This window comes from Caretta caretta, chromosome 8, assembly GCF_965140235.1.
Source record: "Caretta caretta isolate rCarCar2 chromosome 8, rCarCar1.hap1, whole genome shotgun sequence".
NCBI lineage: Eukaryota > Metazoa > Chordata > Testudines > Cheloniidae > Caretta > Caretta caretta.
In genome coordinates this window covers 103398695-103470783 of record NC_134213.1, presented here as the reverse complement: position 1 = coordinate 103470783, position 72089 = coordinate 103398695, and the positions used below count along the sequence as shown (strand labels likewise).

The window sequence follows — 72089 nt, the reverse complement described above, 5'->3', positions numbered from 1 at the left end:
TTATATGGAGCATACTATATTGCTAAATCTTATTATAGGGCAAGTGCGGCTCTTGTCTTCCATTCAGAATAAATATAAAGAAGCCATTGTAATCACGGGGCTGAAACAACGGCAGGGGCATCCAAACTCGCAGGCCCGTGGAAAAGCTGAGCAGATGCTGAATCATGCAGATCCCGAGTTTCAGATGCAGGGGACAGGGCTTTGATTGGTGGAGCTAGTGTGTATGCACGCACACCAGAGAGAGGCAAGACAAAACAGAAGGAAGTCGGGCTGGGAGAGACAGCTTGGCCGGTGTAGGACCCTGGAAGAACCTAAAGGAGTGCCTTCTGGGGCTGGAGAGGTTTGGGGTTGCAAGCAGAGAGACTATCCCCTGTTTTGATTCCTCCTGCATTCGCCGAGGCAGGACTTTGTAAGTGAACAAGACAGGATCAAAGAAAATATGAGATTCCATCATCAGTTTCTACTCCTCTCTGGAACATCCCACAAAGCCCCAGCTTTGATTAGCTGCTCGGGTCAAAAGGGGTAACGATATGAATAGGTAGACCAAGGGCTCACAGATAGCATACGGGAAAGCGAATCACACCTACTAGATTGTAAGCTCTTTGGAGATGGTACGACACCTTAAGCCATGGGGTGCTGGGCCATGACTGGGACTCCTAGGTGCTACCTCTATACAAATACTAAATACTACTCCCAAGGAGTAAGGGGGGTGCTTCTTTGTATATGTTTTGATGTGGGCCAAAACTGGAACCAGATACCCCACCAAACTTTTAGGGTTCCGATGAAATGGGACCCAGATCCCAACCTGCCCTGCCTTTGGTTTAAGTTCTGCAATGCAAAACTCAGCCTATGAGGTCTGGCCAAATCCATGTTTGCATAGAGGAGCCATCATCATATTTCCTCTCCCCTCCCCCCCCGCCCCCGACACACACACCCTCATGTCCCTACCAAACTTTGTGGGTTATACAAATGGGAACTGCCATGTGCATTGCTTTGTAAGACCCACCTGAGTGTTTACAAAACCGCCTCCAGCACTGGGTTTTGCCAGTCTCCTTGGTCTACACATTTAGTAAAGTAAGCCCCAATAAGGATTTTTTTGGCTTCTACCCCAGTTCTTGCTGTTGCATGTAGAGTCCAAGTCATGGAGAGTGGTGACTGGAGAACTCCATGACCCCCTCCACATCACAGATCCATGCCCTGTAGTAACTATCTTTGCAGGACCAGAGACAGGGACACTGTGAGTGGGCTGTCACTATGGCAGCAGGGCAGCTCAAACATATTAGCATACAAACGTAGCAGAGAAGGGACACAGGAGAGGCTTGGCTTACTTCTCCTTACCAAACCCAGCCTTCACTTTTGGGGGAGGGGAGGTTTCCACTTCCTATACCCCGCACCCAGTTCCCTTATGCAAGGCTCTCGTTCAGGCTTTGCAGAGGATCCCAAGACGTGGCTGGAAGAGTCCCTTTAAATCTGCCTTGCTGCATCATGATCCTTCTGCGGGTGCTGGGTCTTGCGGGGTTAACAGGCCACACCAGGGCATGCATGGTGGGATTGGCAGACAGGGCTTCATGCACAGTGATCATGCGTGAAAGGAACAAGGGAGGATCTGGTTTTAAAAGGCAGCAGGGCAGGAATTAATCACTCATGGGGCTGGCAACCTTGGCCCTGATTCCGAGGTGGGGAAATAGCAAGAATGCTGCTGTTGACACATCTCTCCCAAAATGCCTGGCTGGGTAGATGATGGTTTAATGCTCCTCTTTAAGGTGGGCTGATGCTTCTGCTTCTGAGTGTTGCTAGAACAACATGATAGCCCCTTACCTGGCCTTAATCAGCTTTAATTTAAGTGCAGGCTTTTATTTGTCAGAGGAAGCAAATGTTGGTACCATAAAACATTGATTCAAACTTTACTGCCTCCGCTCTGTGCAAAGGGATACAAATAATGCCCATGATTGCACCAATTAAGGGCTCAGGAAAACCCCTAGAGTTTGACTTTTGTTGTCAAGGTACTTCTTAGAGGCCAACCAAAGCAGATTGTTAAAGGCGAGAGGTTATGTCAGATGAGGATCCATTTCAGGTGTGGGGAGGGTGGAAATAATCTGCACCTGGGAAGGAATGGTGTGTTAAATTTTGGGAAAAGTCCCTTGTGAGTGAATTTAATGCTCATGACCAGGGACAGGAGGAAAGGCCTGGAGACTCACGCCATGCATCCACTGAGGGGGATCAGTTGGGCAACAGGAATGTAAGGTTCCCAGCCAGGGTCACTCAGACCCGGAGAAATCAGGTAGGGAGGTCTAACACACAGCCCCAGCAAGAGGGCTTCATACCACATTTCTAACCTAGCATTCCTGTGGGATACGTGAGACACGCAGAAGCCAGGATAGGGTGCCGTGGCATAACAGATACAACGGGCACTCATCTGGGATGATCTGTATAAACACATTTGCGGTTGTACCACTTCTGAGTGTTGCCGGTACCCAGTGCCGAGAGGCTGAACAACAGCTTGAGTTGGTTTGTTACCCGGTGTGCTACACCCAATAATTACAACGGGGTGGAGAAGCAGAAAAGTGTATTTGAAGCTTCAAAAAGGTACAGGGAGATTTGAATCTCAAATCCTGTACACAGAGCAGGAAGTTACACAGGCTTTTTATACATCCTTTTTCCCAGCATACTTATCCAATAGCAAGCTGCCCCAAGTATCCATATAGCTAGCCAATCCAATTCCCAGCTAGTTCCCTGGTTTTCTGTATCATGTGTTAAACTATACATAAAGCTGCTTTATTCAGCATTGTTCTTCCATATCTCCCCTGTTTGGCCTTGCTTAGTTTCAGGCAGTCTGACTCTGCAACATATTGTTGCAGATTCTCAGTATAACTGCTGTGTGTGCCTCCAGGCAGGGGGGGGGCCAAGGACACCTGGGCCTAGTGCAAGGGGGCTTCATTGACACTCGTGGTCTTCCATCCCCTCGAGTTACCTAGTGGCCATTGTCCCCAACATGAGCAATGGGACAATGATTATTTACTTTACAGTAATGCCCTGTGCTAGGCACTGTACAGACCGGGCCTGATCTAGCTCCAAATGAAGTCAATGGCGTAACTCGCATGGACTTCAGCGTAGCAGCCCCACACTTAGTCACAGACAGTCCAGAACAGCTTACTCTGTGAAGGGACAAGGCAGAAAGGAGGTACAGCTATCCCCCTTTTACAGCTGGGAAACTGAGGCAGCAGGAGGCTAAATGATTAGCTCAAGACCATGCACGGACTTTGTGGCAGTCGGCAATTAGACCCAGATCTCCTGAGATCCAGTTCAGGGCCTTAACCACAAGACCTTTCTTCCTTTGTAATCATCCCAAACGCATACTGAAAAAAACTTTTGCCCCACGCTAAACGCATGTGTTCTCTGTTGTGCTCTCCCTCCACACAAACTTACATGTGTTGTGGGTGCCCATATACACACGCTCTCTCTCTCACACACACACACGCACCCCCCCACATAAACTGACTGCATGTAAACACCCACCCCCACACATACTTTGTATGTGCACAGAGGTTTCCATTTCCATTGTCTTTACAGAAGTCCTTCACTGGAATCTAGTTGTATCTTTTCTTTGTTTCAATAACAATCCAAGCTGTACCAAGTTACTCACACAGGGGGAGTCTTAGCAGGAGGCAGACAGATGGTATCACTGTCCCACAGGTAGCATGAGTGTTTTGCTGTAAGTACTAATTTACTAACACAACATTTTATTAAAGAGCAGCTGAGCTCTCTCTGGAAATTTTGAAGAACTATTTTCTTCCTCTCTTGACCTTGCCTGTATTTCTCCTCCTGCTGCCTTAATTGCAGAGATTGCTTACAAGAAATTCTTCCCAGAACGCCTCCGTTGCTCGTTTCCCCACCTGCAATCCATATCCTCGGTCTGTGACACCATCATCATTTCCCCAGCAACCGCTTCCCCTTTGTGGGGGGAGGGATAGCTCAGTGGTTTGAGCATTGGCCTGCTAAACCCAAGGTTGTGAGTTCAATCCTTGAGGGGGCCATTTGGGATCGGGGCAAAAATTGGGGATTGGTCCTGCTTTGAGCAGGGGGTTAGACTAGATTGACCTCCTGAGGTCCCTTCCAACCCTGATATTCTATGATTCTCTCTGACAGCCACAGCCTGCTTTCTCTCCTCCACATTCTGATTTCACAGATATCCCAGCAGCACGGCCCAAGGAAACATGGCGATGCCGCGTCAAGGGACAGCCACAATTCCAAACAAACGCCCATTCATGGGCATTGCCAAAACCTCAACCCGGGGGTCTTGCTCCATCTCCTGACCCTCTTCTTCCACACCAACACCTGGGCGCCTCATTAATATAGACCAAGTTTCTTTCCTTTCCTTCACATCCCTCCTAAAAATAACTCCTGTTGCACCCTGTCGATGGGTCTGATCCTGACTGCAAGGGAAGCTGAAAGGTGCTCAGCACCTTACAGTATCAGGCCCTGTGTGCAGGGCTTAAATCCTCAGAGTATTTCCCAGAGTCCCCATGGTACCCCCAACATGGTATAAAAGCTCCAGGGCCCAGCAAGAGGGGATCTGGGCTTCAGTCACTGTGCTGGATGGGGTAGAGCTCGGCCTTCTGCCCTGTGGCAGGGTGGTGGAGCTAGGGGCTTCTGCCCTGCAGGGCACCAGGGGTCTGGAGTTCCGCTGAGGGGAAGCGGGGTCTCAGGGCTTTGGCCCCGTGGGGGTGGGGCACACCGAGGCTTGGGGCTTCAGCCCCGTGGGTTTGAAAGTATTTACTGGAGCTCTGCTCCAGACAGCTCCAGTGGAATTTAAGCCCTGCCTGTGAGAGCTAACATAGAATCATATCCACCCACAACTCCTCTATCTCCTACTTCGCAACTATTTGCATCACCTTGGACCAAGATTGTGTTAACTGTGCTACGTAAGTAGTAACCCTTAGCATTACACTTAAAGCATTAGGGAGGCAGTGTGGCCTAGTAGATAAACACCGGACTGGGACTCGGGATACCTGGATTCTATTCATGGATAGGCCACTGGCCTGCTGGGTGACCTTGGGCAAGTCACTGTACCACCCGTGCCTCAGTTTCCCCATCTTTAAAATGAGGATAATGATAGTGACCTTTGTAAAGTGCTTTAAGATCTGCCAGTGAAAGGGCCAGATACCAGCTAGGGATTATATTATTATTAGTGAATGATAATTAAACCAACCATACCACCTCCAACTTCTCAAACCCCTTCACAGCTTTCTGTCTCCTTCCACATCAGGCACCGTCTCTTTGTCTTCATGGTCAGTGCTCTACACAGCAGACACGAAGAGGCTGAATTATTCCTTCGCAGCAATTAAATTCTTTGTTGACAATGGCAGAGAAAGGGAACATGCATTAGCCTTACCTAGAGATTGCGGAGTCTGACTGATGGCCAGTCATGCCCCTGTAGCAGAGACTAGAGTGTAGGTGAATTACCAAGGCCTTGTTTAACCATTAAGCTCAAGGAAGCATCCTGCAGGATTTATGCAGCTTCCTTGGACTGAGATTAAGGTTCAGTGAGCAAATTCCCTTTGGATCCAGTGTACTGTACCGAACAGCCCACCAGACAGGGGACGCTCAGTGGTGGGGAAGGTATTTTTGGTGTCATTTGCAAGCCCATAAACTAGTGCATTGTCTTCATAAATACAAAAAGAAAAGGAGGACTTGTGGCACCTTAGAGACTAACCAATTTATTTGAGCATAAGCTTTCGTGAGCTACAGCTCACTTCATCAGATGCATACTGTGGAAAGTATAGAAGATAAATTGGTTAGTCTCTAAGGTGCCACAAGTCCTCCTTTTCTTTTTGCGAATACAGACTAACACGGCTGTTACTCTGAAACCGTTCATAAATACAGCATCAAGTCATGTCCCTGATAAAGATATAATCATATCAGCCTGCCAGAGCTATTAATACAGATCTGATATTTACACAGTGCCCTTCGCCCTCAAAAGTCCCGAAGCCCCTTTGGATCTGTATACAAACACCCCCGTGCCAGGCTACCTACAGCACCAGAAGCTGGTAACCTCCATACTCCTAGTATTCCACTTCAGCTCAAGTAGCAGGGGCCTGTGTTTCAGTAGCAGAAGGATCTCTGCCCTATCCACTGGTGCCATGAAATTTTAAACGACCAGCCACAGCACAGTGACAGCCGAGAAGACTCGGGGAGCCACAGATTTGCTACGACAGTCATCCCATGATTGCTCATGCCGTACTGAATAGGGAGTGAAATCTCATGAGCCCTCATTGTCCGAAGCAGAAAACCAAGGTTGAGGAGAGATGCTTTAGAGACAATAAAAAGAACAGGAGGACTTGTGGCACCTTAGAGACTAATCGATTTATTTGAGCATAAGCTTTCGTGAGCGACAGCTCACTTCATCGGATGCAATGCTTCTGGCAGTCCACTGCAGCTAGAAGCCACACAGACCTGTGCATTATTGCGGCACTGTTCTTTCTGCAAGTAAACAGACCACTTGTGTTGCAAGCCTGTGTGCATTCCCTCCCTTGAGCAGCCGGTCCCTCATAGCCACAGAGAAGGGAAGAGCAGAATTATAGAACAAAGAACCTTGCCCCTGAGAGCTGATGTCTTAATTTAGTTCCATGCCGCAAGGACCTAATGCCTGGAACAAGGAGGTGAGCAGGAAATAGAGTGAATTCTGTGCTTATATCTTGCTGAAGCTTGTGTGGCCAAAGAGTAGAGAGACAGTTCTGGGATCAGGTGGCAAAGAGTTGTAAGGAGATCCTGGCTGGCAGGAGCTGGGAAGTCTGGTCAGGCAGCCTGGCTAGCACACAGGATGGGAGGGGAATGGGCTTGAGCTAATGCTTGGAGCCATGCTCAGTCCACTGCATCCAAATATCCCCCCAGCACCCCATAAAACAGTACAAGTTCAATACTGATACAACGAACGCCAAAGAGGCATGGAAAGACAGGAAGTGCCGAGAGAGTGTTGCCTGCGGGCTAGAATATGGGATGGACAGCCAGAACTCCAGGGATCTATTCCTGGCTTCACACATTTTGGCGGTGTGGCAAGTCACTTTCCCTCTGGTCCACTATACTTCCTTGTAGCTAACACTAGTTGTAACCACCGTTCTTATGACAGTAGTCTCTGGAGATCCCAAATGAAGTCAAGCCACACTGTGCAAGCCTCCCTACACACACACACTCATACTCTCTGCCCTGAAGAGCTTACAACCTAACTAAAGTAGGTAGACAAAGGAAGCTTTATCATCCCATCTCAAGGTGTTTTTAACAGAAGAGAAACTGAGGCACAGGGAGATTTAATGTCTTGACCAACTTCACAGGGGGAGAGTTTGCAGCAGAATGAAGTACTGAACCCAGATCTGACGTCCAGTGTCTTACCCACAAGGCCTGTCTTCCTCTACAATGATCATTCTGAGGTTTATTTAGTGAATGTGCGTGTAGAGTGCTTTGAGATCATTGGTGAATCACACTAGAGAAGAGCAACGTCTTATTCTTCGGATTACTATTTTTAAAAGATGATGATGGGAGATGCTTCCTTGCATTAAAATCCTTGCATGTTGTACTTAACTGCTGGAAACAATGCTCAGAATAGAAACATTTGGAACGCAAAGCACAGATGAATTAAACAGAACAGACATTCACATGGTTCTATTTCTTTACCAAAATAAAACAGTTCGAAAACCCGTGGTTTTTTTTTTGTTATTGTGAGCACAAATTTAATTAGTCTCATTAGCTCTAATAATATGTCGCAGCTGTAATGACACACTGGCTTTGAATGAAAATGCTGACTTAAGCGCAAGCTGGGACCTTCCTGCACTTCACGGCTCTTTTAAATTGTACCAACTCTGATGCAAACTTTGTCATCCCTGCTTGATTTCTCATTCAAAGTACAGTGGGGTCCTCTCTCTTTGCTGGAAGACCTGGGCAGGACCTAATTAGTGATGTCACATAAAGCAGCAACCTTCCCCCCCAAGTAAGGAGAGAGAGGATTTTGAATCTCTGAGGGTATGGACCTATTTACGTTAAAAAAAGAAAAAAGAAAAAGAGGGAGGTCTTGTTACTATACGCTCATCCCCTGGCTTAGCTAAAACGTGTCTCCACCTTGAGGAGTACATAGGATAGAACCATGTAGCAGCAATGTTCCTGAACTATGTTACAGCCTTGAATAACTTGCGGATCCCGAGGCAGCATGGTCCCATGTCTAGGGCACTACACTGGGATTTAAGAGAACTGGGTTCTGTCACTGATCAGCTGTGTGACTTTAGGCTAGTCACTTCCCCTCTCACCCTTTGTCCATCTTATAAGCTTTTTGAGGCAGGGACTCTCTTGCTACATGTTTGTACTGCACCTAGTACAACCAGGCCCTGATCCCGGCTGGGCACTCCAAGCATTACTAGGATATGAATCACAAGAGCAACACACCAGAACAGTTACAATTCTTTCTGCCGTGCAAGACAGATCCATATATTAACATATCAGGATACAGCTGCATTGTAAATGCATCCTACAACGGTTGCTTTTGAAGCCTAAGGTCTGGTCCACAGCAGGATTTTATCCCCTGGTGGATCTGCCAAGCCACAAAGTTGCAAGCCCCATGGCACCAGTCCAAAGCACACTGCACCAGTTGAATCTACACTAATGGCTAAAATCCCAGTGTAGACAGAGAATGAATTTCACCCTCCAACATCCTCAAACAAACAGACAGTGTACAATTCCTAGTGTCAAACCAAGTAGGAAAAAACATTAAATAAAAACCTTTGGGAGGGTCTTTAGATAGCATCATAAAAGCAGTAAAAGAGCATTTTTTGCTTTTCATGTCTTTTTAAGCTCTGAGGTTTCACCTTTAAATTCTTTCACGGGCAATGAAAACATATCATAAAGCAAAGGAGGCACAAAAAACTATGGAAGAAACGAGGGGGTTGGGGCTCGTTCTTTCTCCATAGCAATGACAAAACATCAACCTGTCCAGGGGTTCCTCCCACCATCACCTCTATTTTCCACTCCCACCATCCAGCAGCCCCAAGGACAATCCCTCTCAAAAGGATGCAGAATCCCCGATAATGGCATTTCCTGCCACAATGTTGAGTGCCAGCAGGCAACAAGGTTTGTTGTTAGATATTAGTCATCCAGACAAAGCTCATGGAAGCTTCCGGAGATGGACAAGGCACAAGAGAGGAAACAAACTACAGTAATAATGAGTAATAATCCAGCTAACAAGCTCCAAGGGGGCGTCCTCATCTGGAAGAGAATCAGAGCGTGGAGATACTTGAATGTCTAGGGGCGAGGGGAAAGATTTTAACAATAAGTCCCAGTTGGACATTTTAATTCAAGGTGAGTTAGTATTTTCCTGATTGAGCTAGTTACAGCTTCCAGTGAAAGCAACAGCTAGCATTGTGGAACAGCCTGTTTGACCAAGGCTGAACCATATTACAGGAACTCCTCACTTAAAGTCGTCCTGGTTAATGTTGTTTCGTTGCTGATCCATTAGGGACCAGGCTCGTTTAAAGTTGTGCGATGCTCCCTTAGAATGTGGTTTGGCAGCCGCCTGCTTTGTCCACCACTTGCAGGAAGAGCAGCCCGTTGGAACTAGCTGGTGGGGGCTTGGAACCAGGGTGGACCGTCGGCCCCCACATCAGCTCCCCGCTCCCCTAAGTTCCCTGTGCGGCAGCTGCCCAGCAGGCTATCAATTGCAGGCAGTTCAGCTGCCCCTCCCCTCACTGCCGTGTGCTGCTCCTGCCCTCTGCCTTGGAGCGGCTCCCAGGAGCCTCCTGCTTGCTGTGCAGGGGAAATGAGGAGGGGGGGCCTAATGTCAAGGTGTCCCCCTCCCCCTTGCTCCTGCACCCTGCTTGCCCCAACTCTATAGAGCAGGGGGAACACACGACAGGGCTCAGGATGGAGGGAGCTTCCTGGCAGCAGCTGCAGTCTCAGCTTGCTGATTAACTTAACAAGACAGTGTACTTAAGAGTGGATCAGCGTACTTAAAAGGGAAATGCGCATCTCCCTCTCTCTCTCTCTCTCTCACACACACACACACACACACACACACACACTGTGTGCCTCTGTCTGCCATGCTGTCTCCCCTCCCTCCATTCCTGCTGCCTTGTAGAGCGTGAGGCTACATTAACAATGAGTTAACCCTTGAGGGCTCAGGCAATTGCTAGTTCATCATTTAGCAGTAAGGCATTCCCTGGGAAATATCCCACCCTCTGACTTCGCCACCTCAACCAAGCTTACCAATCATCATCGTTGTGTACAGTATTAAATTGTTTGTTTAAAACTTATACTGTGAGTGTGTGTGTGTGTGTAAAAATATAGTCTTTTGTCAATCCAAAGAACTTCTCATCAACGGAGCTCGAAATGCTTTACAGAATTGGGCCAGATCTGCAGATGTGTAAACTCAAGTAGCTTCACTGAAGTAATTAATTTAACCACATAACAACTTTGTGACACAGGTCAGCATTAGAGCTATACAAACAAAAACAGAAAAATTGAGATTTCCACTCCATGGGAACATTTCAACTTTTCTTTCATCCTGAATTAGGATAAATGTTGTGGAACAAAAAAATTTGATTTGGAAATAGTGAAATGCTTAGCTATCCCCACTGGTATCTGACTCCCATGATGCATCACACAGCTCAGACAGAGTGGAGACTGTTGCATCATGGGACTCGTAATCCAGCCAGCAAGGAGAGAATAGGCGCATGAGACACCTAAAGTAAAGCTCCCATGAGACAATGCAGGGAAATGCAGTCTAATATTGGACTAAGTAAACCAAATTACTTAGATTTGGGTTGAATCAACCCAAAACAAGATATATTTTTTTGGTTTCCCTGAAGGAAAATAAAAGCATGTCAGCAAAATTGAAATCTTCCAGCTGAAAATTTTCAATTTTAATGGAAGCTTCATTGTCCATCAAAAAATCACTTCAGCAGAAACTTCCCAACCAGCTCTAGTCAGCAGAATTAACGTCACTTTTCCCATTTAAGATGATGAACCAGTGCCTTGTGTAAGGTCACATAGTAAATCTGTGGCAGAGCTGGACACAGAACCCAGTTTTCCAGACTCCCGGGCCTACGTTTTAACAATAAAAACCATGTATCTTTTCAGTCTATGAGCCACGAACCAGTGATCAATGATTGGCCAGGAATCCATTCCCAAAAGGTGTCAGGGATTTATACAGCAAATCAACAGTAATTTGTATCTGGCACCAGAATGAAAGGTGTATTATCCTCTGTTGTATCAAAGATCTCTAACCCTGTCTGCTGGAGCATCTCTTTGCTTATTCTTAATACACTATTCTCCAAACCTGATAATTAAAACACAAAACTCTAGCAGTCTCACCCCACACATCTCAGCAGAAGAGGTAACAGCAGAGAGATACTGTGAGTAAGAGCTTCTGTTGCTAATGCGTCAGTATTTTGACTAAGAATAACATAGGGCATTTACTCTTATAGTACACGAAGTATTAGCATAAATAATTGAAGCCCGAAGTACAGTTGTCAGAACACATGAACCCAGACAATTTTGTGATACAGCTTCCTTGATAACTTAACGACATTTGTTTGCTTATTCACAGATGCTGATATTGTGGAGTGATTCTGCCACTCATTATTAATAGTTACTTATTATTCCTATTACTGTAGTGCTCAGAAACGCAATGGCGTTGGGTACAGTACACACACCCACACACACGGTCCATTTTCACAGATTCAAATGCCAGAAGGGACCACAACATCATCGAGCAGTCTCACCTCTTGTATAGCACAGGCTAGTAAATATTACCCATTTGCCCCTTTATTGAACCCAATAATTTGTGTTTGGCTCAAGCATCTCTCCCAGAAAGGGATCCAGTCATGATTTGAAGCCATCAAGAGATGGAGAATCCACCACTTGCCTTGATAGTTTGCTGCAAAGGTTAATCACCCTCACTGTTAAACAATTAGTGCCTCGTTTCTAATTTGAATTTGTCTGGCTTCAGATATAAGCCATTGATTCTTGTTCTGCCCTTTACCGCTAGATTAAAGAGCCCTTTAGTACCTGGTATTTTCTCGCTGAGAAGGTACTCATTACATCATAATCAAGTCACCTCTCAATCTTCTTTATGACAAGCTAAACAGATTGAGTTAAGTCTCTCACTGTAAGGTATTTTCTCCAGCCCTTGAATTGTTTTGGTGGTTCTTTTCTGCCTGCTCTCCAGTCGTTCAACATCTGTTTTTTAATGTGCACATCAGAATTTACGCTGTATTCCAGTATTGGTCTCCCCGATGCCATATACCAATGTAGAATTGCCTCCCGATTGCCCTGTCCATGCATCCTAGGATCAGATTAGCCAGTTTTGCCACAGCATCATGCTGGGCTCTCATGTTGAGTTGCTTGGCTACTATGACCCCTAAATCCTTTTCAGAGTCACTGCTGTACAGGATATAGGTCCCTGTTCTGTAGGTATGGCCTGCGTGTCTTGTTCCTTGCCTTGAAGAGCAACAGAGACACAGAACTGAAGAGCAACTTGTCGCAGGACACACATTGGATAATGTCAGAGGCAGGAATAGAACTAAGGTGCCTCCTGACTCCCAATCCAATGCCCTACCCATTAGATCACACTGCCTCTCTAAATTAAGGAAGGCCTGCAGTTTTATTTTCCCCTTCCAGGAAGGGAAGTGACAACACCATGGAAGCATGAGTACCCTCCTGCCACAAAAAACTAACTCCCCTCCACACTGCACCACTAAGCAACGCTTAGCTCTTACATGGCAGTTTCCATCCCTAGATCTCAAAACCCTCAAGAAGGCAAGTATCATTAGCCCCATTTTACAGATGGACAAATTCCAGCTCGGAGAGGTGCCCCAAATCACACAGCAGGTTCAGTGACAGAGCTAGAAAGAAGCCAAATCCCCTGGCTCCCCGTCCCATTCCCTATCTACTCTCACCAAGTACTCCATCTTCCCAGAAGGGAGGAGAGCCCAGCCTCTGTAGAGCTAAGCAGGAAGAGATGAGCAATCAGACCAGGGTCCCTGGCTGTGACTCATCCCTTAAGATACCAAGGCAACTGCATGCACTACTGTAGACTGAAAGAGAAGCTAAACGTACTCTAGGTGCATTATGTCTATGCAGGTGATGGGAAGGGGCATACCTGCTCCTGTATTTTCACTCCACGCATCCGATGAAGTGAGTTCTAGCCCACGAAAGTTTATGCCCAAATAAATTTGCTAGTTTCTAAGGTGCCACAAGGACTCCTCGTTGTTTTTGCTGATACAGACTAACACAGCTACCCCTCTGAAATAGGTTTAATGGTTTTGAAAACGTTCTACCTGTCTGGGTTGTTAGCACCGCATTCATCACCACGGTATTCCAATGCCTTATCAGTTTTAAAGAACACACTGGCTCTAAGAGTCTCTGTCTCCAGATGAAAAAAAAGGTCAGACTCGATCAGCTCTGTTACAATGTCATTGTCCCATAAGCGATGCCTTTTTAATTAATCTCCCTGTATTTTTTTTAGTTTAGAAAGCGGGGGGGAAAAGACGTACTGTACTTAAGAGGAGGCAATTTCAACCAAACAAAGCTTCCGCTGCATCTCTGAACCCCCTGTAAATATTAGGAGCCAAGGCGAATGCAGCTGCTCTTTGGGAACAGGGACACGTCCATCACTTGAAGCCACCGGGTTCCCCCCGCACCCTCCCCTCCGGGGTGAATTGCACCCTCGGCGTCCCTAGAATTAAGACTATCAATTGAGATGTGCTCCTTTGCTTCCCTGAGTCCGCGTCGGATGTGAGGCAGGGGTAGCGGTTACCATGGTAACCAATCTAATCTAATTTTAATTTGTGCCGTAGAGTGGGATCCCATAGCTGTCGTCTGAACGAGAGCTGTCTCGCGCCCAAACCCGTCCCCTTTGGTTAAACATACAGAAGTCGTCTTCTTCTTTTTTTTTTTAATATATATCGGGAATCTGTAGGTTTGGGTTTTGTTGTTTTTTTTAATTTCATCCAAATGAGCCTGCAGACTCTGGGAGGCAGAGGGACGAGCTAAGCACACACAGAGTGTATCATGCTGCTGAAATCTAACAGCTATGACAAGGGCTTAGAATGATTGAGGGTTGTGGGGGGGATAGAGTAAAACATTCAACCTGCGTTTGGAATGAAAACAGGCATAACCACTTCTTCTCACCTCCAATGTTTAGAGCTTCCCAAGCAGAGCTGGGCAAACCACTGATTTTTCGGTTAGCTGACAATTAAAAATAATCAATCACAATTTGGGGTTGCTCCAATACCAGGTTTTCCTTAAATTTTGGCAAATCGAAAAGCCAAAACAAAAATATTGATTTCAGGTCAAAAGAAACATTTCGTGTGACCCAAAATGAAACCTTGAAGAGAGCTGCTTTTTTCAATGAGCTTTTAAAATAAAGTTGTTGAAAATTTCAAAATGAAAAGTCATTTTGAATATTTAAAAAAAAAATCAAACCATTTCATTTCAGAACCATCAAAATGTAACTTTTCCACTTCAGGGAAAATACTTAATAATACTTGGACAAGATACATAATAATACTTGGACAAGATAAGTCGTCCTCCTTCAGGGGAATGTGTCTTTTTAGGGATTTTTTTCCCCAAACAATACAGTGAATTTGATGCACATTTCACTCAATGTTTTGGTGGACCCGAATCTGCATTTTTCACCAAAACAAGTTTCAGTGGAAAAATGTCACCCAGCTCTATTCCCCAAGTTCCTTCCTCTGCCATCCACAGTCACCTCTTCTGGGGGCCAGCTCCTTTTCATTCAGGGGAGGGCCTGGGAAAGCAAAAAAAAATATTGTCCCAGCTGGAAAGGATAGATATCTGGATAACAGCCGGATGCGTGTGGCATTACAGCCCAAAGGCTTCTCCCATGTGGTACGGAGACAATCAGCTACTCTATATGAAATATCTTCACTGGCTCTGCCCAGGGTTTATCTAGTCTCTCCCCTTTTCCGACCCACCAGGTGGTGAATGATCATTATCCATCTACTTTTAATGATAAGATTCTTGAGGCAGGATTGGTTTTTGTTGTTTTTCCCTTGTTTTTAATTATAGAAAGGCCAAAACTAGGGACTTGAATTTGAACCTCCTTGGTTTCAGAGCAGCGGGGCGGGGTGTGTGTGTGTGTGGGGGGGGTTGTATTTGGAATCAATCTGAACTGCCCCCGCCTCCCCAGATTTTTCTTGCTGGGGCTCATCTCACAATAAAGAGGCTCTATAATTCATCTTGCTCATAAGAACGTCTGCTCTTGCAAGAGTTCCTTAATGGAAGAAGGCAGATCTGAACCACATTCAACCTTATTTGGGTGCCTGGACCGCTGATGCTCAATACCAGCATGAAATTGATACCGATCATCAAGGTCCTCCAGCAAAAAGGAGACAGTCAGGGCTCAAAATTCTGAATATTTTTAGGTTTCAGAGTAGCAGCCATGAATATTTCTAATCTTCTTATGTGGCATCTCCATTATGGGACGTTTGCCAGCATAGTAGCCCATTCTGTACTATCCTCTACTAATCTCTTGGTGGATGAATAGGCCTTTTGAACCACTCAATCTACCACATTGTCCAGCCCAGATCTTTTTCTGCCTTGCGCTATTCTGCCATCAGCTTTCCCTTCCAGTGCCCATAAATATGCATCACCCATTGAACGTCTTAAAATGTGGCCCTGCAAATTGAACCTTTCCTTCCAGTATAACAAGCAAAATCAGAATACACGTTTTTAAAAAAATCCTAATTAGGCCATCTTTGTGTAACAGTCACCTTTAGACATCCCTGGCGATTGAGCTGGAGGCTACAGTAGACTCTCATCCTCTATGGACATAGGAAGGGATGATGACAGCAGGCTGAACAATGAGTCACATGTATACTTCACAAAGGGGACAAACTATTATTTTCTTTTGCTTTGCCATTCACGAACTCTGAAAAGCTACGAGCCACGCGACAGAGCTGCATGGCTAGCAAGGGAAGAAAAGAAACCGTCCTCGTCTCAAAGCTCTGAGACAGTGGGGTGATTATTCATCCCGTGATCGCCTTCCCCAGCTGCTACAAAAATGAAGCACTCATGTGTAGCCCACGCATGGAGGAAGGGCCAGGCAGAATCACAGCAGATAAGAACATTGTTCCTTCAAGGTGAAGCTCTGATTTGAAGCCGCTGCCTTAGTTTAGTTTGATTCTAGAAGAGATGAATGTTAGCACCTGGAGAAGCAGCACCTTGGTGGAGGAGACACTTTTAGACATTGCCGAGTCACGTTACCAAAACCAAGAGCGAGGAACAGGGGCTAGATCCTCAGCTGGTGTAAATCAGTGCAGCTCCATCAAAGGTTGTGAATCATGCTGATTTACACCACCTCATGATCTAGACCATAGTTTCTACTGGCTCATCTTCAGCAAGCTCAAGGAAATCTATTCATTTAGTCCTACAGTTCACAGCAGGCCTACATTCAGACAGGTGCCGAGTGCCTGCACTTCAGTCAAATCCCACAAACTCACATCCCTGTAGAAAATAGACAAGGCCAGAGAATACAAAACAAATGTGACTGTCTGCTGTTACTCTTAAGGATACCACCATTGCTCTGACTGCAAGCATGGCATTAAAGGTCTATGGCAGCAGCCATTGATAATACTTGGACAAGATAAGTCCTCCTTCTTAACAGCCAGGTAAAATCCAATCTCATGCAAGCCCAAGGGGCGTATGTCTTCCTTCCACTAATGGCTCAAAGATGAGTCAAGAAGGCAATGAGCTCCATAGGACACCGCCGAGAGGAAGCCTGCAGGCTGATTATAAACAATAAGCCAGCAGTGATGAGGCCAGGTGGCTGAAAGCCTCATGCAACTAGAAGTCAAGCTGCCTTTAAAGCAACAGTTGCAAGCTAGCATTCCCCTAGGGATGAGCAAAGGGAAGGGTTTCATTGTGGGGAGCATTGCATGAGATTTTACAATTATTTGCTTTGCCAGGTTTTTTTGTCCATCTCAAATTCACCTCCCCAGTTTTTGGATATAGCAGATCGATCCAAACAGCAACCCAGATCCTCCGCTGCTGCAGTCCAGTCAGCTCTGCAAATTTACACATCCGCTTTGTGTCTGTTAAGGGTATGTACATTAATACCAGCTATGTGAACAGGACTTTAATTTCAAATTCACAAATGCTTATCTCAAGCTACATCTTGGTCCAGATCTGAATGCAGCTCAATTTTCTACATCTCGATGAATTTGCTTCCAGTAATAAATCCAGGCCACACGAAACCAGGAAAGCGGAGTAAAAGCTCTTTGTGGCAGGACCTGCCTTTTTCATCTGTCTTTGTAAAGCACCTAGCGCAAGGGGGTCCTGGTCCATGCCTGAGGCTCCTCGATGCTACTGCATGACCAACACAACATTTTTAAAAGCAAAAAGATTTGAAGTAACAATTTGTAAATCAATATCAATAATTATCGTTAATGGGCTACTCTCAAGTCAAATATCACTGGCTAGATTGCAAGCTGAAGTAAAATCAGCATCATTTCATTGCCTTCAGTGGAGCCCTGCTGATTTACAGGACCCGAGGATGCGGCCTCAATTCTTCAACAAACAAATGTGTTTTGTTATATTGCAAGCCACACCTCAGAGAGTGTTGCATCTTAAAGAAGCTGTGAAAATTAAATTAGGTTTTTCATGGTTGGTTTCTTTTTGTTTGCGTTATTCTCAATGCCCCATGCCACAGTTTCCCCAGCTGTGAAATGGTGATGATGATGCTGAGCTCCTGTGTAAGGTACTCTGAGATCTGCAGCTGATGAATGCTAGGTAAGAGCTAGGTATTAATTTGGTTTGTAGCCAGCTTCTAGAGGGATTCACTTTCAAATTCTCATGCCCTAGAAATCCTGTTGAATTTCACCATACAGAATTTTTAACAGGCACTTGTGGGGTGGGGTGGGGGGGAGGAGCTGTGCTTGCAAGCAAAAGGAAGGTGGGTTTGCTGCAAACCTCAATGTGTCTACCTGTTCCTCTGCCACACAAAGTGTTGTGGGTGTACAAAATGACAATGCTAATCAATAACCGCAACTCCTTGATTTATTGGGGTTTGTGAGTATTCAGCACCCGGAAGACTCTGACTCTGAAACTCAGAGGCCCTGCTTCTCCGTTGCCTTGCCCCCTGTGTAGTCCAGCATGAAGTGAGTCTAACATCACCACTCCCATTCAGCTGGGGGTTTCCCAACTACTTTGCACAGGTGTAAATAGCTACACAACATGCAAGTCAGTGGAGACTGAGGCATTCTGGTGGCTGATAGTAAGACAGGACTGGACTGTCTCTTGTCCCCAGATCTCATGGAAATCCATTATTTCTGTGCAGGTCCACGCAAAAGCATGAGGCATGGCCGGAGTGTGTACTTAGTAATGGGGTGCATCTGGTTGCTTGCCAGCATTTAAATGAGGTGAAATCTGGGCAACATGACCCTCGAGCAGTGGAGGTAAACAGACAGGTCAATCCAGGTATGAAGCAATGCAGCATGGGATAACACTGGGAGGACTGCCAGAGGTGGAAAAAGAAAAGGAGTACTTGTGGCACCTTAGAGACTAACCAATTTATTTGAGCATGAGCTTTCGTGAGCTAGCTGTAGCTCACGAAAGCTCATGCTCAAATAAATTGGTTAGTCTCTAAGGTGCCACAAGTACTCCTTTTCTTTTTGCGAATACAGACTAACACGGCTGTTCCTCTGAAAGAGGTGGAAAAGTTGATCCAAAATACAGATGCATCCACATGAACCTCTCTCTGGACTAACTCATCCTAAAATAGCCTTAATACATTTAATCAAAGGAGATTATTCAATTTGCAAGTAGTAGTGAAAGAATCAAAAATTGTCTCACATGGATGCATTCAAGCCAAAGAAAACAGAAGTTAATACAAAAACCCCTCCCTTTGTAGACAATCCTTTTCATGCTCACATAGAGAGAGAGCCGGAGTAGAAACATCCGGCCTTATATTCCTGTGCTCTAAACTAAATAGGCCATCTGTCTTTGGAGAGCCAATGTTCTTCCTTTCAAACATTACAACATTTACAACAGAGAACACTCTTAGGCAAAAGATGCACCTGCTGCAGGTGCCTCTTTTCACACACATTTCACTTCTGAACATTAGGTCAGGTTTTTCACTCCATTTACTTTCTTCTTGCCCACTTAAAAACAACATTTTGTTTAGTACCTCCAACATTATTCCATGTTGGTTTGCAATCAAATGACTGGAAAGCTCAAAGTTGGCCAATCGCTTTCCTCATTAGAAATCATAAGTCTCAAGGACTTGAACTGCAGTGGATAGGATCAATAATTCATCGGCAGGAGAGGCGAATGAAAAGAAAACCTCCCTGAAGTAGGCGGTGGTGGGGAATCATTGACTTTGATGACAAGTATCGGGGGCAGCCGTGTTAGTCTGTATCCACAAAAACAACAAGGAGTCCGGTGGCACCTTAAAGACGAACAGATTTATTTGAGCATAAGCTTTCGTGGGTAAAAACCCACTTCTTCAGATGCATGGAGTGAAAATTACAAATGCAGCATACAGTGGTTCTCCACTTGTGAGGTAACTCCCTTCTCTTCATGTGTCAGTATATTTATGTCTGCATCTGTAATTTTCACTCCAAGCCTCTGAAGAAGTGGGGTTTTTACCCACGAAAGCTTATGCCCAAATAAACCTGTTTGTCTTTAAGGTGCCACCGGCCTCATTGACTTTGATGCTCCTAGAAAAGTCTGACATCATTCCTTGAAGATACACCATGGAGTTAAATGCACAAAACAAAATACATAGAAGGCTAAGTGGCTGCGTGTGAACAGACAGGGCCCGCTGTTAATAATTCAGCCCTGGAAGCATTGCAGTCTTTAGATCTGACATTAATGGGGAGAAAATACTGTGTGTGGGGGGGGGGGGAAATCACTCTTTATTAATTCTTGCAGCCAAGCCAAAGCTACAGTGAAGTTCTTTGTATTTCATCGGTTTAAAAGGCAGTAACCAGCAGACCCTTTGGGTAATTTAGAATAAGGCTTAAAATATAAGCAATGTTTAAAAGAGGGTGCCAAAAAACCCTACATCTGAAGCCCTTTTTTTGGCAGACTACTGGGACTTTTATGCCAGGGAGTGGCCCTTTAAGAGACATGAAAATGAGGCTGCTTCCAGGCTCTGAGGCGCTCCTGCATTGATTACTCACATAGGTCCCGAGCTAGAAAAGCTCCGACCTTAAAAGATGCCCTTAAGGACTTCACTAGATCAGGACCCTGTAGCTGAGCCAAGTGGCCGCGGGACACGACCAGAAAGAATGTGAATTCTGCACCACCGGGGGCATTTTATGCCCGCGATGCTCAGGGGTATCCAATCACACAAGGTGCAAGGTCGAGTCAATGCCCTTGTCTCCAAGAGGTGCTGATCTGGGCTCTGGTGGTAGGCTCTGTTGCACAAGGCAAAATCTCTGAGCCTATAACACAGACTCCTGGGAGAAAATGCCACTAAGATGTAGAGGTGGATGCCTGTCATCAGAGAGCCAACATCCAGTACGCATGGATAACAGGGGCATTTGCCTGGAAAGGCCCTGTGCTTTCATACAGCTCCCTGGTATCCATTCTCCATTTGAGGTATTTATATGGTCCCCATTCCTATAATCTCTGAGCACCTCACAATCTTTAATTCTCACAACCCTCCTGTAAAGATGGGTAGTGCTGTTACCCTATTTTACAGATGGGCAGCTGAGGAACAGAGAGACAAAGTAATCAACTTGCTGAAGGTCACACAGGAAGGGTTTGACAGAGCAGGGGATTGAACCTTGGTTTTCCAAGTCCCAAGCTAACACCCTAACCACTGGACCTTCCTCCTCTTTTATATATAATACAGTCTGACAAAGACTAACTAACCAGGATCTAATTGGATGCTCCTGCTAAACTATTCTTTTTCCTTGCTTTGAATTCCATAGGGTACAGATGGCGAGGAAAATTTTGCCTTATTTATATGCAACAGAGGTTTCATGCTATAAAGGTTATCAAGTGGTTGGTACAGAGCATGATGGAAACATGGGTAGTTTATAGTCATCTCATCCACTTACCAGGAAAACGTAAAAGCACAAATCATTGTGCAAATCATTCACTTCATCTAGAAGCAGAAAGGACCCTTAAAAATAATAATTAAATGAAAGAAAATACATAGTGAGATCCAAATGGTTTATAGCTTACTGACTTTTTTCCAACTGCTAAAGAAACGGCAAGAGGAAAAATATGAACAACTAACAACAAATTAAGTGAGAGTGCCTTGATATTTGGTTGTAGGGAGCTTTCAAATGACCCCGGAATCCTTCTTCCTTTCTCGCATTCATGTCCTCTCCCTGGGAGCTGTTCCTTTGCTATGCTGCTTATCTCTTCCCAACTTGCATGCTGTCATTATATGAATAATTAAATTGTTCGTTGGCAAATAACCTGCCAGCCCTGAAATTCTGAGACATAACCAAGGGAATTTGCCTGAGTTTTCCCGACAGGGATTATAAACATAGGCTGCTCTTCCACTTTTCATTGCTTTTGGCAAGGATTTCCTCAGCCTTCAATCGGGGGGAGAATCAGAACCTTTGACAGAATGCAGCTTACTCTGTATTCTTGTCCAAAGCATTAGCAGACTCTGAAATAACTGTCCCATGTTAACTAGGGGTGATTCATTGAAATTAAAAAATATATACATCTGACGACACATTTTCAAAAAACAAATAGGAAAATTTTGGCAAAAAAAGTCCCCTCTTTTTTCATACCATTTGTAGATCTGGTTAAAATATTCTGAGTTTCAAAATGTCAACACAATTTTAAAATTTGGGCAGATAACAGGGAAAAATACAAACTTTCCTTCCACCTCAAATATTCTATTTGCTAAATTGGGATTAGTATTTAATGCGTACTGCAGTAGCAGCTGGGAACCTGAGTCATGGATAAGGGATCCATAGTGCTAAGCAAACACAGAACCAAAAGACAGTGTCTAGCCCTCAAGAATCTAGGTCTGATTGATTACATAATCAATTGGTGCATTTTTACTTCTCTTCTTTAGCAAAATCCAATTAATAGCTTTGTGTAGCTACTGCATGGTTTCTCCAATGCAGCATCGCCCTTTTAAAGTACATTGGTGAAAGATCAGATTTTTTAGATAGCTTTGCATTCAATGGTGTTATTTTATTCTTGAAGCTTTCCTTTGCTGTGATATATACCAAAAAATCGACGCCCATTTGGCTGCTGCACCGATATGACTGCCAATCATGCTGACCGATAGTGTCTCATTGTTTCCTTGTATTCTCCCCAACTGTCTGTCTGTCTCCATCTGTGTGTTGACTTATATTGTGAGCTGGTTGGGGCACGCACCATCTTTTTGTTGTGTTTGTTTGTACAGCTCCTAGATTAATGAAGTCCTGATCCGGGACTGGGACTATGGTAATACACAAATAATGTTGCAAGACTCCTCATGCTCTTTATAGATACGCTATTTCAGAGGAGAGATGGGCCTGAACGGGAACGTCAGCTCCAAACAACTGAATTTGGGGACTCTTTGGACCCAGGATGCCACATCTATCATCTGGGCTTCTGTAACCCTGGAAAACATCAGTTATCTGCTTCTGAGCTTCAGCAGTGGACATTACATCACTCTCCCTCCCTTCCCCCACTACCTTCACTCACCCTTGGGCTCTTCTGGGATGGGGGCTTCCATATGCCTTGACCCCCTGACTGTTCAGGTGAATGCGGCTGCTCCCCTTCCACTGCTTCTTTGGGGGGGAAGGGGAGCTTTCCTGACCCAACCCTGGCCTTAATCCCCTGGAAGTCTTCCATGGGGTAGCAGATGGTTAGATACACACAAAGGGCAGCAGTCTGTGGTACTTTCTGCTCCCGGTAGCATCCACTACAGCTATCCAAGAATCCCTTGCATGTTTGGCTAGAAGCCTGAACCCTGAGACCTTGAGCATCACTGCTCAGGCTGCTTTTACTTCTTTTTAAAAAAGGGAAAAAGAGAAGTCTTTTTGCTTACTAAGACTTGAGGCCAGGCACATGTACCAGAGGGAACTCCTTGAGAGCCCTGACTGAATCATAAGGGGGACGTTAATAATTATTCCATCTTATTTATATAGCACTTTTCATTACCAAGGGCTCCAGAGCGCACAGGAAGGAAAGTATGTACTGAGTGAGCAGCTGTTTAAGTTTCTTTTAATCTCTTCGGTATTTCTTTTTGGCCTCATCGTTCAATGTGTGGCCCGTGCATTAGCCATGGCCCATCCTCCTGCACTCAATACGGAATTATTAATTTCCTGAGAAGTTTTTCGATGATGCTCTTAGCGAAGTCTCTCAGTGCCTTAAAAACATGAATGAATTTATGTTCACAACACCCCTGGGAGGCGAGGCGAGATCTTTAGCCGCGTTTTGCAAACGGGGAACTGAGGCATAGAGATTAAAGCTCAAAGGGTCAAAAGTATTCACTCGTTTGAGATGCCTAAGCTTTATTTTTCAGAGTGCTTAGATTTTCTGTGGTATTTTGTACGTTCAGAGCCGAGCTCCCCTTCACCACAGTTGCAGTTGTGGGGGGGGGGAACCTCTAGAACCATGCTTACCCCTCCCCATGGGTCATCAGCAAGGCTGAGCTCTCAGACAGTCAGTCCTCAGACACTTGAGCTAGCTAGCTAACTGGTAGCAGCAGAAAGCTTTCACGTTCTCGGTGGCTCTACCACTAGAGAGGGATGGAGACACTTTACCAGTGGGTTTCACAGCTCTCTGCTGACATTAATGATCTGGATGCATGGGATGGATTGAACCCTCAGCAAGTTCATGGATGACATTAAGCTGTGGGGAGAGGTAGATGCACTGGAGGGTAGAGATAGGGTTCAGAGTGACCTAGACAAACCGGAGGAATGGGCTAAAAGAAACTGGATGAGGTTCAACAAGGACAAGTGTGGAGTCCCGCACTTAGGAAGGAAGAATCCCATGCACCGCTCCAGGCTGGGGACCAACTGGCTGAGCAGAAGTTCTGCAGAAAAGGACTTGGGGATTACAGTGGATGAGAAGCTGGATAGGAGTCAGCAGTGTGCCCTTGTTGCCAAGAACGCTAACGGCATATTGGGCTGTATTAGTAGGAACATTGTCAACAGATCGAGGGAAGTGATTATTCCCCTCTATTCGACACTGGTGAGGCCACATCTGGAGCATTATGTCCAGTTTTGGGTCCCTCACTACATAAGGGATGTGGACAAATTGGAGAGAGTCCAGTGAAGGGCAACGAAAATGATCAGGGGGCTGGGGCACTTGACTTATGAGGAGAGGCTGAGGGAACTGGGCTTATTTAGCCTGCAGGAGAGAAGAGTGAGGGGGGAATTTGAGAGCAGCCTGTTTTGGGTCCCTCACTACATAAGGGATGTGGACAAATTGGAGAGAGTCCAGTGAAGGGCAACGAAAATGATCAGGGGGCTGGGGCACTTGACTTATGAGGAGAGGCTGAGGGAACTGGGCTTATTTAGCCTGCAGGAGAGAAGAGTGAGGGGGGAATTTGAGAGCAGCCTTCAACTACCGGAAGGGGGGTTTCAAAGAACTCGGCTGTTCTCAGTGGTGGCAGATGACAGAACAAGAAGCAATGGTCTCAAGTTGCAGTGGGGGAGGTCTAGGTTGGATATTAGGAAAAACTGTTTCACTAGGAGGGTGGTGAAACACTGGAATGCGTTACCTTAGGAGGTGGTGGAATCTCCATCCTTAGAGATTTTTAAGGCCCGGCTTGACAAAGCTCTGGCGGGGATGATTTAGTTGGGTGTTGGTCCTGCTTTGAGCAGGGGGTTGGACTAGATGACCTCCTGAGGTCTCTTCTAACCCTAATCTTCTATGATTCTATGATAAGAAGAATGGTGAGAAGCAAGAATAATGAATTCAGCTCCAGGTTCTGGAGGGGAGGATGTTCTAATGGTGATAGACTCTTCTTCCCTAGTGCCCCCCAACCTACCACTGTCCCCTTTGCTCTTAACCCTTCTCCCCAGCTGCTGCCCTCCTTCTATAATCCCCCCAGCTCCTGTCCATTCCCCCCCCTCCCTAACCCTTCCCCAGCTCCTGCCTCCCTCTCTCCATTTTCTGCCCCCATCAGCTTCTCTCTCTGATTCCTGGTCCTCACCCCGTCCTAAGAAGCCTATCCCCCCCTCTTTCATTCTGTCATTAGAGTCAGGCTGCTCCTCCTCTATTCCACACTGCCTGGGTGTCAGCCGGGGGCGCACCAAGAGACAGAAGAGAGGGTCATCCCTGGTGTTTAGCCTTTCAAGCGCCCAGGAAAAACAATTGCAGGGAAAAATCCTGCTCAGTCCCTGTAGTCCAGGGCTGGTGCAGGTTCCGCTGCTTTGTGGGGATGGCCCTCACTCAGTCTAGTTGGCACATAAAAAGCCATGAGAGGTTGGAGCATGCTCAGTACGTAGATGCTTTTTCAGAAAATTTATGCTGATTTTTAATTTTTTTATTTTTTTTAAAAGATTAAATCTAAGGCAAACACCCTGCATGGAAAATTTCAGCCTGAACCATTTAAGTTTGGCAAAGTTATAAGCAACTACAAACAGGGTCTTAGAATAAAAAGTGTTTGGCCACCTTAACTATAGGTACCACTATGCGTCACCGATCAAACAAAATTCTCCCCAAGGTCAGGCCACTACTGAAATGCATGCAATTGTTTAAGAAGGCATGAAACTGCTAACAGTTTAGTACAGGCAATGAAGAATATGCTGTCCAGTTGTGACAGGAAGGAGAGCTAAGGTGTTGCCCAAATTGGAATTTGGCCAGAACATGAGAGTTAACACAGCCTGATTTTGCAAAAGTTACCCAAGGAATTCTCTAACAGCTTTACAGTGGTCATCACCATAAAGAACTTGCCAAGTTTGCCATAAATACATACATATACCCAGTATTGCCAAAACTGTCCTAGAAGTACTATATAGAATAACATAGATACTGCACATATTAATATTAAATGAAGCTATTTCAACTTGATCCAGTACCGTGGTTGTCAATCGGGGTACACAAACCTCCTGGGGCTATGGAGAAGGCTTCCAGGGGGCACATCAACTCATCTAAGTATTTGCCTAGTTTTACAACAGGCTACATAAAAAGCACTAGCCAAGTCAGTACAAACTAAAATTTCAGACAATGACTTATTCATACTGCTCTATATACTATACACTGAAAGTACAATATTTATATTCCAATTATATGTAAAAATGAGAGTAATTTTTCAGAAATAGTGTGCTGTGACACTATTTTTTTGTCCGATTTTGTAAGCAAGTAGTTTTTAAGTGAGGTGAAACTTGGGGTATGCAAGACAAATCAGTCTCCTGAAAGGGGTAGAGTAGTCTGGAAAGGTTGAGAGCCACTGATCTAGCAGTCATTGAGCTCGGTCAGTTGAAAGATTCTCAGTGACTTCAATACTTTGGCATTGGATCAATCCATTATTCTTCTTCGAGTGATGGTCCCTATATGGATTCCAGACATGGATGTGCATGCACGCCATGTGCCGGAACTGCTTGTAGCAGTGTCCGCTAACCCACACCTGCGCCGACCATGTCTGAGGTTTTGATGTGAGGCAAGTATTCAAGAGTAAACCATCTGATTTACATTGCACCTGCAAGACAGCACATCGACTCCTAACTCCATGCAGGAACATAGTTAACAACAACTTGGAGGGATAAGCGTCTTCTGCTAAATCATGAACGTGTCTCTTGAGGTCTCCCCTCCAAGCACCATCCCAGCCTGATACTGTTAAGTTTCTGAGAGCCAGTAGGACGGCAACACAAAGTGGCAGGTATGGCAGCAATGACAACTCCAGTTTCTTCAATCCACTGCGCCACACTCCTAACGTGCTACTTGCAAATCAGGTTCCTGCTAACGCAGCTTGGGGGGGTCTTCCTTTCCCCATTCACCTCATCTCTCCAGGCGGAACACCTGTCCTGTTTTATCCTCCTATCAGTTGCCACCACAAATAATCCACTCATTTCTGTAACTAAGTTGCCCCCAGAATAGTGAGCTGTGAGCAGATGGATCTCTCTAGAGTGACATAGGAAGGCCAAACAAATGCCAGTCATAATCAAGAGACCTGAATGCAGATATTTCATGTAAGGCCCTGAATGTCCTTCCAAAAATCTCTGAAGACTGTGCTAACTGTGAACAGCTATTTCTGGCTCTAATGAAATGAACATTCTCCAGAGAGGCCCCTCCTAGGGTTTGCCTGATCAATCAGTTCATAGTTAAGTAATGCTCACCACATGGCAAAAATATATTACTGCAGAAAAATATTTACAAAAACTATAATTCTCAGCTTGTAGCCTTTGGTACTCTTCTACTGCCTCTAAGGCTGGAATTCACCCCCTCTGCTTTTTTATCTGCCATCCACACTCTCCTCTTACATATTCCTCCACCAAACTCCCTTCTTCCATGTCTATTGCAGCAGCTCCTAGAGGCCAAAGTCCGGGTGGTGGTTTATCATGCAAGAATAGAGTCAAGGACACCCCTTGCTCCAAGGGCCATCGCAACACAAATAAATAATGGAGACATGAGTTGACAAAGGGGAATAGGAGACAAACGTTTTCCCCAGAAAGCAGCCTGTAGCTGGGAGTCAGACTTCACCAAGGACTTTGCTATTGCTATTTGAGCTGGTTGATAAATTTTTGATGACTTTTCTGTCAAAACATTTTGCCAGCTCAAAATCTTAGGTCAAAAATGAGAGAGACAGACAGCAACTCACATGAACAGCCAAAAGCCTGGTGGTGAAGGCCCTCACCTGGGACGTGGGAGACCCAAATCCAGATTAGAGTTGGACATTGGGTCTCCCACATCCCAATTCAGACCCCAACCACCAGGCTATGCTCGGGTGTGTTTTCATGACAAGTTTCCAAGGTCTTGTTTTCATACCGTATCAGAAGGGAGCAAAAATTTTGAAGTCTTCAATTTTTTTTTTTTTTTTGCTAAATAGAATTTGTGTTTTCCAGCCCAAACCGCTACTGGTCTTATGCAGAAGTTGTTTAGATATTTCAGTGATGGTCAGTAGCATAAAATTCAGATACATAAGCCAGAAGGGACCAGTCATAGTGCTGGTATTCTGTGCTTCTCTGCTAGGCTGTGTCTACACTTACAAGTGGTGGGTGGAATACATACACTGCACAGACCTCCAGCACGGTATGAAGAGCAGTGTAAACGGAGACTCTGATTAGCCCAAACCTTCGGGTACATACTCTACATATCCAAGCAATGACTCCCCCGAGTACATTGCTATTTTTAGCAGGGTCGCGTCCCACTGCCAGAGCCTCTCACTGCTGCACGTAGCTAGCTACACGCTGCATTGTGGACGCAGCCTGCTTTTCGCTGCAGCACGTAGCTACGTGTACTCTCCACACCACCACCAGTGCACACAAGCCCTTAGATGACAAACCGGCTCTCTTACTCTCAGGGTTCATTACCACCAATTTACATCAATTTGCACAACATCTGATTAATAAAGCAGCCCATTACTACTACTCCATTAAGCCCACTGGCAAATTGTATCGATGAAGAGTTCACTTTATGAAGTAGTCTCCTCCTATCGTCAGAAGAGAAATGTGCTTACAGAGAACATCTCCCTCTAAACTTGCAATAGCTTTTCACAAAACCAAAACAGAATACTGCTGTTTTCAAAACTATGTCTTCCAAGGAAAGTGCCTTTCTCTACTGCACCCATCACTGTGGTAAATGAAATCAAGCAGCAAGGGAAAAGGGAACCATGAGTATGGCTTAGTACAATTATACATTTCCTCAGCATTGTCAGGTCTTTTGGTTGCCATGGCAGTGTGTTTCCATGGAAGTCAAAACTTGAAGCCTGTTTCTGCCACTGGAACGTCCAAAGAAAATCAGCAGCCTTGGAAATTAACCAAGCTGCTCTTAAGTTGAAAACCAGCCCTCCCACAGCCTCTGCAAAAATAGACTGTCTTTCCATTTCTGACATAGGAGTAAGAGGGAAAAACGTACACCTAGGACCATTAGCACCCTTTTGTGCAATGAACGATATGGAAAGTAAACCCTTCTAAAAAGCTTTGCCAAGATTGAGCATGAATATTTGTATTAAAGGTCACTTGAAGATATATCATGCGCACAGACTGCAAAATCTTGCAAAATGTTCTGTTCCGCAAGATTTAAAAGAATGTAATTCAGTACTTTGAGATTAATGCGGGTTGGTTACTGTTCTTTTCACTTCAGTATGGGATTAATTAAATGCTGTCTATGGGGATGCCTTACTTAGGACTAAATATCAGTTTCCTTAAGGAAACGGTAGGTTAGTCCGTGTCCCTAGCTTCTGTATGCCCGAAACTGGGAGTGGATAACATCACTTGAGGATTACCCGATCTCTTCATTACTTCTGAAGTACCTGGCATTGGCCACTGTCAGAAGACAGGATATTGGGCTAGATGGACCATGAGCCTGACCTGGTGTGGCTGATCTTATACTCGTTAGATCTTTGATGCTTGCTAACAGCCTCACCGCATATCCTGACAGTCAGATTTCACCCGCCAAGGCCCACATGTGGGAAACAGCATAGGACAGACACCCAAAATGAGGGACCAAATTAATGCAGGAAAATTTAAATGATATCCGATTCCTCCTTGTAGAGAAATGACTTTCTATAATCTCACCATCATAATCCTGTGAGGCGAAGGGACACCAAGGTGTGTGCGGAATGTGCGACTAAAATGAGACATTCCTTGAAAGAAGGGACAATTGAGATAAAAGAAAAATTGGTACTCTGCTCAAAGGCTCAGATAAAAGTCATGGGGATGATTCATCAGGTCCTGAAGGTGGGTGGGGCCAGTGTCACTCTTACTGATCTGTAGAAACACTAATCCTCTTTAGATGGCACCTTGATGTATTGCAACAGGTCAAGGGAGTTCTCCCAAATGCAAACCTGAGTGATTCAGTGGTGATTCAGCCTCTTTTATATTGTCCCACTGGCTCTGATGTGATTCAGCAAGGAAATTGAGACACTTTCCAGTACGCCACCTTAAAGGCAGGGCTTGTGAAGACAAGGGCAAAACCACTGATACTCCAAGGATGCATCTTAGCCAGTACCTAATCTTGTGATTCATTCTCCATCTTCAGGAAGCAAGAAAACTGAAGAATTTAAGTTGCTGGCAAAAGTGTGAAATTTTCCACTTGTATGGAAAAAATGGCAAAGACATATTAAATATACCAAACTCCTTAGAAAACACTAGGACCTAACATATTTGAAATCATTAATTCTAATATGAAGACACAGGAGGTAAGAGGAGTAAAAGCATTTAGTAGTAACAGAGCTAAAGCACTGTTACCCCCTGTATGGATATTGTAGTACTTGGAGCATAGCTCCTATCTTATTTATCAAGACAAAAAAAGTGAACCTCCCTCTCCCTTTTGCTGTATTTCCTGCTGGATGCAAGAGAATGTTAAAACAGATGCATCTAACGCATATTTTAATAAAGTACCTGGAACAGGATATGACCAGAGGGCTGACTTTAAAATGAAGGTGATCACCAAGGAGGGATTCAAGAAGGCTGATGAATCAGAGATGCTGGCTGTCTGCCTTTGAATTCCAGCCATGTTCAGAGCTCCTTGAGAAGATTTACTGAACACTACAATATCTTTCATCATTCATCCTATCTGCTTCCTCCAGTTTTTTTAAGATTGAACACCGCACCCCTCAGTGTTGCAAGCTGTACTCTGCCTAGTGAATTGATGTTCATTTAAAGACAAGACAGCAAATTTGTGATCATCTATCCCTGTAGGATCTGAACTAGGTTTGTTCATTCATTTTAAAAATACATTCAAGATGAAGATTTTGGGACAACATTCAAAACTTTAGAGTTCTTAATGGAGTAAAGAAGTTTGCTTAAAGGTCAGTCAAGTTCAGGAGGTTCACTTAGTTTCTAACTTTATACAGAGGGAATCTACAACCAGTTTCACAAGGTAATGTTTTTTCCTCTGAACGCCTGAAAAATAAGAATCAGCTGAAGTTAGCCCAGATGACTGCATCCCTCCTCTTAAAACTCGTCGTCTCCAAATCTTAATACGTGCCAACTAGAACTTGAGACCACAGGACATCAGGTGACGTTCACAATCTTTTCATAAGCTTTGCTTTGACACCAAATATATATTGTCCACCTGGACTTAAGGGCACAGTCTCAAATTTAAAGGGACTGTTGAGAAATGTCTTCTGGATTCTATGTATCCAAAGGCTCAAATTCTCCTCTATATGTGTAGTAGTCTTTACCCATTAAGGGTGTACAGAAGAGCCATAATAAATGGTCTGCATCGATCGTAAGAGTGCAAACCTTTACATCAACCAATGTGATCACATTTTAAAATCAAAATGACAGTACGACCTGCATTCACAAGAGCCGGATGCTACGCTAAGATATACTGAAGCATCTCTCTCCTCCATCCCTCCCAGCAGGACCTACGGGCAGCAGCAGCTCCATGACTTTCAAACTGGCAATTCCTCATTGTATGTTTGTGTGTAAATACGTGCATGGTATGCTTCATTTCCTACTGTCTCCTACAGAAGGAGCAGGGAGAATGGACCAGTAAGCCAGCAGATCTTCCAAGATCCAAGGCCCCTGCTCAACTGACCTCCCCTCACCTTGACAATGCAGCTTCTTCTACCTCCACTGGACAGTAGCATCTGCAGAGGTATTGGGCTTGATGCAGAAGATCACTAGGTGAAATTTATGACTTGAGTTACACAGGAGGTCAGGCTAGATGATCATAATGGCTCCTTCTGGCCTTAAAAATCTAGAGATTAGTTTTACCATGAAAGAGACTATTACAACACTGGAGATGGATAAAGACAATATAGAAGGTAAATTAAAGTTTAATTTTCAGTACACAAGTTAACAAGAGTGTCACAGAGAGCGGTAAGCAAATTGCTTCCTGAGTTTTCAGTCTCCAAAATCAGACCAAAAATACACAGTAAATTATGGAATGTATTAAATCTATAACTTAACATATTTTAAAAAACAAGGCTAAGTACAATTCATAATCTTTACCACTGGCACAATATATAAAATAGTTTAAATAAAGTATAACGTTTTCTTATTAGTCACTAATACAGCATGTTGTATAAAAATATTTATATATAAAATACACACACTTCTCAAAAGGCAAATGTGAAACTCTGACAGACTGGGCGATGAAATCTGCTATAGTTCAGACTTCTCCATTTCCAATGGTTTCCTGTGTTCATTCTCTAGCTGTTTAGGATGATTAATCCTGAAATCTGAAGGCATATTTTTCACCTGCCATGACACATTAGGATAAATTTTCAAAAACGACTAGCACTTTTGCATGCCCAGCCTGAGACAACTTAAAAGGGCCAATTTTCACAGTGTGGATGCTGAGCGCTTTCTGAAAATGAAGTGCTGTTAAGGTACCTCAAGTTGAATACTTAAAATTGCTAAAGACTTTTGAAAATTTGGGCCAATGCACTTCCATGATCGCTCTTGAACCACCTTGGCTCAGTATGCATAATGTAACAATGCGGTAACAAAAACATTCTGATCTGAACCTCAGCCACCTGGTTTGACTGCTGCAAGTGCCTGACCATGCCCCCTCCCTGCCCTCACACAAACTGTATCTTCCCACTAGCTGGAAAAGCTCAGATTTCTCACCAAAACAATACTTGATTGGAACCTGTGCATTCACCCCTCCTACATCAAGAAATAGTCAGGATAACACAGGAAAAAATTAATTAGAGATATGCTCCTCATGAGATAAAGATCCCTACATCACTGTCCTTAGTATAACATACATTCATTTAAAGTTTCTCTGCTACGACTGCTATATCAGATTCAGATTTAAGAATGTAACTAGAAAGAAAAGGTGGAATTTAATGTATTAAAACAGAGAGCAACAGTTGAAATTGATATAAGTGAGTAAATTCTAGTTATGAGACTATAAAGAGATGTCTGGTATAGAACTAAAACAATGTTTGGGTCCATGTGCTTGCCCACTGGACCCCCTCCCCAAAAGATGAAAATCTACTTCCTGGCATTTGTGTTTATTGCCAAGGCCCTGATCCTGTTACATGCTTGAGCATCCTCAGCATCTTGCAGGATGTGCTTAACTCCAACTGAAGCCAATGGGAGTGGAGAGGGCTCATCAAGTTGCAGGGTTCAGCCTTAAGCATCCTCTGCACTTTCTGAGTCAGTAAGTGCTAAGGACAAGGGGCACTAACGGCCTTTTGGTGGGTTAAAAGAAATGTACGGAGTAGATCATTAGCAGCAGCTCCAGCTGATTAAAGGAGCAGCACCAAGAGGCCCCAAAGGAGCAGCACCATATAGTTTCCTACACAAGGGTAGATGAGTTGGGGGTAGAAAGTCTTTGTACTCAGACATGCAAAGCAAGAGAACTCTTCCAAATGTCCTCAAGTCTACATTTTAATGTGTGCTCTTTTAAGAGAAAATAAGGAAAGCTTAGTGATTTATCATCTCTGGAAACATAGCAGCAACCTCGCTTTCTTTAGTTTAAAAAGAATTTCAATTAAGTTGTCTTAATCTACTAAATCCATCAAGCAAAAACATTCCTACAAAATTTATCCATTTAAAAGGTACAAGTCCCTTTACAAATGAGCTTACTACTAAAAGTCATTACATCTTGATGTCTATTAGACTTTAAAATTCATGAAGTAAAGTCGATCAATCCCATTAGATCCTACAGCAAGCTCAGCATGTCAAAGGGCTGCATGAGTGACTGGCTGGAAGTCACCATTTTTGGTGGCTTGGGTCATTGCTCTGCGTTTGGCTAAGCGGGATTTGGATGGGGGAGAAAGCTTCATGGAACACATGGCCTGAGCGATGTTCTCTTGCTCTACGTCCAGATCATTCTCGTGCTGCGACAGTTGACGGTTAAGGGCAATGGCCTCTGCTGCAAAAAGCGTCAGGTCTTTCGTGCTGCTGTTCCTTCTGCGGGAAAAGGAAACTCAGATTATACAACGTATGCACAGAAACCACTAGACCCAGCTATGCACCTGCCAAGTCTTCTTAAGGAAGCATTTGTTTAGCAAGCAAGACACTTTGAGGTTTTGTTTTCACACTTGTACTTGTTAGGACGACTAGTGATTCACGTTATAACGTGGATCTGGTCCCATGGTTTGGGCACTAGTCTGGGACTCCGGAAACCTCGGTTCAAGTCCCTTCTCTGCCACTGACTTTGTGATACCTTGGGTGAGTCACAGTCTCTCTGTACTTCGGTTCTCTTCTGTAAAATGTGGATAATAGTTTCCCACCTGACTGGGTGTTGTGCCGATAAATACATTACAAGATTCGCAAAAAGAAAAGGAGTACTTGTGGCACCTTAGAGACTAACCAATTTATTTGAGCATGAGCTTTCGTGAGCTACAGCTCACTTCATCAGATGTTTTTCTTTTTGCGAATACAGACTAACACGGCTGTTCCTCTGAAACCTGTCATTACAAGATTGTGAAGCGAACTGATACTACAGTAATGGGGGCCACAGCAGAGACAGACAGACTTAGAAAGCACTTCAGAAATAAGTTAACCCTGCTGGTATTATTTGTATTATGGTAACAACTAGAGACCCCAGCCTCTCTATAATTAGACCCTGTACATAAACCTGAGTGAGGTAAGTACAATGCTCTTGTTACAGAGGGGAACAGAGCCCCAGGAAGTAAAGTGACTTACCCAAGGACACACAGTGATCCAGTGGCAGAGCTAGGAGTAGGACCTGGGTGTTCAGACTTGCAAAACCCCTCTGCCACAGGGCCTGTTGCTCAGAATTTTCCACCAAAACTGTCACTGAGGCCTGACCTTACTCCCTCTTGAATTAATGGCACAATTCTCACTGACTTCAATGGGAGAAGGATCAGACCGTGTGGGTGCAGCAATCATTCACCCATCATTGAAACAACTCCCTTAGACACCGTGCGCCTACATGTCTTTCCTCCTGTGCCCCACACCTCCCATCCCACCCTTCAAATCCCTCCAAGCACCTCAACACAGAGGAATGCCCTTTATTGCCTCTCCCACAACTAATCCAGATTAGATATAAAAAAAATCCCAAGCATTAGCACAACAAAAAAATTATTACAACCATATGTGCAAAATAAGCGTGCTTTCCCTAAAGGAGCTCTCCCAAGTTGTTACCCTAACGCTCTCCCCAGAACCCAGGTGGTGAGATTACTTTAATCAGTAAGTGTCGCCTCAACTAAATCTCTCTTGCTCTCATGCCTTTTATATTCCATGTGGAACATAGGGCCTTCATCACTGCCTTCCATCTTTGGTGGTCTCCTGCTGCTCTTTGAGCTTCTTCCCAGGTCATTTGGACAGCTTTCAGTTCTGCTTCTATTGTGCAGGTCCATGTTATCTTTGTTCTACTTTGTCGCCTCTTGCCCTGAGGGTTCCAGTCCAATGCCTGTCTTGTGATGTTATTCTCAACTAAAGCAACAGATTCTTAACAAGGAAGGTTACCTTTGAAGAACTTGTGGCGTGGGCAATCCCCTTTCAGGAGCCTGCTATAAAATTTTAATTAAAAAGTTAGGTAAATTTCCTTACTGTACTTGCATTTGTGCTGCCCAAGATTTTCCAACAGAAATCTATTCTCTGCCCACCCCGCATCGTTACAACCAAAACACTTCATATTGAATGACAGATTTTCTATTTTCCGAAGACTTTAATAGGACTCAACACATTTCTCAGCTTCCTTGTCTTTAAAGGAAATCCCACAGGGATTCAACAATTGTGCAACTAAGGCAGTTTAATAATTGGGAAGCTCTAAATATAGTATGCCTGGAACAGCAGAACAAGCTTCATTTGTATCCAGTACAAACTGGATGTACATACTTTCCTGAACTGGAAACTAACATACAAGATCACGCAAAATATTAAGGGTCCTCAAAGCCATCACCTAGAATTCACCAGGGTTCTTAATCACTGTATTAGAGATCATATGTCCCCAAAATAATTTCTCCGGTCCAGTGCCTGGAAGCCACAGGGGAAGCTATTTAAATGCACAGGCCAGTAATGCTGGAGAGCAAAAAGAGTGCCTTACATTAGCACCTAGATATATTCCTGCTAATATCACTTATCCATGGTGCAAACAGCAGCTTGAGGAATAAAACCATTGGATGTTATTTACTTGATTAAACAAGGCACACGCTGATACAGATATGGGCGGAGTGGCCATGGCTGAAGATGATGGCTTGTAGCATGACTCAGGAGAAGCCAATCTGCAATGCTTTAAAAGGATACCTACCCCTTGCAGCCACACATGCTGAAGAACCTGAGCAGCACCAAGTCTTTCTTTGGCATCACGAACTAGCAACTTTGAGATGAGATCTTTGGCATCATTGGATATATGAGACCAGTCCTTGTCCGGAAACTCATACTTGCCTTCCTGGATACTCTCAAAGAGCTTATTCTGCCAAAAGAATATTCATTTATACTAAATATTAACTACAAGTAAGAGAAAAGGTTTTGTTCCTGCCCTTTACAATATTTCAAACCCAAAAACACTATACCCTTTGAAACAGCAGGTCCCAACTTCTCACTTTTAGCTGGAGGGCTTTGGTAGTTTATGTTAAACCCAGCTAGTGACAATGTAACCAGAGGCCCAAACACCAAGATGCAAGTCTCCTAGCCCATGAGAGGAAGAGGGGTTGCCAACTCTCAGACTGCAAATTTAAGAGGCGCACTCAGCATATTAGCATCTGTAACTCACATTTCTACCTCACCCTCCCCACATATCAGTTAAAGTTTATTCTCTCTGAGGATTACTAGTTGGGTTATAGGAAAAACCCAGAATGACTTGCTTTGCAGCCCAATCTTATGTGCCAGCCAGCCCTATAAAGTTCACAGAGTTATATCAATCTCTCCCAAACATCCCAGATTATGCAGTCACCTGACAGACTCTGCAGACTTCTCCCCTGTCCCAGCCACAGTCTGTGCCACAGTTCCCCACAAAAGGGGGGTAGCCACTGAGCATGATATACAAAATCACACCCAGACTCCACAGATCACATCGCTTGTCATAGAATGTGGCCTCCTCTGTGAAGACTTCGACCACCTCTGGTGCCATGTATTCCGCAGAACCACACTGGTAAACAGAGAATTCAAATTCGTTTTCAATGGGTGTGGTGGTGAACAATCAATGCAACCAATACAACATGCAAAAAGGGGACCATGAAACTGGATAGGGTTGTCATATTTGAAGAACTATTTAGAGTAATGCTGGGATGATTGTAAGAAGTGGTCTAAAGATGGGACTAGGAGCCAAGGTGTACTGACTATTAATCAAAAAGAAAAGGAGTACTTGTGGCACCTTAGAGACTAACCAATTTATTTGAGCATGAGCTTTCGTGAGCTACAGCTCATGCCTCTGACATGGGCAATGTAGATTTCTTAAGTCAGAACTATTCTGCTTTTGCATCTCTCAAGAATAAAATGGGGCTGCGGAGAGGCTTAATGTTTAGAAAGTTCTCAGACCATGCAAAATGCTAAGTGAGATAGCCAGCTCTAGCTGTCCTAGGTGTGCAGGGATAAGGAGAGCACAGAGCACTTGAAATTTTTTTGAAAAAAGCTTGTTTAATGTTTATGGTTTTTCAAAATGCAATGCATATTTAACTAATTGCCTTTATGACAAAAAAAACTAGCAACGTAAGTGGACGGTCTTCTATACAAAATTTTTAAAATTAATTCCTGCTCCACTCTCAGATTATCCTTTCATTGCACTGCCAAAAATAAACTGTCTGGGTTTATGTAGCGACGTGTGTTACAACTACATAGACAGTGGAAAAGCAGTAATGTAGCTTGAAATTCAGTCTTCTGCCCATAATTTAATTGCTCAGTCCTCCGAGGCTCAGCTACCAATTCCAAATATTATACACTGAATAATATTGTAGAAATACGTACTGAAAATGCATTTTTAACCCAATCTTTACCTATAAAAATAAAAGCTATGCACAAGCCTCCTTATTCAAAAAAAATGAGGAAGGGGAATTTTAATAATGACAGATTTCACACCACTTAGAAATGACCAACAAAAAAGCAGACAAATAGCTAAATAATCAGTTACTGTACCAGTTGCTGTGCAACAGTCAGAACTAACAGAGAAACAAATACACAAAATTTTAAAAGTTCACTGAGTCTGATCTCTGTCAAGACAGAGTGTTTAATACACATATAACAAACATTTTAGACTACACAATGCAAAAAAAAGGTTGGTTGGCTTAAGAGGATCACTACCTTTTAGTCAGATGTTTTGGAGAACCCCCAAAATTATGATTCAAGTTGTCTTCCTGGCTGTGAATCACAAAGTCTAATAGACTGCACACAAGCACCAACTAATGCACACAGTATGTTACTGCTATCATTTGCTAACTACACCACTGGCTTTTGGATGGCGCAGCAAGATTCGTGACGGCATTTGAGAAGGGTAAATCATGTGAAAAAGCTGCTTGCAGAAACATGTGCAATCAAACAGAATCAAAAGCTGAAACAATTCCTTCAGTCAGTAGCAGATGGACCACAAGGGCACTTTTTCCATCCTTTTATTTTTGTATTGCATCCCCTCAGGACTGAGGAAACAGACAGAAAACCACCTAAGCTGTTTTTGCAGCTGCCCAAGAAATATCCTTTGCATATGCTAATTGTATTTCATCTGTTAAACAATGAAAGACACAGAATGTTCATAGCAGATTAATGGGCGTGATTATTGTCCTTTCCCTGCTCAGATGGAAAATCCGAGGTAGTGGATGAGAGATGGACAGTCCTAGCTACTAAACCCGTGATCAAAGGGTGCATCTTCTACCGTGATGTGTTTCTTTATTCCTTTCCTATTTACAGAAGGATTATTTTTAAAAGAGAAGCAAAGGAGCTATCTTGCGGTGATTTGATTTCCTCCCCAAACAGAGCTTCTCTGCAGTTGGAAGTTCATTATAACTGGAATTGCAATGGGCACATTTTAGTGCTTTGAAACACTTAGTGATTTTTTTCAGAGTAGCAGCTGTGTTAGTCTGTATTCGCAAAAAGAAAAGGAGTACTTGTGGCACCTTAGAGACTAACCAATTTATTTGAGCATAAGCTTTCGTGAGCTACAAGCTTATGCTCAAATAAATTGGTTAGTCTCTAAGGTGCCACAAGTCCTCCTTTTCTTTTAGTGATTTTTTTTCTGCTTTACTATTTATTATTTGTATGGAGACAGTGCCAAGAGACTTCAGTCAAAATCAGGCATCCGCCATGCAAACTGCTGTACAAACACACACAGGGCTTCTCATCCCCAAAAGTTTACAATTTAAGACAAGACAACTTGCAAATATGACAAATGCCTCGTTTGCAAAAGGCTAGCTGTGTGCATAACTGGATGGTTTTCAATCATTTATATGGAGTTCCCTCCCCTATCCCTTAAATAGAGAAAGCCTGCAATCCACAATCTCTGCACCCCTAGACAAGGAATTGGTTTAGTATGATCTCTCCATATTTAGAGTAGTTCCAGTAAGCCCTTTATAACCTCTCCTTTAGAGGTCTCAGTGGTTGCTTTACAGTGTAAGTAATGGGGCAGAAAACAGAGGGTTACATACTGGAGTAGTTAATTCAGGAGTAGTTATTGGAGTACACGCACTGTTCAGTTTCACTCCACTACCAAGGTCAAAGTCACATATTTTCACTGGTGACACCTGAAAATGGGAAATTAAAAAAAAAAAAAAAAAAAGGAGTTAAGAGGTTATGGAAGCCAGAAACTAACAAAATAATTACACAGGTGTCAGTCCCCATGGCCTGAAAATTTTCACTTTAACAAGAAAATAAAAAAGCACCTTTTCTGGAGATTCACACAGTATGTTTTCAGGCTTCAGATCCCTATGTGCAATGCCTAAAACATATGAGATAAAATGTGCATTAGTAAGATTCCCTCAAATTTTTCATCTCATTCTACCTTTCTTCACTGCAAGGCAGCCTCATAGGGCTATTCTGAGTCTAGGTCTGATATAAAAAAGCTATCTAGCCTGAGGTTCTTTAATGACAATAACTAGATGATGAGCAGTGTACATTTGGATTGCACTGTATATGTCCCGCTGTATTTATTTTATGAAATTACATTTGTATGAAAGTCAGTAAAGTAAAAAGATCATTTGAAACACTTTGGAATTACTCAGTACACACCAAAATAACGATGCACTAAGTGGCTTATTAAAACCAATGAGCTGTAAGAAATATTTACACATACATGTATGCATGACAGTTTAACGGCCAATCAGAGGGGCTGATGGAATGACCAGGCGGGGGCCAGAAGGGCCCTATATAAGACCAGCAGCAGAGCACAGTAGTTCAGTCGCAGCTTGAGAAGTAAAGACTGGGTGACTGGTTGGCTGAAAGGGCAGCAGCAGTACCGTGGACAGCTCACTGCAGACAGGACTGAATCCCAGGGAAGACTGTTGAAGACCGGGTACCTGGCTGGTGGGAAGAGCAGCAGGACCAGTGGAAGGTGAGTGCAGGCAGGCTGCAGCCCAGGGAGACTAAGCACAGAACCTGGCCAGGCCAGCAAGGTACCCAGATGGGCCCCGCTGGTCTTGTTGAAGACTGAGCCCAGGGAGGCCTGCTGAAACACCACCAGCTGCAGGTACTGAGATGGGCCTCGGCTGGGTGGCTGAAGAAGGCACTGCCTCTGGGAAGAAGCCCAAGAGTTACGGCCCCATACCAGGGCCAAAATAAGAACTTGGGACTGTATACCCCGGAAAGGGGGGGGGGGGGAAGGGGAGTCAGTGTAGGTGGCTCGGCCGGAGGGCTGAGTTGCTGAAGACCTGTCAAGAGAGGATTCTCTGCTCCTTGAAGTCTTTAAACCACGATTTGAGAACTTCAATAGCTCAGATATAGGTGAGAGGTTTTTCGCAGGAGTGAGTGGGTGAGATTCTGTGGCCTGCGTTGTGTAGGAGGTTGGACTAGATAATCATAATGGTCCCTTCTGACCTTAGTATCTATGAATCTATAAACATCAGCTGGGGGAGTGCTTGTGAGAGGCAAGCGCTGCCCTGATGCAAGACCAAAAAATATCTAATCGAGAGAAAAGGGGCCATCCAGAAGAGGTGGGTGCCTCCCCCAGTGAAAAGAACGGTGTTTGCTGGCTCTATCAGCCAGAGGGGCACCCACGAGAAGTAGGTGCTGACCCCGTTACACCAAAACACACATAATCGGAAGCATCCAAAAACCCAGAAAAGGGAGTAAATTGGAGGTCTGTTTATTTGATTAAACTGATTTCTCGAGGGCAACACAGAAAAACATGAGTCTTAAGGCGGCACCTGAAACACACATCCACCCAAACAACATATGGAGGTGGTTTTATAGTACTGAAGCACTACTTCTTCATGCACCTGATCAGCCAGTTACCAAAAATTCTCCATCCAAAATTAAATTTAAGAAGGGTGGTTATAGCAAATGAATCACCAGAAGTAAATTGTTGAACTGCACAACTAACCTGCTTGCAGTTTAATGACCGTCTCAGCAACACAATTTTGCAAAAGTTGCTAAGCTTTGACACACCTGCTATTTACTATTTTGGAGTATGAGAAAGTAAGGGTGCTTTATAAATAACCAGGAAGGAGAAGAGTCAAATCCTATTAGTTTAGGACATTAAGCCATTTCCTGCAGTTAACTAGAAAAATAGTTACATTTCTAACCCAAAGGATTCTTCAAAGCGTTAATACTGGTGCAACCCATTTTTGTGCATGGAAGAGTGTTGTGATCAAGATTGTCTTAAGATAACATATCTGGGATTTCTAGCTAGTCTCCCAATATTCGTCCCTCTATTTGTCCCCAGCTCCTACAATGTATTTCACTGCTGTGGGTTAAGGTTTTGTGGGTTGCAGATTCTTATTTGCATTTTTGGGTCCACTATGTAACAAATTCACTTCGTAATTACTCCACAGTGCCTCGGAAGGAAAGCAGCCACCTTTTAAATATTCATGCAATGGTTTGTTAGCTAGCCATGGGGTTTCTTCCCAAGTGTGCCATATGAGTGTTTGAGGAAACTGTCATTCCTTTAAGTTTTAGAATATCGCTAACTGGAAGATTAGTTGCCTTGCTGTTAGGGAACGTTTGAGTTAAGAAGTCATTTGCAGCATCAGCATCATGACAAAGTGATGTGTGATAACACTGCTTTAATTTCCTGTTTACTTTAGTGTTGTGAGAGCCGCTTACTAATTATTTTAATGCCACACAGTAGAACCATAAAGTAAATGGGAAATCGAAGGAATTATTACTGCAGGTGCTTCTGCAGCCAAATGACAAAATCCAAACCAGGACAAACAACAAGTTGAGTCACTGTTTATGAAGCCATTTTGCAAAAGCTTCCCTTGTCTCCCCTTTCCAAAGGAAAGCTAATGATTGATAGTAATTACCAGAGCAAGAAATGAGCTGAGTGGGGAGGCATCTTGGATTTTACTAGTGACATTTCCCAACACTAAGTGCTTCAATATTAAATGCAAGCCTTTTTTTTTTTTTTTTTTTAATAAATTCACCTACTTTTGCTAGACACGCTCACCTCTCCATGTCTGGGAAAACGTGAGAAAAGCTCAACATGCCGACACCTGCGGTATGTCTTGAACAGACAGTACCTATATATAGGTTAACATATGATCTTACTATAACCTTAACAATTTCTGTACTTTTCCTAGATACTCTGCCTGAACTTTCTGTTGCTCAATTTACCCATCACTCTAAGCCAGAGGGGGGCAAACTACGGCTCATGGGCCACATCTGGCCCGCAGGACCCTTCCCTCTGGCCCCCGAGCTCTTTAGGAGCGGGGTCAGGAGAGGTTGCAGAGGAGTAAGCCCAACTCCCTGGAAGCGGGGTGAGTGGGGCAGAGACTGGCCCCTCCCCTTCTGCTCCCCTCCCTTCCTGCCTCCCTTGCAGTCACAGTGCCCCCAGCACCTGGGCAGCGTGGCTATCGCGCGGCCAGACCTGGTGCTCCAGGGCAGTGTGGTCAGGGGGAGTTCCTGGGGGGCGGGGAGGTGAGGAGAGGAGCAGGGGTGGGGGGTTGCAGGAGGGTGGTCAAGGGGCCCTGCTGCCGGGGACAGGGGCAGAGCAAACCAGGGCCCCCCTCCACCTCCAGCATGCTTGGCCCGTCCCCAGCAGCCAAGCCCAGACAGGGAGTGAGCCCTGCCCGACTGCCAGGGAGAGCAGCCAAACGAGCAGGGGAAACACACAGGGAAAGGACTAAGCCCTCTTTTCCCCCACCCCACAGGGCGGGGAGGGTTGGATAGGGGGCGAAGAGCAGGGGAGATTGGATAGGGGACGGGCGTCCGGGGGGGGATGGTCGGGGGGGAAGACAGCAGGGGTGTTTGGATAGGATGCACGAGTCCCAGGGGGCAGTCAGAGGTGGGGAGCAGGGGGGTTCGGATGGGGGTGGGGGCCAGGCCACACCTCGCTGTTTGGGGAGGCATAGCCTCCTCCAGCCTTCCCTACCTAGCCCTCCATACAATTTCTGTACCCGATGTGGCCCTAAGGCCAAAAAGTTTGCCCACCCCTGCTCTAGACCATAACTCTCAAACCACACCACACAAAGGGCAGATCCACAGCTGCTGTAAACTGTCAAAACTCCATTCTCTCCAGCAGCATTTATACTTGTAGATCGTTACCTTGCTTTAGTCATTATATAGCCAAGCTATTAAGATTAGCAATACATCTTTCTCCATAAATCAGTTCATCAGCTGGTTAGCTAGCTTAAGATCTTCTCTGTATTCCACCCCGCAATTTGACTTCTGATATTAAAGTGCTTAGAGATTTACAATATTCCATATACCTTAAGTCTGCCATTTTATTTGTTCCTCAATTGCTTAACATTACATTAGTAGCCGAAAGCCCATACTGTTGTACAGGTACAATTTGTAAAGTCATGTGTGTATAAACAGCTAAAAATGGCTGAGAATTTATGAACTGGACAACAGACTACAAATCCCACTGATTGAACATGATGATATTCTGAACCAAAAGCTTTCAACCATGCTTGTAGCTACTTCAAACCCTTCACGCTGACTCAGACATTTTAGGCTTCAGAGTAACAATCTTGGAATTTTATTATATAGATTCTTTACCTTTTATGGGCTTAATCCAGCAAGGTGTTGAGCACTCTGGCCCCAATCCAACAAAAGATTTAAGCACATGAGTAGTTCTGGGACTTAAAGATAAGCACATGCTTAAGTGCTTTGCTGAACTGGGGCCAAAGTGCTCAATATCTTGACAGATAGAATCCTAAACCTACAGAGCATTTGCAATCCTGATTTGTAGGGTGGAACAAGGGCAGGGAGTAAATAGCTTTATACTGTCCATTGGAGAGAGAGAGATTTAATGTCTGGTTACATGCAATCTAATTCAGACACTCTGATGGTGCAGTAATGAGAGCACATAATGAACAAAGTAACTCAACTCAGATAGGACCACCAAACAGCCAAATGGTAACTCTTTTAATAGTTTAATTGTGCCCATTGAGTTCTGTGTCTATGTATATTAAAGCTGTGCAACATATTTTAATTTAGAGCTTGAGAATCCACCCCAAATTGTATAAGGGATTGGGAACAAATTTTACAGTGAGATTATTTTCCACAAGAAGATGTGCACGTCTTTGCTCCTGCACAAAGTTCTATTGAAATCAGTGTGTCTTCAAGCAGGCATGAGGATTTGCTTGCATGCAGCTACTAGCATGGTTGGAGCCTTTAGGCTGGAGAACATATCTTACTGTAAAACTCAGCTGAATAGAGCTATTCTGGACAAATATTGTGAAAAGAATCCAGGTAAGACTGAAAGGAGACTGCAAAAAGTAAAAGTAGTTCTGTTCCAATAGTCATCACATACTGGTTTAAGCCCCAAACAAAAACAGACCTAACTTTCAATATTAATTCTCCCTGGCTGGTGATTTCCAACAGGAGATACCCACTTAAACACAACTCTAACTAATAAATGTTTGGGAATTTGACATGACTGGAAAGGTTAGCAAAGTTAATGCTTAATTCTGAATATTTATGGATTAATTTTATAATCTGACATGTAGAACCTCAGTTAGGAGCACATAGAAGGGTTTGTTGTTATTTTTTACCTTTTGTATGCAGAAAATCCAGAGCAGACGCAATGTCTCTTACCACCCTGCTGGCTTCCCGTTCATTAAAGTGCTTTCGCTTTTGTATGTGGGCTAGGATCGAACCTGTGAAAGTGACAAGCAAACAGAAGAAGAGATTATTTGAAGCAGAGCTACTGAATGTAAATACTGCAAGTATCAAACGCCAAAGGCCCTGTGTATATTGGGATTGGAGTTGTGTTAGCTTCAACCTCTTTGTAACTAGCACAGGTCTGATCCCAGTGTGAACAGTACTAAAATTTAAGAAGATTATTCATAATTACATTAGAATAGGATTTCACGCTTGCTCAATTAACGTTACATGGGTTTTGTTTCATTCGGTATTAGTTTATATTTTTATGGAAAACATGTAAATGTAACTAGTAACAAACATTAAAATCCTCTGTCTTTGATTATTCTTTGGATTAGCTTGTTGGTAACTAGCACATTTGGACAAAACTCAATGACAGAAAAAGGATATAAGGCAGCATACTTGATACACAGTTTTGCAAGAGTGAAAATCTAGCATGTTATAATGAACTGAAAGTGCACAGAAGATACCCTGATTTGGTAGGAAGTGGGTATTACTGCAGATACGCAAATATTCTCTGTGTGTAAAATACCACTGGCCTGGTAGTGAATTTCAAAAACGGATCTAACCATGGCCCAGCACCTGGATTGCTGCTGAACATTTGCTACAGCACAGTGGGACTATACCTGCTGTGGTACAGAATGACATGGGTGTCATCTAACTTTGTGTAACCTATGCTTGACTGATGAATAAGTTGCTGTAGAAGTCAAACACACGCACTTGTTGTCCCTCAGTGCCAAAAACAAACCTCTTATTTTAGATATGCATCAAAACTTCCACTAAAGTCAAGGTGAGATGCTTACATATTTGGGCAGAATGTCCCCCTCTGTGCTTGGAATCCTGAACAAGACCTTTCAGACACAACACTAGGGAATGCAGATCAACTTTCAGACAATATTAGAGTCCCTTTAATACAGGATAAAGGCTTTTCCCGCACATACGTTTACATTTTCCTCCAACATAAAATCTTTCAAGGCTTACAGTTAATGTTGCCCACTAGGCTCCTACCATACTAAGTGGCCCTAAACGCCTTTTCTCCCCCCCCCCCCACACACACACACTCAGCATGATTGTTATATTTACCAGAAAGATCAGGCAGTGAGGACGAAGGACAAATTGCCACCTCTTGATATGAAATCCTTGAGGCAGTGGATGTTTATACACTGAGCTACTTCAGCCCTATTATTTTGAATTGGTAGATGCCCAGGAAGGAAACCTCACATACTGTACTATGTGGAGGGTGATGTTCCCCTCCCGCATATTTATCCATTAGGCAGCTGCTGCCACTTTTGCATAGTGGCAACCCATACGAGAAAGGGACATGGCTGATCAATGGTGAACACAGTCAAAACTAAGCCTATGGTAACTAGGCAATATTTACAGAGAAAGCAAGCCTCATTCTAGCTTGATAGAAGGATACAAAGACTCTTGGAGCATTTGAAGTAGGGTTGCAGGGCCTGAGGAAGCCTACTCTCAGTACATATTTCAATCATGCACAAGCTCTACCTTGCTAATGGCAAGGGCTTCTAGTTTGCTAAGCCTTGCCCCTTAATAATCTACTGTTCAGAGGGTCTTCCCTGTAGAGTTGTTAGATACATCTTTAAAAAAGCAAATCAGCTTTCTTGTCTTTTTCGTCCTTGTGGAAAAGGGCCAATAAGCGAAATGTTCCATGTTATTTCAGGTATCAGTTTCATTCAGCAGAAGACTGAAATATTTTTTTAAAGTTTATTTTAGATACCTTTCTGTATACAGACAGTCTGTTAGCTCTTCTCAAACAGGAATTAGACTGAATAGTGGTGAGAACACAATCAGATAGTTCCTTGATCCAGTCCACACAGAATGCGTGATTGAGGGAAACCCACATGTGGGAACCTGGTCATCCTCCAGATGTTACATATTCAGATTCATGGATTCCAAGGCCAGCAGGAATCCCTGTGATCATCTACTCTGACCTCCTGTATAGCACAGGCCATAGAACTTCTCCACAATAATTTCTACAGCAGTTCTCTTAGAAAAATTGCCTGTGATGGACAAGCCACCATGGCCCTTGGTAAATTGTTCCAAAGGTTAATTACCCTCAATGTTAAATATTTACACCTTATTTCCAGTCTAAATTTGTATAGCTTCCACTTCCAGATATGGTTAGACCTTTCTCTGCTAGACAGAAGAGCCCATTTTTAAATGTTTTCCATGTCGGTACTTTTAGACTGTAATTAAGTCACCCCTTAATGTTCTCTTTGTTAAGGTAAACAGACTACGCTTCTTGAGTCTATCACAATAAGGCAGGTTTTCCTATCTTTTAATCACTCATGGCTTTATCAACGTTCTTCTTGAATTGTGTACAACAGACCTGGACACAGTATTCCAGTTGCAGTCACACTAGTGCCAAATACAGACATAAAATAACCTCTCTACTCATATGCAAGATTCCCCTGTTCATTCATCCCAGGATTGCACTAGCTCTTTTGGCCACAGTGTCACGCTGGGAGTTCGTGCTCAGCTGATTACAGTGACCCTGAAAAAGATTTGGGGGTTGTGGTGTATAGAGTCCCCCATCCTATAAGTATGGCCTCCATTTTTTGTTCTTAGATGTATACATTTACATTTTAATGTACTAAAATGCATATTTGTTTGCTTGCACCCGGTTTACCAAGAGATCCAGGTCATTCCGTATCAGTGACCTGTCCTCTTCATTTTTACAATTTCCCCATGTGTGGCATCAGCACTGATAAAATTTGTTATGTATACTGTATCATTTATTCAAAAGGGACTTTTGAGAATGGAGAGAGAAGACTTTTAGGATGCTCTGGAATGAATGAATAATATGTACTCAAAATTCAATCTTGTTCCACTTTCAGGTGGGTTAATCATGTAAATTAAGAAGAAAAAAAAGCTAAATTTAAACATAAGCAATTTAGACATTTTGTTTAAAAGCTCCAAGGCAAAGACATTAGTGGTAGTTGAGAGTCTGTTTAACCAATTACCACAGTCACAGTAAGGCACGACTGCAATAGGAAAGTGCAAGTTACGCAACCCTCTGGCTAACTGCACAGCCACATAGCTTGGACAATGAAGTCCTATACAAATATATTTGTAAAGCGATGTGAGAGCTGAATACAACCTTGCACATAAACCAAATTATAGTCAGAGGGGCCAGACACACTGCTGAGGACAAAACCAATATCTGATGGAGTATATGCAGTGTTGCATGTCAGGCATAGGAAATTAGAGATTCACCCCAACTCACATTATTTCAAGTGCGTTTCAATGGTACTAGTTTAAATACACAGATATAAAACTGACACATAGAGTTCAGATCCCAACCTCAGCTGGGGATGTGGGCTGAAGGAGAGAGCCCCTCTTGTAAGTCATAAGTACACCCACACCCCTACCCAACTGATACAGGAGCTATACACACAGCCCCTTTATTACACTCTGATAAAATGGGTTACAAGTTATTTGGGAAGAGCATGGAAGGAGGAAGGGAGACGGAAAGAGGACTCATGCTTTCAAAGCATGCACTTAATGTAAGACCGTTCCCATCTTCTATTTGAGATAAGCCTTATCTAATTAAACTCGTATGGGAAGACTGCAATTCCTACAAAAAAGACAATTCAACATCAAAGAGTTTTGGGACATTATCAGGCAGCATCTTAAAAGGACAAGAGAAGCATCTTGCTTTTTGAAATATGTCATAACTACTGATGTTTCAAGGGAAAATTTGTATCTAATGTTTTGCTAAAGAACACATATACCCCTAGCACTGTCTCCTGTCAAGCACCACTTTTGCCTGACTAGCAATGGCAGAAAGCACACTCCCTTGTGAGGTGGTTAAGGCATCCTCCTTACTAACCCATCAGTTTCCATGTTATTGAAAACCAGTGCCCAAGCATGCTTAATTGGACAAGTCCTCAAAAGACTCATAAGCAAGCTGTTATAATTCAGTGTTCTAAGCCAGAAACAAAGTATTATTTACAACAGTTCCCCATAGCCTTCCAGAAAAATAATAAGTCACTGAACATCTACATCATATTATTAGGACATAAAATGCTGCCACAGAGTGCTGTGTCAATGTGACAGCGTGACATCCGGAGGTGTCTGGATCTGCTAAGATCATGCAAAACATTTCTGAAATTTCATCCTATTTTCCCCCTTTCCCTATGGATACTATTTGACTTGATAATTATACTCCAAATCTTCCAGCCTAACGAAGTTGAACATTTCATTATTTAACTATAAAGCAGATGATCTGTAAACGTATGATCAGCTACATCAATATGCACCTTATCATGCATTTAAAATAAATCCTTCATCCTGTTTTAAAGAGTTCTCTTTAAAACACTGAGACAATGATAGATCAAGCTAACTGTTAATAAAAATGAACAAATATGTACAGTACCTCCTCGCAATTTCTCAAAGACAAGGTAATACCTTGTGTCATCTTCAAAAAATTCTATTAGCTCCAAAATGTTCCTTAAAGAGAAAATAAAAAACAACAAGCAAACAATGGAAAAAGTGTGTTAAATATATTTATATATATGCTAAAAATATGAAGTGCTAGAAGTAACCGAAAAATGAAAGTACTAATTGAGAAATAGATTATATTTGTAGCCTGTGGGATTAAAAAAATTGTATGTTCACTTTACACGGGTCAGATTCCCCTACTTAAATTTCACATCACTGAAACATAAAGTAGTCTACTTGGCAGGGTTATAAAAAGAGAACAGCTGAAAGGCAACAGAGGAAAAATGAGCTGTAATAGTTTGCAGTTAATAATTTGGAACAGTGTGTCTGTCCTGAAGGCAAGAACAAAAATAATTACTCGCCATTCTTCTCCTCTGTAAGTCATAGAGTGGAACTTAACACTGCTTGAAGGAGACAGCAACATCTATCTGGTAGACTCTGGGCTCAGTGTGATAACCAACAGGTCATAGCTAAGAGTTGCTTAGCTAGGCTGTGTTCATTGCAGCAGAAAGTATAAACATCCCTCATTGCCTTAAGAATTACAAACACACAAGATCAGTCTGCGTTTAAGTAAGCATGAAATTCATACTTTGCACGTTGTCATGAAAGTTTCATTTTTTAAATCACTTACATATTGGATGCACATGCATTGTTGGGTGCATACCAGAAATTGAGATACGACACGTCCCTCAAAGAATCTAACAAGTTCTACCAGTTGTTTTAGAAATGGCCTTACAAAAGAAGTTGTAACACCGGGCAGTATGAAAAAGATGCTTAATGAGGTGGTCATTCTTTCAATTGCCTTTGATAACTCAACATTTTCTCCATTTCTACAGTATTTCCATGGTTAAATGTGTTTGTACAGAGCCTGCCACAGTGGAGCTGTAATCCTGCTGCTGAACACAAATAATAAGGAACACTGCAAATATTAAGATAATTGTATGTAAGTAATTTCAGACAAATATGGGACTTTTAAAAAAAAATATTGGAATGAAAGCCATTTAACATTCAAGCATATTACCTCCATGCTGATCTGGCTGCTAATAAGAGTTTTAAAATTTCACACACACCCCCCCCCATTAGTTCCGAGAGACACCTCCTAAAGACAAAAATAAGCAATACTTACTTGTTACCCTGGCATTGATACAATGTTTCTACTTCACGAAAAACACGACTCCGACTGTGTCCGGTATTTTTCTCAATTATCTGGTAAAAGAATTGGAATCTATATTTAAAAATGGCTCTGTGGCCCACATGTACAGTTCTGGCTTTGGGTTCAGAGGTCCTGGGTTCAAATCCTGTCATGCCCTGTCCCAGGGAAATATCCATGGCTTGTCTAATTTCACATGTGAAGTATGCATCCGATGAAGTGAGCTGTAGCTCACGAAAGCTCATGCTCAAATAAATTGGTTAGTCTCTAAGGTGCCACAAGTACTCCTTTTCTTTTTGCAAATACAGACTAACACAGCTGTTACTCTGAAACATGTGAAGGCGTTAGTCATAGCACTTAATGCAGCACTGGGAGGCATTCAGATACTACAGTAATGAGGGCAATCTAAGAACTGGAAAAGAGGAGAAAAAAGGACATTCAAAACCCAATTACCACATTTTAATTTTATGTGGCCGGAAAAGGAAACCCTTTTGAGTTTTTACAAGAAAGTTTTATGGCATGACTCAAATCTAGCAACCAAAAGAGAAGAATTGGTTATTACAGGCATCTAATGACGCAGTTTTTACTTCATTCCAAGATGAGAGCTGGTTAGTTAATGCAATAACTTAGTCAAGTGTGATGCGTTCACAGGTCTGAGCAAATCTTTGTTAATACCAGGAAGTTGCAATACAATTTTGCACTTCAGGTACTGCTCAGTGGTAAAAACAAAAGGGTGAGGACTGGAAAGGCAAGGATGTTACAAAAAAGTTGCAATTAAATGATAGATGTGTGGGCTGGAAGCTTGTGAAGTAGCTACAGGTTCTATCACTGGCTACACCCAATATTATAGCTTCTCACTTTCACAAGCACAAAATTCACCCATAAAAAAGGAAAGCTCAGAAGCCAGATTCATCGGTGAGGTATGTACCTTAATGTAGTTTATTCATAAAATTGTTAATGCTCTAATCTCAGTTTTTAACTTCAACAAATCAAAAGATTAAGGCTTTCAGTATCTACAAGGCCAGATTTTTAAAGAGGCTTCAAAACCACTTCCATTTTTGTGTTTCCAATATTGTGTCACAAGTGATATAGTGTTTATTCAATCAGGTAGTGAGGTGTCTAGATATTACCATTTTTACTTGCAATTAATCACTGCCTCAAAACTACAGGCACAAAATGTTTCTTTCTAAAAGCTGGTCACAAATACTCTACAATCCCAAGGCTGGTGCCATTAAAGAGTTTGTTGCATCATAGCATTTACCTTTACCAAGGTATTTCCTATACTCAGAAGGGGAAAGAGCAATAAATGTAACTATAGTGGTTGATGGTGCGCTCTGTACACTGAGCTGATATGTCAAAAGCTCACAGCTATTTAATAGGCCACCCTAGACTACCCTCCAATCAGAAAGATTGGAGCACTGTGGCAGATGACAAGCTATTCAAACAAGTTGAAGAAAAATGCTTCCGATGGACCTTTTTGCCTCCACTTTCATAAATTAAAACACCAGCTGTTAGACTCCACTGCCTTTACCTTTCCGTCCTATTTTGAATGGAATTCTAACCATTACATGGTATATTACTGTGTGAACTCTGTCCACTGCTAAAATATTTCAGTTAATTCCAGAGAGGGCATGGTACGGAATGTCTATCAATGCTACTTATCACTAGAACTGACTCCCCCCCCCCCTTTTTTTTGGGGGGGGGGGAGTGTGAAATAAACAGAGCTCTATGTATTCCTTACTCAATTATTGAAGGTACACTATCACTGATTCAGCGTGAGGAACAAGATATGCAGACACAAATGAAAACACTGCCTCCTTGAATACTACACTTACTTTTACTGCATATTCTTGCCCATTTTGCAGACTAACAGCACCTTGAACCTTGGCATATGCTCCCTCACCAAGGAGCTCAGCAGTCAGCTTGTACAAGTCTGCCAGAAAAATCAGCACAAAGCAAACATTAGCAGAACTATTTTGGTGAATTGTAAAGACAAGCTACTGTTTTGATGAACACCCCTAATACAACAGCAACTATGAGAACTCCCTTGGTAATAAACTGGGGAAGTTGCACTTATGCAGCATTATCACTTAGATGCATCAGCTTTACTTACACTTCAATTTTTATCTGTTCTGATCGCCACCCAAACAACATGGAAATGGATTTCCTTGTAGGAGTGAAACTGCAATCCTATTAATATTAGGAAGTGTTTCTAACTCAATGAATGCTGGAATCTCAACCACTTTTCTTATGTTCTCAGTTTCTTACCTAATTAGGGATTCGAAGATTAAAAACAGAGGGCTGATTTTCTAAAGAGGAAAATGTTTCATCATTTCTTAATCAGAAAATGCTCTAGGTTTAGAAATCTATAGAATAAATACCGCCTGAATTTAAATATTAAAGCTAAAACGATATTTAGGGTAACTACCTCAAGTTTTTGGTTTTCACTCAGTGCTATTTTCTGCACAGGTTTTTTTTTTTTTTTTTAATTGATCAGTTCAGTTACACTGAGCTGTTCTAAAATGGTTTATGTATACAGGTACACGTTACTTAAACAGTTTGTATGCAAATATTCTCAAAAAACAAACACTTGTTTAGATGTTCTGCACCATGCCCATTCTAAAAACAAATTTACAATGGAAATACAAAGGCAAAGAGCTCACTGCAAGGCATAAAGGCACCGAAGACTAAAGGAAACAAGTGATGAAGAAATAAAAGATGAAGCCGTGTTAATTTTCACTGCACTGGTGAACAGCAACTGTTTTGCTTAGAAAATTGCAAGGGGCCCAAGAGGATACAGACATTATAAATCAGAGGCATTGCAAATTGACACCAACCTTCAAACTTCCCTGGGAGATGGTCTGTGGCTCTGGTCCTCCTTTTTTTCTTTTTCTTTTTGCCGTTATCTACGATGGTGAGAGGCTGACTGCTGACCATCTCTGTGTGGCAGAATAAAGGCAGTGTAAACAAACCTACCCTATGTTAGGAGGAAATCAACATGGGTTGCATATGTGCTCTTAAACTATCCAAAATGTTCACTGCTTTTCTTCATCATTACAGGCGGACATCTCTCCCCCAAAATCAGAAGGAAGCAAAAAAAAAAAAAAAAAAAAAAGACAAGACAATTTGGATGCGAATTAAACACACACATGAAGTAGTACTGGTTTGATAAGTTGGACAGAAATACAAGCAATTAGCATACAGCTACAGCGAAAGTAGCTCCTATTCCTGCTACCATGGTGTATACTAAGACAGCCCTGCAAACAGCTCTGCTCAGACTGCTGAAAGAGCCACCTGCATGCCTCCATCACCTAATAAAGATCCCGGGGGTTAGCAGGATTCACAGCAAGTACACAGGTGTTGGCAGAGAGCTACAATGTTTAATACTTTTTCAAGTCCTTTTGTTTAAAAAGAAAAAAGGGGTTCCCATAGCAGCAATTGGGAAGTGGGGGAGACAAGGAACAGGAAGGCACAGAGGGCATGGCTACTCTTACAGATGTAGGGTGCTGAGAGTTAAACCCACCTTCGGAGAGCGCAGTAGGGAAAGCGCTGCAGTCTGTCCACACTGACAGGAACAAGCGCACTGGCGTGGCCACATTTGCAGCGGCATTTGGGAGCGGTGCATTATGGGCAGCTATCCCAGCATGCAAGTGACTGCAACATGCTTTTCAAATGGAGGCGTGGGGTGGAGTGTGTTGTGTGTATGTGGGGGGAGAGAGAGTGGGTTTTTAGGGTGCTGAGTGTGTGTAAGCATGCTGTCTTGTAAATTCAGACCCCCCCTCCTCTCTCTCACTCAAAGCAAACAGTATATGTTTGCTTTTTCTCAGAGAGCGCTCTCCCAAACGGAGCTTTCACCCAACCGGCATTTCTGCATTCCTGCCGTCAATTTCACAACAATGACAGGAGTGGCCACTTGACTTAAGGAGATTATGGGACGTTTCCGGAGGTCAAGCAGAGCGCAGTAATGCAACACCTCATCCACACTGGCACTGCGGAGCTCCAGCTGGGGTGCAAACCTTATTCTACTCACCGAGGTGGAATACCAGCAGCGCTGCTCTACGTGCCTTGTCAGTGTGGATGGGTAGTGAGCTAGGGCGCCCAGGGCTGCTTTACTGCGCTGTAACTCGCAAGTGTAGCCAAGCCCAGAGAATCTCAGACTTGTGGGGAAAATGGAGGAACATAGACTAGACTTGTAAAGACAATTAAAATACCAAATCAGACTACTATTCCATTTCAGCTCATTCCCCAGCTCTGACAGTGGACATGCTTCACAGAAATGTGCAAGCCATAACAATTATGCAATAACCTGTCCATAGGGGATGTTTGTTTCTAAACACAGATCAGTGGTTTACTTATGCCCTGAAACACATACCCTTTTTACATTTTGTTCTCATGTATGTAACTGTGGATTTTATCCCTATCAGTGTCTAGTCCTCATTACCTTATTATGCCTTTGTTTGGACTCAATAACCTCACCCGCTCTCTGCCATTAATTTGCATTGTGTACAAAAAAACCCAAATCAAACACCACACATCCTCTTGTTCTTGTACTATGAGAATGGGTAACTAGGAGCATCAGATTTCCCTTTTCTATGCCATTCGTTATTTCATATACTCGTATCATGTCCCCTTTTATTAGTCTCTCTAAACAGGCCTAATCTTTTCATTGTCTCTGCACGTGTAAGCTTTTCCATGCCTCTAATCATGTCTATCCATGCTGACAGATACCATGCTAGCTAAAATCAGTGTTCAAACGGATAAGTACTGTTTTGCCATAACCTTGTCAACCATTTTCCAGAATTCTTGTAGGTAGGATTCCTGAAGAATGAAATGCAAATAATTCACTATTTTATTTTACATAAATTAAAAAAAAAAAATTAAAAAAAAACCCATAACATGCTGCTGTGTTGTGCCACAGAAAACAGAAATTCCTGTAGGAGGCATAATTCTAGCATACAGGCAAAAGGAAGCAGAGTAGAAGTTAAGGAGATATTGTCAACTTAAATCTTTTTTTCTTACTTAACCAATTTTTAAAAAGACTCATTTCTAATGAAGCACCCAATAAATAATACATCTTTTGATTTATTATTGATTTTAAAATAAGGGTTTTTCTGCTCTCCAGTGATGTTTGTAGAGGTCTTTTCAGAATAAGAAGCTATGCAAGTTAAGAGTAAGATAGACTACACAAAGTGCTGTCAAAGGCACAAAATAAGATGAAATACAGAGAAAAGCATTTTTCCTGCCAACACCTTTCAGTGATAGTAATTATGGGAATCACTTATAACTGCCATATGTTGTGTACAAAATTTTCAGACTAGAGTGATTTGGAAATTGGTGAAAAATATGTGTTGCTTTAGTGCCACTCATTGAAATACTTAATGCATCACTCAAAGCCACAATCATCTTTCAGTTTCTCCTCTTCAGATCAATGTTACTTTAGATACACCCCAATGAGACTAAAACCTAAGCTTCAAAGAGATGCTTCCTCACACCAGAAAGTAAACTAGTCATTTAAATGTAACTTGAATTAGTGAAAAGTTGTCACTTTCAACTTGCGTTCTGTACTAAATTTGTGCAGAAACAGGGACACAAGATTTGTTAATTAGCTTTTTGTTTGGCCTGTGATCTGATAAGGATACCTCTGTATGAGGACACCTAGTTTCCTTTTCTTAAAGTTGTTTCAACAGAAAGGAGGAAGCTTGGTGCAGTCTTGTTCTCATTAGTCACTCTGTTTTGATAAGCCACCCCTATGCTTAAGCCCAAGTAGCAATTTGAATGACATGAGAAAACTCCTTTATCCCAGCCACTTGTTTTGGGGTCTCACCTCCTTAATGGAGTATACTTTGGAGTAAGTGTTAAGAACAAGCCTTCACACTTGTAAGACTTGACAGTTAATGGGAACATTCAACTATATCACCCATTTAATGGTAATGGTTTCAGAGGTTTAACCTTCTCCCTCAGATATGACTCCCCCATCTTCCCAGCAGTTGATCCTGGGCCTGGTATTGGAGGGTCTAGAACAGGGGTTCTCAAACAGTGGGTCGCAACCCAATTTTAATGGGGTCACCAAAGCAGGCATTGGCCCTGGGCCCTAGCAAGTCTGAAGCCCAAGCCCAAGCCCCACCGCCCGGGGCTGAAGCCCCACCGCCCGGGGCTAAGGTTACATGCCCGCTGTCCAGGGCAGAAGCCCTGGGGCTTCAGCTTTGGCCCCTCCCCGGCCCAGGGAGATGGGGCTCAGTCTTCAGTCCTCCCTCCTGGGGTACTGTAGTAATTTTTCTTGTCAGAAGGGGGTCACAGTACAAGGAAGTTTGAGAACTGCTGGTCTAGAACAGTATAGACTAGCTCCTGCTTCCACTGAAATCAATGGGAATTCTTCCACTGACTTCAGCTGGAGAACTCTCAGGCCTTCTGTCAACAGTGAAAACAAAGACATACTATGCCGACTGACAAGAGATGACAGAATCTGAGGGAAACTAGGATTCAAACTCTCATTTTCCCTTCTGTTGGTTCTAGGCATTGCAGCTCTCATTCGAGCCAAAGAGGTGAAGCTCTCCTCTCTAGGTTTAATACAAAAGGACAATGGAACAAGCTATAGGGAGAACACATTTTGTAGCAGCAAGTCTACCTGAGCCTCAAATACTGCTGCTCTTGTAAGTGCTAGGGTCGGCAAGCTGGCCGGCCCAGGGTTAACAGTTGAGGTGTGTTAACCAACAAGACTGGCTAACCTTTTACATCCCTAGTAAGTGCCTACACACAGGTAAACTTGCTTAGTATTAGAGCCAATGTTCAATACATACAATATTTAAAGTCCTCCATGGGATAAGTCCTGGATACACGAGAAAAGCCTTCTTCCACAACTATGGCCTCCTACAACACCTACGTTCCACTGGATCAATGAATCCACTGACAAGAAGAATGGCACTGACATGGGTGCAGAAGACAGAATTTCAGAGAGGAGGGAACAAGACCACAGAACACACTACTAGAAGAGGTAAAAATGACCCTAGTTTTGCATTAAGTTCTGGACGCTGTGAAACCTAACTGTCGACATAGCTTCCCCACAAATAAATACTCCTCTCTCACATATGCAAAAAACCCAAACCAAAAAAAGCCTTGATTCTAATCACCTGGGTTGGAAAGACAGGGATATAAAGTTATCTTTCTTTAAAAGAAATCCTGCGGAGCATTTGGGTACTACAGCGATGGACACCAGCATAAGAACTTGAGAGAGAAAAAGTGGATACCTGGTCTGCGTTGGATTGACTTCACTGCAAGAAGGGAGTTTGAGTAGACAGGCTGATTACCATTTGCTTCAAAAACAGGACTTGCTGAAGTAGGATTATTTTGTAACTAAAAAGAAACGAAAGCATATTTAGATTCACAAATCATTTACCTTTGTTATTTATATTACAATAGTGCCTAAAAGCTCCGGAGATTGGAGTCCTGTTGCTCTTGGTTCTGTACAGACACACAGCAGAAGGAGACCTTGCAATCCAAAAATAAGCATAGAATCATAGACTCACAGAACATTAGGGTTGGAAGGGACCTCAGGAGATCATCTAGTCCAACCCCCTGTTCAAAGCAGGACCAATCCCCAACTAAATCATCCCAGCCAGGGCTTTGTCAAGCCTGACCTTAAAAACCTCTAAGGAAGGAGATTCTACCACCTCCCTAGGTAACCCATTCCAGTGCTTCACCACCCTCCTAGTGAAAAAGTTTATTCCTAATATCCAACCTAAACCTCCCACACTGCACTTGAGACCATTGCTCCTTGTTCTATCAGCTGGTACCACTGAGAACAGTCTAGATCCATCCTCTTTGGAACCCCTTTCAGGTAGTTGGAAGCAGCTATCAAATCCCCCCTCATTCTTCTCTTCTGCAGACTAAATAATTCCAGTTCCCTCAGCCTCTCCTCATAAGTCATGTGCAAAGCAGAAAGAGACTGTTTTCCCATGGAGAGCTAATGCACAGTGAGCTTAAGTGAACTGCACAAGGTCACACATGAAATCAGTGACAGACCCGGGGAACTGAACACAGATCTCCCAAGTCTTGGGCCAGTCCTCAGGTACAAAGCCAACTTCCCCCGAGGAAATTTACTATCCTGTTTAGATGACTAGTACAACTTCTCACTCTCCACAGAGATGTACAAACGAGAAAGCCAAGAGTCAGAAAGGCAACCTTAGCATACTCTGGGGCAGATCCTCAGCTGACACAAAACTGCCATAGCTCCATTATCTTCAATGGAGCTACAACTATTTATATCAGTTGAGTATCAGCCCCGCACTCTCAGCACATTCCTTACATTATGTTCCAATTGCCATAGCATCGAGGGATAAAGATTAAGGAGAATCTCTCACCCCACCTCCCATCCGAAAATGCCCTGGCTGCAGGCACAAGAGTCTCCAAAATGATCACTTAAAGACATACCTTGCAACCAATCTTGAAGGCTCTGACAAACCATGAGATTGAGCAAGCAATTTCTACAGCTAGGGATTTTCTATCGAAAAGCGGAGCCACCAATGCTCAACAACATATCCCTAGCAACCAACAGTCAAATAGCACCAGATAACTGTCATGGTAAGGCATTGAGAGAAAGAGAGGAATACAAATAGTAATCTGGACCCAGACTCTCTGGAGTTTCATAGATGATAAACAATGTGCTGAGTTGTCACCTGGAAATAAATCAAAAGCCAATGCAGAGAACAAATAGCTGGCAGCACACACACTCAGCCCACCGAGGTAAGTAGTTAAATAAGCATGACAATACACTGGACAATAGAATTTCACTACAGTCACAGGTAACGGGTGGAAACAAGTGAGAAGACTCCCTTCCAGAATTGCAACTCACTAAGATCCTTCTTAAGACTTTTTCTAGCCAGGGCTTAAAAATTCATATCCTGTTTCTGCTGGCCGATAAGCACCAAACAGGTGGCCCTCCCTGGTAGAGTAGTCCAGGTATTCTAAACAGAATAAAAACTTTTCTTCCTGGGATTTTGGTTTGTTTACAGAGGGCAAACATTTTCAAGCCAGGCTGCATACAGCTAAACTAAAATCCAAAACTAGGCACCTGAATAGAAGTGGCCAGATTTTCAATAAGATGCTGAACAACCTGCAACTCCCACAGAATTCCACTGCTGTTGTTTGAGCTCAGCACTTTTGAAAGTCAAGCCATATTTTGACACTGAGGAGCCTAACTTGGGGCATCCAGAATTAAATCTCTCAGGAATTTTCAGCCAAGACCCTCCCAGAAAGTTACCTACATAAGTCACAATTGCAAGTGTCAGCCAAAGAGGACTCGCTTAGCAGGTGTTGATCTTACTGGAACATGCTAACTGGGTGAAGTCACAGAAGAACAATATTACTTTGTTACAAACACTTGTGAAAAGGCTTAAGCACAGTGTATTACAGGCTGCCAAATGTAGAGAAATGAACTGGTTCAGAGTGAAAAAAACAATTAGAAATCATACTATTCATTAGAGCATTGTGTTAAATCATGTTTCTTGCTCCAGTCAAGTCAACTGTTGCAACATAGAGTAGGATTCACAGATACACATGTGACGGGTTCGGTCACAGAGACCCCAATGGGACTGTCACCTGACGTGCTGGAATTACCTCTGAACCTGTTTTCCCTGCCAGCCTGGGACTCCAGAACTCTGTCTTGTTGTGCCAGACATGCTAACCTGCTGCAACACAGACCCAGGTCTGGTCCATGCCCCCAAAACTGCAGATTAACTAAAAACTGCTCAGCAGGTTACTTGTCTTTAGCACCCAGACACCCAGTTGCCAATGAGATCCAAACCCCAAATAAATCGGTTTTACTCTGTATAAAGCTTACACAGGGTAAATTGTCCGCTCTCTATATGGACAGAGAGATATGCACAACTGCTTGCTCCCTGTCATAAATATAAAGGGAAGGGTAAACACCTTTAAAATCCCTCCTGGCCAGAGGAAAAATCCTCTCACCTGTAAAGGGTTAAGAAGCTAGGATAACCTCGCTGGCACATGACCACAATGACCAATGAGGAGACAAGATACTTTCAAAGCTGGAGGGGGGGGAACAAAAGGTCTGGGTCTGTCTGTGTGATGCTTTTGCTGGGGACAGAACAGGAATGGAGTCTTAGAACTTAGTAAGTAATCTAGCTAGATATGCGTTAGATTATGATTTCTTTAAATGGCTGAGAAAATAAGCTGTGCTGAATGGAATGGATATTCCTGTTTGTGTCTTTTTGTAACTTAAGGTTTTGCCTAGAGGAATTCTCTATGTTTTTAATCTAATTACCCTGTAAGGTATTTACCATCCTGATTTTACAGAGGTGATTCTTTTTTACTTTTTCTTCTATTAAAATTCTTCTTTTAAGAAACTGAATGCTTTTTTTCATTGTTCCTAAGATCCCAGGGTTTGGGTCTGTGGTCACCTATGAAAATTGGTGAGGAATTTTATCAAACCTTCCCCAGAAAAAAGGGGGTAAGATTTGGGAGGATTTTGGGGGGGAAAGACGTTTCCAAACTAACTCTTTCCTAATAATAATAATACCGGTGTTAGACGTTTGGTGGTGACAGCAAAAGTCCAAGGGCAAAGGGTAAAATAATCTGTGCCTTGGGGAAGTTTTAACCTAAGCTAGTAAAAGTAAGCTTAGGAGGTTTTCATGCAGGTCCCCACATCTGTACCCTAGAGTTCAGAGTGGGGAAGGAACCGTAACACTCCCCCAGGTATTAATCACTTACTCTGGGTTTACTAATGAACAAAAGTAATTTTATTATGTATAAAAAGTAGGATTTAACTGGTTTCAAGTAATAACAGACAGAACAAAGTCAGTCACCAAGAAAAATAAAGCAAAAACACAAGTCTAAGCCTAATACATTAAGAAACTGATTACAGGTAAAATCTCACCCTCAGAGATGTTCCAATAGGCTTCTTTCACAGACTAGACTTCTTCCTAGTCTGGACCAATCCTTGCCCCTGGTACAGTCCTTGTTAGTTCCAGAAGACATCTTAGGTGGAAACTAGGGGTTTTCTCATGACTGGCAGCCCTCCTTGTCCTACTCCACCCCCATTTGTAGCTTTGGCATGAGGCGGGAATCTTTTGTCTCTCTGGGTCCCCACCCCTCCTTCTACATGGAAAAGCACCGGGTTTTAGATGGATTCCAGTATCAGGTGACATGGTCACATGTCCTGTGAGATCCCAGCCTCCATTCTTCCAGGCCCACAGGTACTCAGGAAGGTTTGCAAGTAAACAGAGCCGTTTACAGGTCATTGATTCTGAAGCACCCTTAAAACTTAATATGTTTACATCTTATTCTCCTAACTCCAGACATAGAAATAATACATGCAAACAAATGGGATGAAAACACACAGTAGATCATAACCTTTGTAATGATATCTTACAAGAGATCTTTTGCATAAAGCATATTCCAGTTGCATCATATTCACACTCATAAGCATATTTCCATAAAGCATTATGGAGGGCAACATTACAACACAGAAGGAAGATACTCGTTTCAAATTCCGTCAAAGAAAAGGCACAGCTATTGGTCACTTATCTATATTAATAATTTGACAAATCACTCTAGTAATTAAGATTGCCTGTGGGTGGTGTAGGGAGTGCCTTAGCTATCATAGTTAGCGTTGGACTTTGGTGACCTAAACAGCATGATGAAAAATGAGACAGAAAAATATCCCACACATTCTTGACGAAACGTACGAATTTAATATCTTTTGGGATGAAATTCTGAAAATCTACATAACGTCTGAGTAATCTGGCTCTGTCAAAAGGTAAATGTGATAAAGTCTACCATGGCCAGCTGCAATCCAGCCCAGCTATAGCCATAATGGAAGTCTAGTGACCCTGGCTGCAGAGGGTTTTGCTGCTTCATCAGCATAAGAATGAGTCCAGTGGCCTGCCCTCTACAGTTCCTCTGCAATGGCCTCCACACTGCTTTTGATCAGCCATCTTCCAAGTGTACACTGAATGGCGAGGCCAACCCTATCGCTGCTCAGCTACCCACCTCTCTTGCAAGGTAAACATGGGGTTTCTGTGGCATGGAGAGTGAAGTCCTCTCACAATGGGTCAATCTCACACTTTTCAGGCTAGCATAGATTGATTTTTAAAACGGATTCCTCTCATCTCAAATCTGTGGTTACATCTTCATTGATACCTGTTGGAACGCTGTTAGAGAACATAGTGGAATTTAGGACAAAATATTTGCTGCTTCTAAAGTTTAAATTTCCTCTTGGGAGAAGGTCATGTACTTTTACCACAGATTTTTCTGCAGTGGAGATATATCTATATTAACATAGACATTTATACATCTTTTTAAAAATGTTCGCAGAATATCAGCCAGGTAGGCAAGAGTAATTATTCCTATTGGCCCGGTGAAGAGGCAAGCAAAGTAAGGTTAAGTGACTTGCACAACATAATACAATAAGTCAGTTAGCAAGGGAAACAAGCAAGACTTGAGGCAACTTAAAAATAAGATTGAAAACTACCCAGTTTATTTATTTTGGGGGGGGAATGGGAAAACCAGTGACCTGGCTGCACTCAACTGCAAATCAATATTAGGGTTGAGAAGGCATAACAGCAGCCAGTGTTTCATTCAGCAGAAAATTAATATGAGAGGGTCAGTCTCATGCAAGGGTTCCCTGGCATATCAATTGCTTAATGCATTGAGGATCACCTGCTTTCCAGTTTCCTTCAGAGAAGTAAATACGTTGGACTAACAGGAAAGGCTGTTTAATGCTACTGATCAAGGGAAATAAGCACTCATTGATAAGCAGTCTTCATCACGTTTCAGTAAGAATTAAGTTGCAAAGTTATTTTGGAATTCAAGCGAAGTTACTTTTTTAAAAAAAAGATAACAGTAATAGTACTTAATTTGACTTAAGCAAGTCAATTTCTCTGAATCTCAAATCAGAATGTTTTTGAACTGTTTTAAATTACAGAAAAAATATACAGGGTAAGTCAGTTTTGATGGCCACATATGAAAGACTAGCATTATGTTTTTTTTCTCCATTTGATTGCTTAGGGAACTCTTAGTGATCTCAGAATGAATCATCAAACTCTAATTTGGTCAGCTAATTTCCTATTACTCAAATATAACCAGAAATGGATGCTTTCTAGGAAGTGGTCTTTGGATTTTTGGTTTCCTTTTAAAATTTCATGTACCTACAAGAGTAGTTTATTTCCTGCTCTTAAGAGACTCACTCAAATCAGATATGGTATTTCTTACTGGAAGTCAAGCTATAAAACATACTTCCTTCCTTAGGCCATGTCTACACTAGCGAGCTTACAGCGGCACAGCTGTACCAATGAAGCTGCACCACTGTGAAATCGCTTGTGTAGCTACTCTATGCCAACAGGAGAAAGCTCTCCCATTGACATAATAAAACCACCTCCACGAGCGGTGGTGGCTATGGGAAAAGCTCTCCAGCCTACATAGCATTGTCTACACCGGCGTTTGTCGGTGTAACTTGTGTCACACAGAGGGGTCTTTTTTTCACAACACCGAGTGACATAAGTTATAGCGACAAAAGTGGTAGCGTAGACAGCCCTATCTATAGTTGCTAATTTACAACCAATAAATATTTTAAGTATAGAAGGTAGAAAGTGATTTTTCCTTGTATTACCTTTCTGTACTTTTAATTCTGATTCGTTAGAAAGAGTGAACCATGTTAAACTCCATCTTGAATGAATCTGAACCATGTTGAACTCCATCCCTCCAACTTTATGGTATACTGCCTCAATCAAGCAGTAATGATCTTTTCTGTGGTGTAAAGGAATTCTCCCTTACCATAATTAGACTCCTCTTCTAAAAACAAATTCTATCATTTGTATATTCCAATAGTTTTACATTATGAAAGTTCATTGTTCTTTACAAAAAATGAGAGGTTTAGTTTAGCAGTAAGTAGTGACTAAAATATCCACTGACAGAGTTTAGACTTGCTATAGATGGAATAATTTCAGTTTAGCGTAGTGACAAATTACAGAGGTTCCTGAAAGCAACACATTAATAGAATTACCATCATTGTCAGTAGAGCAACTCTGAAACAATATGTAATGTCCCTCTCTGACAATCCTAGAATTTAAATATTGTAGTTTTCAAAATACTGGGTATTTTAGGTAAAAGCCACTACTGGCTTTGTTTTGCTTGTATATAAACCAGTAAAGATAGATGGTATTTCATTTCAATACAAATATTACTAATAGCCAAATATCCATTTACATTTGACAATTTGTAACCAGGCTAACACTACTTTACCTTTGTCATAACTAGTTTTCAACTATGGAGTCACAATGGCTAATCAATAATCAAGTTAATATTTAAAACTGAGTATTAATTTAGTATCCGACCTGAAAATTTTCAGTTTAAGGCCAACCAGCAAGATTTCATACATTTTGTTCCAATCATTTGCAGTTTAGTCACCAAAGATCTTTTTTTAAAAGCCCCCAAAGCATCTGGAACTGGGAGAAAGTCAAACATGGTTCTGAAATATATATTTTTTTAAATTAAATCTAAATTTACTAGAGAGCCCACTCAAACTTTGCCATACTGATACCAACGATGCTTTTTCTGCAATTTGTATTTTTTAAAGCCTTTACTCAGTTAAAGTTAGAGTTAATCCGAGCTGTAGCCCACATCACGTGTACAAACCGACTTGCTACCTTTGAGCCAGTTCTCATACTATAGCAACTTGTTTTCATTCATAGAATTCTTTCCACAGACAATCAGAACTACAGACATATAAAAGGAGCAATGCCAAAAATATTTTTCCAGTAAGGCACAGGCTCTAGCTAGGTCTACACTTAAATCGCTACAGTGGCGCTGCTGTAGCATTTCGGCATAGCCACTCACTACAGTGACAGGACAGGCTCACCATAGTTAATCCATCTCCCCCAGAGGCGGTAGCTAGGTTGACAAAAGAATTCTTAAGACTGCTTTTAAAGTTAATTTTAAAAGCAATATTTTAGTTAAGAGTTCTTAAACTGTCTGCATACTGGAACAAGTTTTTCCCCAAAACTGAGAATATACAACTTCAGAATGCATGCAAGTGTCAAGGCACATGGATCAAACATAATGTGAAATTTGTCAGCAGTAAGAGTGACGTTAATACTCTATATGCTTTACCTTAGAAGAACAGAGGAAGTTCTTCAGTTCCGCAATTTTATTTTGCCTGACAATATCGGGCATCTAGAAGGAATAAAGAAGAACTTATTTTTGAAGAATGTCAAAGTGCATTCCCTACTTCCTCAGTCATCAGAACATACGCTGAAAAACCCATATGAGCTTCTACATGTAGTTTCTTTATTTGAAAAAAGCTTTTAAGGCCATTTAATTGAGCATAAATATAAAAATATTTTAATCACTATTGTTTTAAATTACATGTACAAGAGCTCCTAGCATCAGAGTGGATAGGGCTAAGTTTTGGCTACTGAACAGCCTTTTGAGATAGTAGCATACTTCCATGCAGGAGTTAACAACAGTATACTGTTTCTGTCGTGCATTTGCTGTGATTCGTCTTATACTGCTTTAAAAGAACACAAAAGATAGAATTTTTACCAGATACTAAGATACCTGCATTGAAACTGGACAGCCTTTCAACGTGTTTCAGAGGGTTTGCAATTCTTATTTTTAAGATAGAAGAAAACTATAGGTTTCAGAGTAACAGCCGTGTTAGTCTGTATTCGCAAAAAGAAAAGGAGTACTTGTGGCACCTTAGAGACTAACCAATTTATTTGAGCATAAGCTTTCGTGAGCTACAGCTCACTCAGGAAAGCTTATGCTCAAATAAATTGGTTAGTCTCTAAGGTGCCACAAGTACTCCTTTTCTTTTTAAGAAAAATATAGTAAATACTGAACTCCAAGTAGCAGGGATTAAAATTAGGGTTGTTGATTAACCGCAGTTACCTTGTGCGATCAACTCAAAAAAAAATTAATTGCAATTAATTGCAGTTTTAATCACACTGTTTAGACAATAACAGAATACCAACTGAAATTTATTATAAATGTTTTGGATGTTTTTCTACATTTTCAAATATATTGGATTTCAATTACAACATAGAATATAAAGTATACAGGGTTCATTTTATATTATTTTTATTACAAATATTTGCACTATAAAAATAACAAAAGAGATAGTATTTTTCAATTCACCTCATACAAGTACTGTAGTGCAATCTCTTTATCCTGAAAGTGCTGTTTACAAATGTTGGGGGTTTTTTGTGACATAACTGGAATCAGAAACAAAACAATGTAAAACTTTAGAGCCTGCAAGTCCACTCAGTCCTCCTCTTTGTTCAGCCAACCGCTAAGACAAACCAGTTTGTTTACATATATGGGAGACAATGCTGCCTGCTTCTTATTTAAAATATCATCTGAAAGTGAGAACAGGCATTCGCATGGCACTTCTGTAATCGGCGCGCTGCAAGATATTTAGGTGCCTGATATGCTAAACATTCATATGCCCCTTCATGCTTCGGCCACCATTCCAGAGGACATACTTCCATGCTGATGACACTCATTAAAAAAATAATACATTAATTAAATTTGTGACTGAACTCCTTGGGGGAGAATTGTATGTCTCCTGCTCTGTGTTTTACCCGCATTCTGCCATATATTTCATGTTATAGCACATGTTCGTTTTAAGAACCCTTTCACCGCAGATCTAACAAAACGCAAAGAAGGTACCAATGTGAGATTTCTAAAAATAGCTATAGCACTAGACCCAAGGTTTAAAAATCTGAAGTGCCTTCCGAAATCTGAGAGGGATGAGGTGTGGCGCAAGCTTTCAGAAGTCTTAAAAGAGCAACACTCCGATGCGGAAACTACAGAACCCGAACCACCAAAAAAGAAAATCAACCTTCTGCTGGTGGCATCTGACTCAGATGAAAATGAACATGCATCAGTCCACACTGCTTTGGCTTGTTATCAAGCAGAACCCGTCATCTTCATGGACACACGTCCTCTGGAATGGTGGCTGAAGCATAAAGGGACATATGAATCTTTAGCATACCTGACACATAAGTATCTTGCAATGCCAGCTACAACAGTGCCATGTGAAGGCCTGTTCTCAGTTTCAGGTGACATTATAAACAAGAAGGGGGTAGCATTATCTCCCGCAAATGTAAACAAACTTGTTTGTCTGAGGGACTGGCTGAACAAGGAGTAAGACTGAGTGGACTTGTAAAGGCTCTAAAGTTTTACATTGTTTTATTTTTGAATGCAGTTATTTTTTGTACATAATTCTATATTTGTAAGTTCAATTTTCATGATAAACAGATTGCACTACAGTACTGTATTAGGTGAATTGAAAAATACTGTTTCTTTTGTTTTTTTACAGTGCAAATATTTGTAATCAAAAATAAATATAAAGCACTGTACACTTTATATTCTGTGTTGTAACTGAAATCAATATATTTGAAAATGTAGAAAACATCCAAAATATTTAAACAGTATTGTATTATTGTTTAATAGCGCAATTAATCACAATTATTTTTTTAATTGCTAGACAGCCCTAATTAAAATATCTAAAAAACAGTAAATATTTATTTTAACAGTAAAACATAGGGACAGGTATATTTCTCCATCTCCCTCCCCCATCAAAATATATTCTTAATAGGAAACATCAATTGGATCACAGCATGTCTTGCTATATAAATTACAGAATACCCTGAGTTTGCTGCTCTCAGGGAGTAGTTATACATGAAGCAATAAGAGCCTTCCATGTTGTTTTATGTTGCAAACATGGGGCTCCAAGACTTGAAGCTCCTTCCCATAGTCCTCAGCTCCCAAATGTTCAGCTATATTGCTGTACGGTTTTATTGTATTGCTTCTCAAGTGATAATACTAGGATGCAGATTTATAGCCGTGGATGCAAAACACACCTTCAAAGACTTGCTATAGTTCTGGAGACTTTTGTTGTTGTTGTTGATACAGTGCACACTACACTTTCAGTGAAGCCCTGGATGCTTATCTCAGAACAAAAGCCGAAATTCTCCAAGATCAGAAGAAAAACTCGGCTGGTAGAGCCCAGTGTTACCCAGAACGGTTGCCAGCTCGGTTCCTCGCCCAGGGCACGACTGGCCAAGCCCAACACCAGTCGGTGGCGAGGCTGTTGTCACCTCTGCAGCGGCAGCGAAAGCCGAACCCACCCCGTCCTTACTCGGGCAAAACTCCCACTGGAGTTCCACTTACTGCCCCAGGCCCCAAACTGGGGCGCCCGGGGGGGGGGAAGGGGTGGGGGAGGGGGCCCCGGCAGCTCCACTAGGGCGCCCTGGGGGGGGAAGGGGTGGGGGAGGGGGCCCCGGCAACTCCACTAGGGCGCCCCGGGGGGGAAAAGGGGTGGGGGAAGGGAGGGGGCCCCGGCCTAGGGGGGAAAAGGGGTGGGGGAAGGGAGGGGGCCCCGGCAGCTCCACTAGGGCGCCCCGGGGGGGAAAAGGGGTGGGGGAGGGGAGGGGGCCCCGGCCTAGGGGGGATAAGGAGTGGGGGAGGGGGAGGGACCCCGGGGGGGGGAAAGGGGAGGGGGGAGGGGAGGGGGCCCCGGCCTAGAGGGGATAAGGAGTGGGGGAGGGGTGGGGGCCCCCGGGGCGGATAAGGGGTGGGGGAGGGGACCCCGGCCTAGGGCGGATAAGGGGTGGGGGAGGGGGAGGGACCCCGGGGCGGATAAGGGGTGGGGGAGGGGGAGGGACCCCGGCCTAGGGGGGATAAGGAGTGGGGGAGGGGTGGGGGCCCCCGGGGCGGATAAGGGGTGGGGGAGGGGAGGGGGCCCCGGCCTAGAGGGGATAAGGAGTGGGGGAGGGGTGGGGGCCCCGGGGCGGATAAGGGGTGGGGGAGGGGACCCCGGCCTAGAGGGGATAAGGAGTGGGGGAGGGGTGGGGGCCCCCGTGGCGGATAAGGGGTGGGGGAGGGGGAGGGACCCCGGGGCGGATAAGGGGTGGGGGAGGGGGAGGGACCCCGGCCTAGGGGGGATAAGTAGTGGGGGAGGGGAGGGGGCCCCGGCCTAGGGGGGATAAGGAGTGGGGGCCCCCGGGGCGGATAAGGGGTGGGGGAGGGGACCCCGGCCTAGGGGGGAGGAGTGGGGGAGGGGTGGGGGCCCCCGGGGCGGATAAGGGGTGGGGGAGGGGGCCCCGGCCTAGAGGGGATAAGGGGTGGGGGAGGGGGAGGGACCCCGGGGCGGATAAGGGGTGGGGGAGGGGAGGGGGCCCCGGCCTAGAGGGGATAAGGAGTGGGGGAGGGGTGGGGGCCCCCGGGGCGGATAAGGGGTGGGGGAGGGGAGGGGGCCCCGGCCTAGAGGGGATAAGGAGTGGGGGAGGGGTGGGGGCCCCCGGGGCGGATAAGGGGTGGGGGAGGGGGAGGGACCCCGGGGCGGATAAGGGGTGGGGAGGGGGCCCCGGCCTAGGGGGGATAAGGAGTGGGGGAGGGGTGGGGGCCCCCGGGGCGGATAAGGGGTGGGGGAGGGGACCCCGGCCTAGGGGGGATAAGGGGTGCGGTGGGGGAGGGGACCCCGGCCCGTGGGGGGCTCCGGAGCGCGCCCCCCCCTTACCTCCATCGCTGCCGGCGCACGTCCCTCTCAGTCACCTGGGCAGGGGGCGCCGCCGGCGACTTGCCCTGAGGCCAGGACACCGCCGCAGAGGAGGCTGGGAGGCAGCAGCTCAGCGCAGGCGCACGGCGGACCGGAGAGCGGCGCCCCAAGCCGGGTGAGGGGGTGGAGATGTGCGCAAGCGCGCCGCGGGCAGGCGGGGAAATCGTGCGCAGATGCAATCGCTGGCGGCGGGGCAGGGCGGGGGAGTTGCTCAAGTCAAGGCGCTCTGAGGTGGAGCGCGGGGGCGGCGCGCAAGCGCAGTGCAGCCGGGCGGGGGGAGGAGCCCATCGCAAGCCACGAGGGAGCCACGCCCTCCCCCCCAGCCTGTGGGGCCAGTGGGCTGTGGGCGCGGGCACCGCCCGCCCTGCCCTGCCCAGCCGTGGGGTGCGGCCCTGGTCCTGGCTGGAGGTGGGGGCTGGGGGAGGCTGTGGCTAGGAGGCGAGGCGGGGGCTAGTTCTGCTAGGGGGTCCATAGCCGCAGGGGGTCAGGCCAACAGGCCGCCTAGCCCAGTATCCCGGCTGCCTACGGTGGCCAATGCCAGGTGCCCCAGAGCAGGGGAGGCCGACCTGAGCCTCAGAAGGAGCCAGAATTTACCAATGCTCAGTGGTAGACTGTTCTCAGTGGTGGAAGAGGACAGGACAAGGAGCAATGGTCTCAAGTTGCAGGGGGGGAGGTTCAGGTTGGATATTAGGAAAAACTATTTCACTAGGAGGGTGGTGAAACACTGGAATGCGTTACCTAGGGAGGTGGTGGAATCTCCTTCCTTAGAAGTTTTTAAGGTCAGGGTTGACAAAGCCCTGGCTGGGATGATTTAATTGGGGATTGGTCCTGCTTCGAGCAGGGGGTTGGACTAGATGACCTCCTGAGGTCCCTTCCAACCCTGATATTCTATGATTCAATGTCCATTGCCAAAGAGCCCCAGTAATACGTCAGCTGCCCCCCATCAGCTCCCCTCCCCTGCTCCCAGCGCGTCCCACCCACCGGCACCCCCGCCGATCAGCGTCTCCCCCTCCCTCCTGATCAGCTGTTTCGTGGCGTGCAGGAGGCTCGGGGTGGAGCGGGAGGAGTGAGGGCACAGCCAGCTCAGGGGAGGGGGCGGGAAGGGGTGCAGTGGGGACAGGGCCCATGGCAGAGCCAGGGGTGGAGCCGTGAGCACCCCCTGGCACATTGGAAAGTTGGTGCCTAGACAAGGAGCCGCATATTAACTTCTGAAGAGCCACATGTGGCTCCGGAGCCCCAGGTTGGCCACCCCTGCCCCAGAGGGAATGAACAGAACAGGCAATCATCCAGTGATCCATCCCCTGTCGTCCAGTCCCAGCTTCCGGCAGTTGGAGGTTTAGAGACACCTACAGCATGGACTTGCAGCCCTGACCATCTTGACTAATAGCCATTGAGGGACCTATTCTCCATGACCTTATCTAGTTCTTTTTTGAACCCAGTTAGACTTGGCCTTCCAACATTCCCTGGCCCCAATAGGTAGGAAGTGCTGAAGCTCTCTTAGGGGCGGGGAAGAACTTCTGGGGCTTCTGGATAGCTCCCGGAGGAGTCTGGAGTGGATGCGGGGGGCAAGGGGCTCTTAGCCTATCATTTTGACTATGTCCCCACCCACCTTTGCACCCCACCATTGGCTCCCTTTTCTGTATCAAACATAAGCTACTTGTCTTCACTCCACACCTTACGTATGCTTTCCTACTTAGTATCC

General features: G+C 43.7%; 1 protein-coding gene across 5 annotated transcripts; it reads right to left on the bottom strand.

Moving 5' to 3' along the window:
- Positions 1-31846: 31846 nt before the first annotated feature.
- MKNK1 (MAPK interacting serine/threonine kinase 1) lies at positions 31847-70501 on the bottom strand. Of its 5 annotated transcripts, none has more exons than XM_048862648.2 (14): positions 70349-70501; positions 65935-65997; positions 58056-58161; positions 53649-53750; positions 52647-52744; positions 50788-50867; positions 49597-49670; positions 45089-45193; positions 39818-39873; positions 39584-39679; positions 36907-37101; positions 36262-36426; positions 35478-35521; positions 31847-33953 (listed from the first exon to the last, which is right to left on the bottom strand). In XM_048862648.2, exons 1-14 carry the CDS (start codon positions 70352-70354, stop codon positions 33722-33724), a joined length of 1422 nt encoding a protein of 473 aa, XP_048718605.1. In that variant the 5' UTR covers positions 70355-70501; the 3' UTR covers positions 31847-33721. The 5 variants fall into 5 exon arrangements, with proteins under 5 accessions (XP_048718605.1, XP_074987970.1, XP_048718607.1 ...); XM_075131869.1 differs by lacking the exon at positions 70349-70501 and adding an exon at positions 68691-68945; XM_048862650.2 differs by lacking the exon at positions 70349-70501 and adding an exon at positions 62818-62978.
- Between the last annotated feature and the right edge of the window lie 1588 nt (positions 70502-72089).

Coding starts and splice junctions, on each gene's coding strand:
- MKNK1 (XM_048862648.2), bottom strand. Junction 39,874..45,088: donor GGATTTTCTGCATACAAAAG/GTAAAAAATAAC, acceptor CATATGTTTTAG/GCATTGCACATAGGGATCTG. Junction 36,427..36,906: donor AAGTCTGCAGAGTCTGTCAG/GTGACTGCATAA, acceptor TTCTTTTGGCAG/AATAAGCTCTTTGAGAGTAT.